The following is a 72089-nucleotide window of genomic DNA, read 5'->3' as shown; positions in this document are numbered from 1 at the left end:
TTGAAAAGACGAATCAAAAGAAGAAATTAACATTTCATTTAAAATATGAGTTACGATAACAACACCTCATTCTCTCTTAATTTTCTCATTTCGATATTGTCAATATAATTTTACACACGGACTAAAATATGACGCTTGGATTTGATTTTAGTGGACTTTATATTTGTGAACTTAACTTAAAGGACGTTTAAGTAATGGACTTAACAAAAGTGTGGGCTTTAGAACTGTGGACTTAAAAATTGTGGACGAAAAGTCTGTGGACGTAAAAAATGTGGACATAAAGTCCGTGTACCTCTTGTCGACTTAGCAAAAAATTAGTTTCATAAAACGGTCTGAGGTCTGTTCAAATATGATCGTGGTGTTCGGAGTTTATAGTCATATTTTCCGTGTAATTTCGAAACTTTAAACATACGTGTTACTCGAAATAGCAAAAACTGCACCTATGTGTCTTTTCCTAGGATAAGTGCAGTTTTTGCTATTTCGAGTAATACGTGTTTCGAGTAAACTGTTTTCAATCGGAGACTACAATTGAAAACAGTATTTCCAGTTTTAACCACACGGAGAAAAAAACTTCGTGCGTGGGACCCGAAGTTTAGGTCATATCGATCTCTGTAGTTTTGTAGAATTTTGTAGGTTTAAATGACAGATAAATCGATTTATGGCAAAGCACGCCACGCCGCTTGTCGCGAGCCAGCATTTGGCGAATCTGAGTGTTGACTTCAGTGCACAGTAGGGAAGGAAGCGTTCCGGGGTTTTAAAAATATATTTTCTCTGCTACACTGAAAAAAAATTCTCGGCGTTTTTACCAAGGTCCGTTGGTACCTTTACCATCTCACTTTTTTTTTACCAATTAATGGTAATTTTACCAAGACATACTGGTAAGCTTGCCTAAAAACCGGTATTTTTACTGTTTTTTTTTTCATGTAAAAATACCACTTTTATTGGTAATCAATTCCCGGTAACTTTGCCATTTTATCTCGGTAATTCTACCACAGTCGATAAAAAATATTGGCGTTTTTACCAAGGTCCAGTAAAATTACCGAGAAGGTTCAATAATTTTACCGAGATTTCTCGGTAAAATTCCCAATTCCATAAATGGAATTTTACCAAGAAAAAACTGGGATCAAATAAAACCCTGAATTCTTGGTAATTTTACCCTTTTCTTAGTAAATACACCGAGATTTTTTTTTTCAGTGGAAAGGATCAGATTTTTAGCAAGATATGGCAAGAATGCGACGATGCTCCCTAATTACAGGGATAATCGTACATTGTTCTCAAAACAGCGGAGCTTCATACTCGTGGAGCGTCAGTTCAAAGAATCGTGAAAATCCGCGGGGCCTAAAGTAGACCTCTCCTGCGGGAAATTTCTCAGACTCGTTGGTGACAGTCTAATATTCCTATACTTTAATTGCCTTTCACAAGTCTTTTGCGCTCATTTAATTCTCCTTTTTTTCGCCCTTTCTTTTCCGTGACCCGGCGCGGGGCCTTTCATTGGTCGGGTTGGAGGACACTCGGGGCTCGAGTGCTCGCGCCAAGTGGAGACTCCCACCGCGCCGCCACCCTAGACTCACTTTCGAAAAAGAAGCCGACTAAATTCATATCTTGGACGAACTTCGTTTGATGTGACGAATGTTGTCGTTTTGCTGGAAATATCCAATTTGAAGGGGCGCTGTCAAAGAGGCTTAATTGCATTGCGACGTTCCAAAATTTGAGGTGCACTGTTAAAAAAATCTCGGTGTATTTACTAAGAAAAGGATAAACTTATCAAGAATTCAGGGTTCGATTTGATCCCACTTTTTCCTTGATAAAATCACCATTTATGGAATTGGTGATTTTACCGAGAAATCTCGGTAAAATTATTGAACTTTCTCGGTTATTTTACTGGGCTTTGGTAAAAACGCCAATATTTTTTATCGACTGTGGTAGAGATACCGAGATAAAATGGCAAAGTTACCGGGAATTGATTACCAATAAAAGTGGTATGGTAAAAATACCGGTTTTTAGGTAAGCGTACCAGTCCGTTTTGGTAAAATTACCATTACTTGGTAAAAAAATTGAAATGGTAAAAGTACCAACGGACCTATGTAAAAACGCCGAGAATTTTTTTTCAGTGTAATTGCATTGCAACTTTACAAAATTTGAAGTATTACTGTATCCTAATAGAAAATTTGCAGGTGTCTGAAATTTGATGGATTGCGCGTTTAAGTGAAACTACCGAGTGAACTGTGCACGAGGATACCATTGGCTCATGAATTGAACAATTATTATTGAAGAAGATTTGACAAAATGATCTATTCTACTAAAATACATGTGTTTAAATGCGAAATGCCGCCAGATGACATCACTAGGCGGAGCATTTTCTCACTTTTAAATCTATTTTTATACTATTTCCCATATCAGAACAAAATTTTAAAAATCACTGTGAAATCAGCTCTTTAAGCACTTTCAGACGAAGCAATAAAAATTGTATTCAAACTATCCATTGTTTGTAATGTTCAATTTCGGTGAAAATGTTTTCAAGTTTTTGGATATACACACGCACATGAACGAAATCACAGATATTTGCAGCCTTGCATCGTCGTTCTAAGAAACTCCTTCCAATTTTGTGTATGCAACCCCAACAATAATTGAAAACAAAGAGTTGCATGTAGCCGTCGTTTCAGGAGACTCCTTCAATCTTTGTGTATGCAACATGTACATTAGTGAAACTCAAATAGTTGCATCATGACTCCGCTAAGATGAAGCGTGTTTTTTAATTTATAAACTTTATTCTTACATCCCACGCAAAAATTGGTGAGAGGTGAAGTCTGGACCAGGGCGGTATAAAACGAGTGCTTTGCATGTCTCAGCCCGCAGGACATTATCACAAGAATCGAAGAGATTATTATTATCAAAGTAAATGGGCCTGTTGCAAACTTTTGCTAGAGCAAAAATAAGAGTTGTTTCTTATAAATAATGCCTCAAAAATCACGATGAGCGCATCGGCAAAGTCTGAAATGCACTCATAACTTCACAATCTGCGTAAGAAATTTGCGTTTTTTTAAGCTTCCCGCTTCAAAAACGATACTACGGCACAGGTGAACATTTTGTTAGAGGAGTCGCTCCATCGTCGGCGATATTCATCATGGCCGACGCTTGCGCGCAGTTCCGCGCGTAATTCGAGGAGAGTTCAAGGTCAATCAATTCGGGCGTGGAAAATATGAACGTTAACACACCGATTGTTATCTGGTCTAATCGAGTTCAGGTGTTATCTCGTCCCATCAAACGTGTTTTGGCGGATTGGCGTCGGCCGTGATGATTATTGCCGACGATGGAACGACTCCTCTTATAAAATGTTCACCTGTGCCGTAGTATCGTTTTTGAAGCGGGAAGCTCAAAAAAACGCAAATTTCTTACGCAGACTGTGAAGTTATGAGTGCATTTCAGACTTTGCCGATGCGCTCATCGTGATTTTTGAGGCATTATCTATAAGAAACAACTCTTATTTTTGCTCTAGCAAAAGTTTGCAACAGGCCCATTGTAACTAGAATGTTAGGTTGAGTCCGAAATACAGCGTATTGTAAGCAGAGCTACGATTCCTTCCCATGCACGATAAGCTTTCATTTGGGGCATATTTCATTGACTTCCTCAAGTATCCAATAAGGTATGAAAAAACAACTGCTTTGGCGGAGGCTCCTTTCGAACACGACGAAAGACTGAGGCTCCTGTTGAAGTAATCGATTCGATTATTTCCAAGCCGGCGTTCGCAGTATCGTTGAGTGGGGCACCCTTTCACTTGACATAATATTTAGATGTTTCTTGTATACGGCCGGCTACAAAGAACCTATCCTCACGATTCAGCCGCCCTCCCAGCTCAAAAACCTTATAATCCCTTTGTACGGGCACCTAATTCCTCTTCAAAGCATCATTGTTGAGAGGAAGTTTGGAGCTATTCTCTTTCGGGGGCGCTTCTTGCCTGTTGCGTCGTGTCGATTCAACGAGGGATGACCACCCCCTATTTATCCCTGATCCCCATTTCGGGGACATCCTTAATCCCATGCTCCTGACAGGACTCCCTCAGCCGTGAGCCAGGAGGCTCATCGGGCAGCCTCCAGCAGGATTTATTCCCGTTACGATCTTACAGGACTCTCGATGAAATGACTTCGGCGGTCAAATTTTTTGAAATTTTATTTGCGTTTTATCTTGCATATTATTAGACAAATCGACGGTGAAAGTCGGCAATCACATAACTCGGTTTGCGACGTCGCAGACTTCCTGTCATACTTTATTTTTTAAGCGGAAAACTACTCAACGGTAATTCTTTAAAACTGCCGTGATTTTTCTTCTATGTGCGAGGAAAATTCTGCAAAAACTTCAAGGAATCATGTCCATTTGTTCTCCTTTAAAAAAATAACATAGTTGCGGAGATTTTCAGACACCGCAAACGAGTTATGCGATTGCCGACTTGCACCGTCGATATACACTGGAGTCTCGATTGTACGTACAGTGCACGGAGAAAACAACTTCGTGCGTGGGACCCAAAGTTCAGGTCATATGGATCTCTGAAGTTTTCGGATTGAGCATCTGAACACTTTAGGTCCACCTGATGAGATTCGGATCACACATCTGAAACTTCAGTTCTTACATCTGAAGTACTTCAGATGTGAGAAACGTAGTTTTTCGGATGTGAGAACCGAAGTATTTCGGATGTGAAAACCGAAGTACTTCAGATGTAAGAACTGAAGTTTCAGATGTTTGATCCAACCCTCAGCAGCTGGACCTAAAGTGTTCAGATGCTCAATCCGAAAACTACAGAGATCGATATGACCTAAACTTCGGGTCCCACGCACGAAGTTTTTTTCTCCGTCTGGTTAAAACTGGAAATACTGTTTTTAATTGTAGTCTCCGATTCTCTCTGTCTGTAGAAAATAAAGTATGGTAACATCTAAAATAAGTCTACTTGATTTTTTTCACAGTGATAGGATTCAGTGAAAATAACCAGAATTTTGGTAGTCTTTACCAGAATTCTGTTGATACTTACGATAGTATAGTAAACACTACCATAAAGTCCAGTATTTATTACCATACTGGTATAGGAATATAAAATTGAACCATTCAAAATTGAGGATTCAAAATTGACCAAAGTGCGAACTTTTTAACGCAGTACAGTCAATTTCGAATTCTATAATAATAAAAAATGAAAAGCTTCTGGTCAAAAATATTCAAAACTTTTATTTACTTCAAAGTCGACTGTAGGACTCATTGACTGTTGTTTGACTATATCTACTTTGCAGCGTCATTTGACGTACGGCCTTCGACACATACATTACAAAGAGGGCTAGGAGGGGATGAACCCTGAAAGATCCTCTGCGAGATAAATTTCATTCTGAAACAGCTTTAGTTCAATGACGATCTTTCTCGGATCTTCCTCGACGAAGAAATGGACGCATTTCTGCCAAACGGAACTATGTGCATTAAGACATGAGCCCTGAGACCCATAAGAATATATGCGTAACAGGGCTCACGTCATAATGCACATAGTTCCGTTCAGCAAAAATGCGTCCAAATAAGGGGACTCAACGAAGCGATGAAGTTTTTCGATTTTAGTCTGAGCTAATCTAAACCACCCTCTATCAAAAGGAGTTCAACAATCGAACCGGTGAAACAACCCTTGAAAAACACATAGTGGCAGTTAATAGCACTTAGTGACATCTCTCTTGAATGAAAACAACCCCTACGTTCCTTGAGAGCATTTTAAGCCGCGGAAATAATCCCATCACCGCTGTGCCGGCCAGTGACCAACGGACCACTCTCTCCGATTAAAGAGCCCAGAAACAGATCCGTTTGACTCTGGCCTCGTCTGGACCACCGTGCGTTTCACTAGTGCCAAATTGAGAGAAACATGACGAAAATAACATACCCCCCCCCCCCCTCCCCAAATAAAAATATAAACAAGTATAAGCAAGCCAACAAACAAACAAACGAACAAACAGAAAAAATTCACATGAAAAAGTCGATCACAGTGACCACTGTGAATTAATACATTGTACCAAACATTGCCTGAAATAATTTTGCAATTTAGACGCAATAAAACTGCAAGTATTCCACCATGAAATTGCAATAATATTAAATTATTCGGCCGGTAAATGATGATTTTAAACAAACAAGAAAATGAGTTACATGTGAGGGAAAGGTAGGCAATTTGTGATACGAAGAAAATTGCAACTTATCTCAATATACTTTTCTTATGGATGTAAATTTAGTGAGAGGAACCCCTTTAATCAGTGAATTAACGACATACACAACACTTCCTCACAATTGATATTTTAACATATAATTGCAATTAACTACAATTTTGGGTACAGTGCCTGCGGGCCGATTATTGAAATTTAAACCAGCCCGATAAGACATCGAATTGCGATATATTGCACGGTTAAGATGGGGCTATGTCTTGTCGTAAGCGGCGACATAGAGTCGATGTCATTTCAATAATCGCCCCGCAGGTTTATTTTATATGAACATAGTGACCGTCATATATTTGGGGAAAAAAGTGATATTGTGACCAAGGTTAATACACAGGATTTTTGAATGACCAACGAAATGGCAACAGGTTGAAAGTATCGCAAACCAGATTACTTACTGAAGCCATTCAGAGCATCCATGGAAAACACCAATTACCAGGGGGTTCGGTGGTGTGGTCAGTTGCGGATGAGATCCCTTTCATGGCCCCGAAATCCGATCAGGGCGCTGAGCCGAGCACTGTTTAAAAGGATCAGCGCGCTAATGGAACGAAAAATCCAGGGCCACCCTCTTCCACACGGTGGCATACTCTATGCGTGCTCTCTCATTTTTCCTCCGACCGAGTCAAAGCTGTTTCCCATCTTCCTCAGCGATTAAATTTTTCCGATTCACGAACGGGCTGATTGTTGAAATTGATAGACGAGGCAATTTACAAAGAAGAAAAAGAAACATTGGAGCGATCCTATTGAATGAAATGGGTGATTCTTATACGGTCTCTCGTGGATTGACGTTGGTTTGTCTATAACCCAACTCTTATGTCCATTGCAACTACCCGCTTCCACCAGTAGGATCCCTCCATATCTCTTTTGTTTTCTTTGTCTATAGATTTGTCTATCAATTTCAACAATCAGCCCACTGCAGGGCTTTTCGCGCCCCCTAAAACTGCCATGTTAAGGAAGAACGCCGTATGAACATTCGACCCTAGCGAAAATATTACCTTGCGGTGAGCTCACCATCACCTTGCGGCAAGGTATCGGCCTTGCCACCCTCTTCGAGCCCTATCCGAGCCCTCGCCGGGTCAGTTCGTGGAACTTAACGACTGGGAATAATTATGCATGGCAACGTTGGAGACGAAAATCAAACCCAACAAGGGGTATTTCCCGATGGTGTGTCGCCTTTTTCGCGCCCTGCGTCTGGATTTGGGTCTACAGTGTTGTCATACGGTTTTATTCTTGGTCGTCGAGTTACTTGAACTGGCTCGGATAGGGCTCGGAGAGGATGGCAAGGCCGATACCTTGCCGCAAGGTGATGGTTAGCTCACCGCAAGGTAATATTTACTCTAGGGGAGCGTTGCCAAATTTCACTGGATAAAACATGCATCTTTGAAGAAATTTTTATATAGTTTTTCTTGAAATTGTTTAATATTTTAGATCAAATACGAAACATAATTGTCTGTAACTTTACAAGGAATATATTCACAATTTTCTCAGTAAATTCGTTTTTTATTGATGGAAATAAGTCAACATCTGGAGGCTCATATGGCGTTTCTCCTTTGCACGGCAGCAAAGGCCCATTATGAGTTAATCTAAATAGAGCGGGCTCATCTAGGGACTCTCTACTATCGATAGCTGTAAAAAAGGGGTATGGAGGTATCCTATTATTGATGTAAGCCGCTGGTTGGAATAGTCAAAGTAGGAGATGGGTAATAGACTAACTAACAGCAACCTACTAGAGACCCTATAGGTGAACCAAATGTCGCCTTCTAACGTTAACATCCCAGACTCCGCCGATGGTATACCCGGAAGGTGTTTCCGGCGTTGCCTCAGCCAGTGGCCACTTGACTCAGCATCGTCAATCTTGAAGTATACCTCTATAAATGTCTTAGTTTCCATCCTATCCCCATTATTTACTCTGTCTTGTAACTAGTATACAGGTTATCCAAAAGTCACTGACCACCCTTGTAACTTTTTTCCAAATTGAGATAGAAGTTTGAAACTTTGGGAATGTTCCTCGGTCTAAGGTAGCAACTTTTTGGTCCCCCCAAAATTTTGGGGGGCGGCCCCACTTAAGATGGGCGGGGGCTAACTTTTTTTTTCTAATGGAAACCCCCCCTTTGTGATACCTCATCCGAAAGATAATAAAAAAAGACAATTTTTGGCGCAAACCGCAGGTCAAAATGTTCATTTTTGACAAAATGGCGGCCGGTCAAAGTTCAAAATGGCGGAAATTTGGCATCTCTGTTGTTTATAGACGGATTGGTGTGAAACTCGGAATCCTAGGGTTTTTCGGGATGAGAAAAACGATTCTGGCATTGGTTTTCCAGAAAAGTCCGTCCTTTTCAAAATGGCGGCGGTCAAAATGGCGGCCTCGAGCGGGAAGTGAATATTTGGGCTGCATATCGTTGGATTTGCATGAAACTTGGTATCTGGGGGTATTTCGGCACGAAAAGAACGAATCTTTCATTGGATATCTGAAATTTTGACAAATTCCAAAATGGCGGCGGAAAAATTGCGATAAATCAGTTTTACGGCTCTTTATAAAGATTCCGAGTTTCACACCAATCCGTCTATAAACAACAGAGATGCCAAATTTCCGCCATTTTGAACTTTGACCGGCCGCCATTTTGTCAAAAATGAACATTTTGACCTGCGGTTTGCGCCAAAAATTTTCTTTTTTTATTATCTTTCGGATGAGGTATCACAAAGGGGGGGTTGCCACTAGAAAAAAAAAGTTAGCCCCCGCCCATCTTAAGGGGGGCCGCCCCCCAAAATTTTGGGGGGACCAAAAAGTTGCTACCTTAGACCGAGGAACATTCCCAAAGTTTCAAACTTCTATCTCAATTTGGAAAAAAGTTACAGGGGTGGTCAGTGACTTTTGGATAACCCTGTATAGTATTTATTATTTGTATAAGGCTCCACTAATACCTCATTGTGAACTAAGAAGCTGCCTACTCAGGAGTTTCCCGATACCAGGATGTAAAAATTCCTTACAAAATAAACGCACAACTTTCCGCTAGTGGAAGGAGAGTCATTCTCTAAAGACAAGTTTGAAGCTGTCCAAAGCATTCACGCTTGCTGTAATGAATTCTTTAAAATCACCCAGATTCAACCTTAAACTTCAGAGAGAGAACGCGTTAATGGGAAATTTCAAATGATTCATCGTGATGATTCCAAATATTTTGGAACTCCAAGTTAAGCTCCTTAATTTACTGCGATGAATCAGAATACACCGAGTTAAAATGAAGACCAGTAAGCATAGATAATGCATGTTACTTTCGGAGATTCGATAAAAGACGTAAGTCCCCTTGGAGCGCTTCAGTAGATACGCGCTTTCTTAAATGGCTCATCGTGGGTAGGTTTCGCTTGATAACGTCAAAATAATCCGGCTGTGAGCTGTAAAGGGAATCGTGCTGAACTTCAGCCGCATTCTCATCATAGCCAAAGTTAATTGGAACGAGTTTGGTGGAAAAGAAACCGACATGTTCGACTTTTTTCAGCAAAAAACGTATCTGCCACAGCAATTACCAAACAGTTCGGTGTTTTTAATCACGTATTCGAGTACTTGCTTCCTTTTATCTCTGTTTAATTCGAATGCGGCGTTTTAAGCTTCATTCTGGCAAGAGCAGAGGGCTCTCTTTCCGCGAAGCGATGAGCAACGCCCCAATTATAAGATTTAATCGATGAGGACGAAAAGACGGAGATATGACGGAAGGAGAATAAGAGGAGCAAGGAATAGGACGATTTACAACGGAATTCTTAGAAGAGGGACATCGATTATCATTCCAGAAAAAACTGGGAATTCTATATACCCGCTCCGACGAAATACGCGCGTTACTTGTAGCTATCGTGTAGTCGTAGGTGCGTAACGATAGCCAAATTGCGAAACTACGTATCTCCATCAGGGCCGGATTAAGGGGGCGGCCACATGGGCCGCGGCCCATGGCGGTAAATTTAGGGGGCGGCAAATTTTGCAATTTTTTTAAATGTAGGTATAAAAAAAATCGGATTCAGGGATAAAAATTATCAATAAGAAAAGGAAACAAAATCTCTTTTTCCTGAGAGTATAGTAGTTTCTAATTTTGTCGTTTTTCGGTGATACAAGAGACAGCATCTTTAATTAGTCGTGTTAAGAGAGGAACTAAACACGCAATTTGGCCTGGAGCTCAGGGCAGAGACGAAATGGCAGGGAATGATAACGAGGACTTGAGATGAAAAGGACAAGCCCTCGGCGCGGTGGTCGGCATGTAACACATATTAGCGCCTACAAGACTGCATGAATACTTCACGCATCGCGGCAAACTCAGTGCGGTCAGAAGCGGTTGGCGTGAAACGCACAGCGCCTACAAGATTGCAGGAATACCTCACGCATTGCGCCTAACACAACGCGATCAGCGCGGCGCGGCGCAGCGGCGGAAGTTGAAATTATTAAACCACATTTATGTTTGTTCTTTCATACTTTTTTGGTTCATTTCTTATAAATGGAGGACCTTGTCCACACAAGATAGGTTTACGGAACTTAACTTTCGCGTCAAGTTCCGTGAAATTTTGCAACTTTTGAAATGTATCCAACGCGTAAGGTATACGTAGGTAAACGCGTCTCATGCACCCCTCCCCCTCCGGCACGTTCACTTGATGGTTTTTATTGATGTTTCAAAACGAATGAGAAGGGGACGGCAAAATACAGGCGGCCCATGGGCGGCAAGTAGGTAAATCCGGCCCTGATCTCCATTGAGGCGCATCGAGACGTCCGTCCCTGTTTCCTTTTTTCAAAGAAAAATACACCAACTTTAAAGATTATAATTTGTAAAGAATATTTTACTAAGACAGAGGAAAAATCAAGAAATTTTCGAGAAATTACGTTAATCAGCTCCCCATAGAAAAGATCAAGTATGACTGGAAGTTTGCAATGTCGTAAACGGAAATACGTGGTTGCGCACTTTGGCTATCGATAAGTCTATCCCGCAGTTTCATCCTTCAGTATTTGTCAGCGGTCGTGTCAGTCGGGCGCTAAATTAGTTCAGCCCCCAAAATAGGAAAACGAATGTATTAAATGAAAGGATTTATGCTGAATGGAACTATGAGCACATGCATCAAATCAAAAGGAATCCTATGCAAATAGTTCCTTTTTAGGTAGACTATTTGGAACATGTGATGTCAAACTACAGGGAAGATATATCTTCACACAGCACTCACAACTTGACTACATTTTGCAATTATAATGTAGACCACTGTTTCTGCCTTATCTGGAAAAACACCTATCTGCATAGATAAACTAATGTCACGCGCATCGTTTCTAAAATGAGCCAGAAAGAATAATGGCTCAAATGTAGTCCTCTCATTGGCCAGAGTGGTAAGATCACTGTGACTTAAGTGGAATTCTCGTGTAGATACGTGCTTTATCTTCAGCACGGCAAAACGAAGAATTGGAGGCATTTTAGATCCTCGTAGTAAAGTCCGGCGACTTAAACAAAAAAAAACACAATAAAACGAGCCTTTCAGCAAGGTTGGACATGTAATTTTAAACTAAAATTGCAAAATTTAATATGATTTTCTGCACATTATGAATTGAATCTTGTGCGTTTAGAAGAGAATTTTACGAGAAAATCAATGAAATCACTTCTAAAACCGCTAAATTCTGTATTCACATCAATATGCACCTTTAATATTTCCACATATTGTCCGAGTCCTCTCATTGACTCGCTCCACTGAGCGCCGCTGGTGAGGCGATCGGTGTCTGAAGTTAAAACGCCTTCATTTCCGTGCGTATGCAACACGGACATCCATGGAGTTCGAATAGTTGCATTCAGGCGTTATGATGAAATTCGTTTAGTATCCGTTGCATTCGACACTAACTGAAGCTTTGATTGTGTGCTTTACCTTAATTCCAGGGTTGGCTATTGTGCCAATGAAGCAAACCATTGCTGATTTCTTTGCGACATTGTCAATTTTTCGATGAATGCAATACTTTGATGTAGTACAACTTTGCCAGCCCTCGAAATTACAAAACAATTAGGATTCTCAGTATGATTCGCAGAGTTTCCTATAATGTACTTTGATGAGACAGACTTTGTTTAGATTTTGTTGCTGTTTTTCCTCCCTTTGGGAAAATTAATTTTGACCCTTAACATATTTACCAGACTTTATTGTGCTGTAGTTTTGCCATTGCACATACGTAATCATATACGTGTACTTAAGCTTGAGGAATTACAAATTCCCCGTCGCATTTCATTTTGTCGAAAGACGAATGGTCATCGTTTGTGCTCCGACTTCCTAGCGATTCATCAGGATTATGTTCTTCGAAAATTTCCCCCTTAGTGAAATTTATATTATATGTTCTGCTCTCCCCTCCTGTAATCTGGGCCACATCTCGTTTCCACTTAAAACCATTAGCGGATCAAGCAAATTGGCAACATTGTTTTTTTCCATTTAAACCTATTGAAATGTATCGATTATCGAGGGGCCAGGTGCTCCAACAAGAATCGATTATTTAACATAGATTTAAAAGGAGGGAATCCGGTGTTGCCAAATTGCTGGATCCGCCTCTGCTTAAAACACTTCCTGGATTGGTGAGATCACCTTAACTTAAATACAGTTCTTTTCCTCACACTGGAGTCCCTTCATACTGAAAATAAAGACAGTACGAACCCATTTCTGATCGGTTCCCGTACTTTAGGCATCTACAGTTTCACCAACGGGAATAAAGATTACATTTTCACCGATTGCAAAGATTAGGACTGGAATGGACCGGGGAATTGGGGACGAACAAACGGGATGAGAGAAGGAACAGAGACAGGAATTCGGGAATGAGTCGATCAAAGATCACGGCAAACGTTCAATTTGAGTAATCTTTATTCCCGTTTGTGACATCCATGAGACTACGCGTTGTCTTTACTCTCTCTAAGAAGGGACTCTAGCTGATACGAGGTTTCTTTCCAGCAGCGTATAAACGGGTCCCAAACGAGCGCACTTTTTGTCGCAGCGCTGAATGAAGCAGGAGAGAGGGGGGGGGGGGCCTCCTCCGCCCCCGTCCCACCCGGGAGCGTGGGACAATTAAAAGCCCGTAAAACGGCCGGGTTGGCGCGGCGCGATTTGTGCGACCCGCTAATCGGAGTTCAATTCGTGCAATAAACATCAATAAAGAGCCGTTAACGATCACGCTAATTCATTCATGGGCTCGTATATTTCCTCTCCCCCCCTTTACGCCCCCTCTCCTTGTTTTTCGTTGTCTCGGTTCCCCCTCATCCTCGCAGACTCCGGCTCCGTAGCGGATTCTCCGATCGCTCAATTGGACTACATTTTATGGTGAGGGACCACTTTTCTTGTCTCGTTTTGGAAGCAGCATTTGTGCCGTCAGTTTTTCTATGCAGATAGGTTGTTTTTATGGGTGAGCCAGAAAAAGTGGGCTCTTTATTGCAAAGTGCAGGCAAATCATACATTCGAAAAAAGTCCAACGAAAACAGGTATCTGGATGACTGGATTCTGAAATCATGCTATTGAAATGGACTGCAAGGTTTTGAAAATGGTTTCAATAGTTTCCTCGTAAAATCTTCTCCACTGCGCATCCCTCTAAATAGAAAATTTGACGAAATTCACGTCAAAATTAGCAGTTTTATTAACAAAGTCACGACTTCTCTCATTGAATGGATTCACTATGGGCTGGCTGGGCAAAAATTAGCGATGCCCAGTAGTAGTCTGCCGTGCTGAGGAGGGACGCGCCGTATGAACATTCGAGAGTTGCAAAATTTTCTTTGACTAAATGTTTATTTTTAAGGAAAGATATGGATATTTTCCCTTGAGATGTTCAGGAACTTTAGGTAAAATTGCGAACAAAAGTATCCAAAAAATTGGAAGAAAAATATTTACGAATTTTCCCGGAAATTCGTGATTTTCCGAAGGCAATTCTGCAACGCCTGAAGGTTCATACGGCGTTTTTCCTTAAGAAAGAACACCGTATGAACCTTCAGGCGTTGCCAAAGTTGCACAACCAAAACACGAATTTCCTGGTAAATATAAAGCTTTTTTCTTCCAATTTTTCAGACATTATTGTTTGCAATCCCACCTAAAGTTCCTGAAAATTTTAAGGGAAAAAAATCATAACTTTCTTAAAAAATAAGCATTTTATGAAGGGAAATTTGGCAACTCTGGAATGTTCATACGGCGTTTTTCCTTAGGACGTCAGTAGCGGTGGCAGTAGCGGTGGCGGCTAGCCGATGGCCGGCAGCGTTGGCTTGGCGCAGGGCGGCCGGCCGTGGCGGGGGGCGGCGGCAAGGTTAGCGGTCGGGGGGGCCGGTCCGGGCCCGGGCCAGTCTGTGCTGTGCGGGCCGGCGTTCCGGTCGGGGACAGTGGGATAGCGACGACGGGCGATTTACGGGATTCCGGGGACCGATCGGCCCTTCGGGATGCGGGGCCACTGAAATGCGGACCCTCCTTCTCGGCCTGGCTCTCCTACTCCAAACATGGTGGTACGTCACACCTACACTTTCGCTTTCCGCAACGCGGTTCGTTTCCTGCTTCAGCTTCGCTTTCCGACCCCCCTGCCCCCCCTCTCGCCCCCTGCCCCCACCCTCCCACGCATACACGCCCCCCGCCACCCCCCATCACAGCGTGTTTACCTTTGCTTCCTTTCGCGGTTATTCCGCGGACCAGGATTCCTGGCGATCCTTTCCTGAGACAATACAACTGGACGTATTTCTGCCAAACGGAACTACGGGCATTGCGACGTGAGCCCTGTTAAGCATGTATTCTTATGGGTCTCAGGGCTCATGTCTTGATGCACATAGTTCTGTTTGGCAGAGATACGTCCAATTTGTCGCACTTCTCTGCCGTGCTAAGGGAGAACGGCTTATAGACATTCGAGAGTTGCCAAATTTCCTACGGTAAAATGTATATGTTTGAGGAAAATTGCGAATAGTTTTCCTTGAAATTTTTAGACACTTAGATCAAATTACAAACAAAATTAGCTGAGAAATTGACAGAAAAATATTCATGAGTTTATCAGGAAATTCGTGTTTTATCAAGGTAAATTGGGCAATACCTGAGGGTTCATACGGCGTTTTTCCTTAGCTCGGCAGTTCTGACCCTAGGGCGTTTCTCCATTTCCGCATGAGCCCGAGAAAGCATGGTTTTATATGTAAAACGGGGCTCACGTGGCAATTGGGATACGCCTTTCGTCAGAGGACCGGCAAGTTAACCCCCGCATTAAGAATCCAAGCAATGTAATATCTAAACTACCGTATGGAGGATGAACGCTGATGTGCATTTGGACGTTGCCAAATTTCTCTCATAGGGACCTAAATTTTCTGGGAATCTCTAAACTATTTTCCGTCTACTTTTTCACAGAATTTTATTCGAAATTTGATCTAAGCTATCTGCAATTTCCGGGGAAAATTTATGATAGCTTTCCTCAAAATTACCTATTTCATCTCTGAAATCTGAAAATATGGCAACGTCCGATTTTCATGCCGCGTTTTTCCTTACCACGGTAAAAAGTACTTAATAGAGTAGGTATGGTCACTGAGCCTCATGGGTCCCAGACTCGGAAAACGCAGCACCCATTCCCGAAAATTTTGGTTTTACGGGTCGATGAGCCGAAAGTTCAGTTCACGTGACCGAATTTTTTCCCTCGTGCGATCCAACTTAATTAAATCTGTCAAACCTTCATCTGATCAAATCTAACCTGGCATATTTGCCGTTTTTGGTTTTTATTTCCCTGCATAGATTTTTATTATCGAAAACCCTCAATTATCAGAGCAAGTAGGGGAAATCAGAGGATGTATAGACACCTCTATGCTCAAAGCTTTTTACACTTTCAGGGACTGGGACCAAAAAGAATTCGTTTCAGTAGACCCGTTAGTCAATTTCGTTAAATTTTTTCGCTACTACCGGGATTCGAACCTGGGACCTCTCAACCTGCGACCTCAACTTTTCCCGACCCAACCGCCAACCCCCCACCTTTCGAGTTCATTCGCCTATAGCCTCTACCCTATAAGCTCTTTTTCTGCAAATGAAGTTTCCTAGCACTTCATTCTGAGCTTCCACGAGAGCGCAAAAAAGGGAAAGAGGAGACGGATGAGGATAAAGAAAAACAAGGAAAACTAGCCCTCTTTACAAGCTTGTGCTGGACGGTAATGGAGGCATTCTTCTCCTGAAATGGATCAGAGTCCAGGCATACCGATCGTGCCCTATTGCAGGATTCCTTACTGCGTTTTGGAATGAACCTTGTTGTGTCTATAAGTCAGGACAGTCTGAGGCTCAAGTAAAAAAGGCGATATGCCCTTTTAAATTTCCAGAGGCGAATTATTTAACCCTGATTAGTATTATTCCTATGAACTCTGACGGATTCATCCGCAGTATCGGAATAAACTTGTTGGGCCCCATTATTTGTGCGTTACGAGTCATGGGTGCGCATTTCGCCGATTTTTTGTTTGTTTCCTTGTTTTTTTCTGCTGAACTGTTGAAATGAATGTTTTACAAATATTTTGACACAAAAAAATCTCAGAAATTTTAAACCACACCGGAGTTATAACCATTTGAAGCTTGCATGCAGTCCAAAACAAATTGTTTTATGCGTCTGATATACTACCTCTGTGAGCTTGTAGAAAAATCTAGCTGCATGGGGATTATATTGCATGATCAAGGTTTTAGTATCATTTTGGGGAACATATTTGAATCAGTGAGAACGAAAACCCACCAACTCGAAAAAATGAAAATAATTAAGACACACTCAAAACTGCACAGTAGTTGAAGAAGTTCGTCTGAGAAAAAGATTTTTGGTGCCAAAAGACAAGGACTTCAATACACTTCAAAGGTCCAGGTTGGAGCAGATGCGTTAACTCCGATGACCTTTATGAAAATTAACTGTCTCAAATGATAATAGAGCATTTTCAAGTTACAGAGTTGGTGTTGTTTTTGATCTCACTGATTCATTTTACCACTTCCTTGATTGTCTTCATTTCCTAACGCATTTTTTAAACATCATGAAAGCATGGTAAAACAGGGCATAATAAATTGACAGTTAAGTTTAAAAGTTTGATGCTGCGTGGTTTTTAAACTGACATTATACTAAAATGCAACAATTATACGTATCGTTTGATGCTATTTATACCAGCTGCAAAATGAAATTATTCTCCTCGGGCGAAAATTAAAATGTGGTGCTTACACAAAGTTCACTTTGAAGCAACAGCACTCACTGCCCTATACAGTGTTGTCAAGTCTTAAGAGAATCTTAAATTGGCCAATAGACAAAGCTAGGAACCTTGTGTCTCTATGTGTGCGTCCTCGTCAGAATTTCACGCAAAACGCAGTAAATCCATTCAAAATTTTAAAATTGAACTTATATAAAGTGGGAGCAGTATTTGTATTTTTTCGGGAGAGCGAATTGTAGGTCGTGGAAATTTTTCTTCAAACACTCTCCATAATTTTGCTGAACTTTCCGTGAAAAAACATATGCATGTATATTATCGATTTGACGTAAAATCCAGATGAAAATTAAGAATCTCAGCAGTGGTGTAAAAGCTGTAAGAGTCGTTGCCGGCGTTCCTTAAATCGCTATTTCACTTACAAGATCCCTCATAGTTTACATTATGATCGAGAGAATTTGAAGGAAAACCTCTTAACAGCATCGTAAAAAGGACAATTTTTGCCAACTTCGCATAAAATCTAGTAGCACAACTTTCGAAATGGGCCCTTGAAAGGAATTACAATGATTTACCTCAACGAAAAATACAAAATACGATAAAAAAGATACTGCAACTTCTGAAAAGTTTGAGGTAAATCGGCATCTTCTTTAAGTTTGTCAAAATCATGGACTTTTTTCTTTATTACCTTGAACTTTCTGCAGTGGAAAAGCAATGTAATCCCTTGCAAAAATCCATTTCGAAAATAGTACCTACTCGAGATGGGCAAACATTGATGCTACTTCGAAGGCATCCTCAAACCTGTCTCATTCAAAATGTGAATCATGTCGATGACTAAAGTGCGTAACCACGTATCTGCGATGTTTCAAAATGTCCGCTTCCATTTTATTGAGGAGAAAGAAGCCAACTTTATAGCTTGAAATTTTTAAAGAATATTCTGCTAAAGGAGAAGAAAAATCAAGGAAGTGTTCGATGAATTACGTTGACTAATTTTTGAAGGAAACCATAAAGTATGATAGGAAGCCAGGAACGTCGGAAACGGAGATACGCGGTTTCGCACTTCGGTCATCGATATGAGGCCTCCCAAGGAAAGGATTGAGTTATTTAAGAACGACGTATACGACGCTAAATGGTTACTCAAAAGAAATTCCGCGACTTTTACTCTGTCTGGTGGTCATTTGGCCTAGAAAGGTGTTCGTAAGAACGTCATTGTAATTAAAACTGGCAGCCCAGTGACCGCGGTACAAGCTCATGATGAATAATGACGAGCAAAAGGTAAGCTGGAACGCTACCTTGGCTCGCAGACAAGCGATCGGTTCGATACACGAAGGATCAAAAAAATTCCGATACCTCGTTGGTTATAAGTAGGAGAGATCGATAGACGTATCGATCAATCGAAAAACTATCTATCGGTTTTGTGAGAGTAGCTCAGATCTGTGTGCGTGTGTCGTGTCTAGCAACGATATCAGATCGACATCTCTGACGGCCGATCTACCGTGTGCTAAGGAAGAACGCCGTATGAGCCTTCAGACGTTGCCAAGTTTCCTCAAATGAAAACCAAAAATACCGGGAAGATTGTGAATATCATTTTCTCAAATTTTCAGACTATTTCGTACACAATTTAATCTAAAATATCTAAAAATTTCAAGGAAAAATATGCATAAATATAGTAAAAAATTCAGGTTTTATTAAGGGAAATTTGGCAACTCCCGAATGTACATACGACGTTCTTCCTTAGCACGGCAGCGCTGGTGAGGCAACGGGCGGGTGAAGTGATCATTGCACCAACTTTCGAAGCAGAGGCGAGGCGTCAATCATCGATTATCGATATTTCCCCATTTGCAGCTATTGTAAAGAGTCGACTATTAAGGTGTTCGTTGCTAAAACCCTGTTTATCGATACTTTTCTATAGGTTTTAATGGCAGGTCAATCGATATATCGCAGGCGCCTCGACAACTTCCGCGAGTCCAGCTACAGAAAAGGAGCGAAATTCGAATGGAAAAACAAGCGATCTGTTTCCCGTAGATCGGAAACGGCTGCTGTATTTATGTTATTCGATGCGAACTAATATGGATGAATCCGAACTGAATTTTTACGATGCCATCCATCGCGGTACAGATGTAATCGATGATGTTGCAAAGCAAGAAATCACTGAGAAATACCTGTATCCCCATATCCGGGGAAAGTTCAGTTTGGACTGAAAAGTTCAGTCAGCAATGTCCACTGAATATTCCATGCCATTAGAGTGTGGAAAGTGAGCTTATCTCAGAGTCATAATTTGATGATTTTAGTCAATTCAGGAAAAAGTTCAAAGGTTTTTCCAAACACCAAGTTTCCACGTCCAACATCACCGGATTTATCATGTTGTTCACCGTGTATGGTGTCATCCACTGAGATGGTTCATATATACCGAGTTTTTTTCCATCTTAATTTCATCCGTGTTTTAATTTAAGCAACATTTATTAATGGAGGGTGACACACAGTGACAAGATCCCTCCTCCCCCACTGGCCTCTTGGTGACAGGTGGGAACTTTTACTTTCGGAGATTCGACATTTCCTTATGGAATATTATAAGGGAGCAACATTCATCATACCCACCAGGTAGATGATGAGCTTCGAGTGGCGTATAAAGAGCCAACAAAAATTTGCCAGACTTCGGTACGTTTGCCTAATCGAATACCCAACACGTTGTTCAAAATCCACTTAGTAGGTAAGTCAACAGTTGGACGTATTTCTGCCTAACGGAACTAAGTGCATTAAGACATGAGCCCTGAGACCCATAAGAATATGTGCATAACAAGGCTCACATCATAATGCACATAGTTCCGTTTGGTAGAAATATGCCCAGTTGAATGTTGGAGTCCCGAAAGTAAAAGCTTTCCACCCTTGCCGGGATACGAATGGAGTCTCTTGTCTCTGGTGGCACATATAGCACAAAGCGAGGTATGTACATGTTCCACTGTGCGGCTGATTAAAATTAAAAATTCCACGGAACGCAGTTTTCTTGTGACAATAAAAAGGATTTTTCTCCACACTGAAAAAAAATTCTCGGCGTTTTTACCACGGTCCGTTGGTACCTTTACCATCTCATTTTTTTTACCAATTATTGGTAATTTTACCAAGACAGACTGGTTAGCTTACCCAAAAACCGGTATTTTTACTGTTTTGTTCAGGTAAGAATACCACTTTTATTGGTAATCAATTCCCGGTAACTTTGCCATTTTATCTCGGTAATTCTACCACAGTCGATAAAAAATATTGGCGTTTTTACCAAGGTCTAGTAAAATTACCGAGAAAGTTCAATCATTTTACCGAGATTTCTCGGTAAAATTACCAATTCCATAAATGGTAATTTTACCAAGAAAAAACTGGGATCAAATAGAACCCTGAATTCTTGGTAATTTTACCCTTTTCTTAGTAAATACACCGAGATTTTTTTTCAGTGCATGGATCCCTTCAGTTTTCAGAGACGCCTTACCGAAGCTCTCAGACTCTAATCAGCGAGAGGAATCATTGACTCAATCAATTTTGAAATCATCCTCGTCTATTTCCACCGAACAAACAATCGCATCAAAATTTTCGAGCATTGATACTGCTGGCGCTCGGAGTCGTCATTTGTAGCACCCGAATCATTAATATTCATTCGAATATCAGTGACGTGCGCTGATTGACGCAGACGCCCTACCAAGCTGAGGAAAAACGACGTATGAATAGGCGAACATTGCCAAATGTCATCTCATTCGATGAGTTTTTTCTCAAATGTTTTTTTCAAATTTTTTCTTCAAATTTTCAGATACACCGGATTAAAGTTTGAAAGTAATAGAGAATGTGCAGGTGTCTGAAATTTGATGAATTTCGTGTGTACCTAAGTGGAAACTACTGAGTGAACTGACCAAGAGGATATCTTTGGTTCATGAATTGAACGATTATTGGAGAAGATATGATAAAATGATCTAATCGGCTAAAATACGTGTGTTTAAATGGGAAATGCCGCCAGATGACGTTACTAGGCGGTGCATTTTCTCACTTTTAAATCTATTTTTATACCTTTTCTCATATTAGGAAAAAATCATAAAGAATACTGTGAAATCAATTCTTTAAGCACTTCCAGATGAAGCAATAAAAATTTGCATGAAATTCTCCATTATCCAGAAAATTTGAAGCGCTGAGGGTCAGAAGCTGCAATAGACTGTTTTAAAATTTGAAAGATGCTTTAATTTTTCCTATAGATCTAGCTTTTTTTGCGGGGAAAATCTCCGATTACTATGTCACTATGTCGATTATTTTACCATGTCGATTATTTCACCATGTCGATTATTTCACTATGTCTATTATTTCACCATGTCGATTATTTCACCACGTCGATTATTTCACTACGTCGATTATTTCACTACGTCGATTATTTCACTATGTCGATTATTTCACCGTGTCGATTATTTCACTATGTCGATTATTTCACCATGTCGATTATTTCACTATGTCGATTATTTCACTATGTCGATTATTTCACTATGTCGATTATTTCACTATGTCAATTATTTCACTATATCGATTATTTCACCGTGTCGATTATTTCACCGTGTCGATTATTTCACTATGTCGATTATTTCACCATGTCGATTATTTCACTATGTCGATTATTTCACTATGTCGATTATTTCACTAAGTCGATTATTTCACCTTGTCGATTATTTCACCATGTCGATTATTTCACCGTGTTGATTATTTCACCGTGTCGAGTATTTCACTATGTCGATTATTTCACTATGTCGAGTATTTCACTATGTTGAGTATTTCACTATGTCGAGTATTTCACTATGTCGAGTATTTCACTATGTCGAGTATTTCACTATGTCGAGTATTTCACTGTGTCGATTATTTCACTGTGCGTGTCGATTATTTCACTGTGTCACTATGTCACTTTCACAATTTGCTCTACGTAATGTGTCGTAATCAAGTGTTTCTGTTTGTTTCAGGTATGTGTCTTCAGCTTAAATATAGGCGGCCCATGGGCGGCAAGTAGGTGAATCCGGCCCTGGCGACAAATGGTGTTTTCCTTTCCTCTCTCTTTTCCCCACTTCACTCTCTTTTTACCAGGTCAAGTAAAATAGACTGATTTTGTGACTATGTCATTCTCGCGACATTCAATGCATCGATCAGAAACGAAACAAAAACCTAATTTGGACGTACTCGTGTTTCTATCAAATTACTTCCTACTCAAGGAAAGTAAATGCATCCATTTTACTAAAAAATTCACCGAATATTCCTTATGATTCTACAATTTTCTATGGAAAAGAATTCTGGCAAAATCACCCATTAAATTATTCTCTGAGGGAATAATTAGCAACAGGGATTCCGAAACACTGCAATCGAGAAGTGCCCTTTTCGAATCCAGCGCCTCGATTGAGATTCCCTCTCATGTTAGGGGAGCGACGAAATACGGACGCGGATTTATGCTGAAAGGAACTATGTGCATAGGGCATGCGTATAACATAGTTCCTTTTAGCATAAATACGTCCGTGTCAGCAGCTGGGTATCAAGCGAATCGTCTCATTCCAAAAATAATATCCGTGATATTAGCATGACACGGATTTGAGACAACAGCAAAACACCCGGAAATCCACAGCCTCGCGAAAATAATTACCATCGACACAAAACATTCTCCTTTCGAGAAACAACACCGTGTGAACATTCGGACTTAGTCAAATTTCCTTTAATAGAGGAAAAATTCCTCAGGAAAAATGTTAGTTTTCTTCATTATTTTTTTTTTAGCTATCTTATTAAAAATTGAGTCTAATGTATCTGAAAATTCCGAGGAAAACTATCAAGAACTTCACCCTAAAATAAAGTTACTATAATAGGAAATTTGGCACCATTGAAATGTTCATACGTTCTTCTTAGCATGTCAGTGAAGTGCGATCAAGTTCATCGAGGCTACGCTCAGAGCTGTCTCGCTTCGCGCAGGATGAAAATCATGCAAATCCCAGTCCAGTTTCAATGGAACTCACAATGTATTCATGCTGTGATTACACGTTGTAGCTCCATTTCAGCAAAATGTAATTAAAATTTATCCTGGAAGGCGTGCATGACTCATGCCTGGCATACCTTTGCGCCGTCCAGGTGGCTTGTTTTTAACTGGACCCAGCCTCGCATTAGATCAGCCTTCAGTCACGTGCTTTAGTCTTTGGAAAAATATGACGCATTCGTTTTAAAGAAATCTGCTATCGTATGCTGTCGTGCTAAGGAAGAACGCCGTATGAGCCTTCAAACGTTGCTAAGTTTTCTCCGATAAAAACCGAATGTAGTGGGAAAATTGTGAATATTATTTTCCAAACTTTTCAGACAGTTTTTTACGCAATATTTTGAATTTCTCCCGGGGAAACGTGGGTTTCCGCGGGAAAATATGTAGGTGTATTTATACCATAAGAAATTATGAAGCAAGTTAATCCCGCGCGTACATAGCCCCTTTCGTTTACTTCATTTGTACATAGTTCCTTTCAGCATAAATCGTCACCTTTCTGAAGTTGAGGCGTATCTCAATTTTTACATGAGCCCTATTCTCCATATAACTCCATACTTCATAGGGCTCATCTAGAAAAGCTCCTTTCGTTTTACTTCATTTGTACATAGTTCCTTTCAGCATAAATCGTCACCTTTCTGAAGTTAAGGCATATCTCAATTTTTACATGAGCCCTATTCTCCATATAACTCCATACTTCATAGGGCTCATCTAGAAACCGAGATGCGCCCTTACGTTGTAGGAGCGACGAAATATGCCCATGTGAGAACGCCGCGGCCGAAGGACGGTGCGAAAATGTTTGAAATATCGGATCCAGCCGGTCGATTGTTAAATCGCTATCGAATAATCCCGATCGATAAATCCCTATCTCAGCGATGCAATCTATCGATCGATATCGATCGATTCGATTCGATGATCGAGCCGCGGATCATAGAGACGTGACGCGCATTAGGAGCGAGTGCTTTCGCTTTGTCCTCAACGGGGCATTTCCAAAAGGGAACTAGTCCACTTTTAAGATGAGCCCCGCAACGCGGGTATCCTTGTGCAACCCAGGGCTCACCAGGTGTAGGAACATGCTCTTATTTGGAGACTCGCTCTCTTGTCGACGGATTTTTTGCCCGGCCCGTATTTATTGGAGGCGAAAATATAAAAATGCATCTTCAGCGGGACGATAAATCTTACATTCTTCGTTGCAATTAAACGTGACGCTACGATGCCCCCTCCCCCCCTGCCGCCCCCTCCCCCCCTGCCGCCCCCTCCCCCCCTGCCGCCCCCTCCCCCCCTACCGCCCCCTCCCCCCCTGCCGCCCCCTCCCCCCCTGCCGCCCCCTCGCGCTGGACTTGTGACACTGACGGACCTGTCCTTAAACAGGGACAGCTCTCGCGGATATTCGCGGACATTCGCGGACAGTCGGACTTGATGCGGCACCAAGCGCTCACTCATAACTCATTCTCGGAAATATCATCTTGGAAATGGATACTATACTGCTGCGCTAGAAAAGAACGCCGTATGAGCCTTTAGACGTTGCCAAGTTTCCTTCGAAAAAACTGAATTTATTAGGAAAATTCTCAATATTTTTTCCCAAAATTTTGAGACATTATTGTACCCAATTCAATCCTCAAATATCTGAAAATTTTAAGGAAAAATATGCACGAATGTCGTCAAAAATAAATGTTTTATCGGGGGAAATTTGGCAACTCTTGAATGTTCATACGGCGTTCTTCCTTAGCACGGCAGTATACTGCTGCGCTAAGGAAGAACGCCGTATGAGCCTTCAGACGTCGCTAAGTTTCCTCCGATAAAAATTGAATGTACTGGAGAAAGCGTGAATATTATTTTCCAAAATTTTCAGACAATTTTGTACGCAATTCAACCTAAAACAGCTAAATATTTCCAAAAAAAAAATATGCGTGAATGTTGTCAAAAATACATGTTTTATCAAGAGCCAATCAGAGAGGACGTGAAATTTTTGACTAAAACCGCAAATTTTGACGTTTATTTTTGTTACATTTTAAATTTTAAGGGGTGCTTGCAGTAGAAAATTTCACCAGGAAACCAATGGAACTACTTTTAGAGCCTCAAAGTTTTCACTGAGAGGAGTTATATGCTTTTAAAGTTTCCGAGTTTTGTTCGACCTCTCCTATTGACTCGATGTACCGTGCGTCAGTTGCATACAGAGAAAATTAGCCATCCCAGCTCATCGTGTTTTAAGTGTTTCGGCAGTTGACTCCAACACCAAAGGCAAGGAATGAGAGAAAAGAGTCTAATTAAGACAGAAATAAACTCGGCGAGTATTCATCAAAATCCTAAGCGCCGCCAGCATGATGCCCTGTTGCCGATTCATTGCTAATTTATCTTTAAATCCTTCCGGCTGATTTCCGCGTGCAACTGTTAGAATGCCCATTCCCACGGTCAAATTGTAATTTCCATGCATAACGTTAATCGCCGAATGTCAAATGGATGAGCGTGATAACATTTTAACGTTTAAAAATATCCATTCGCGAACCACAATTTTGCTGGGAAACTGTCGGAAATTGAAGCTGAAAATTTCACCGAATTTGCCTATCCGTACACGCACAACGAAGCAAATGCTTAGACAGAAAAAGAAGACATATTCTCATGCGAAAATTAATTTCTTACAACTTCGGAATGTAGATACGTTCCTTGGTGACGAATTGATGCATAAATATCAAATTACTCATGCATCACTTTTTAAATTTATCACAAGCAGTGCGAAATTTTAGAACTCCCTGTATTTATCCTCTACGCAGTTCAAATTTTCCTCGAAACACTCCTGGAATTTCATACTTTTAAGCTCAAAGTTCAAAAATTAGGGAAAGGAATATAAGCATGAAGATCTTCTTCTGTTTATCTCCAACTTAGCCCAAATTTACCCTGAAGCATCCCAAAAACTTCATATATCACTTGGATAGCAAGAAGGGTGTACGGACGTTTGGATCATCCTGTATACTGGGTGCATGTATCCCATATTAAACTACAAGACTGCAGAGGAGTATTTTGTGGGTGAGAATGAGACCTTTCTCCTTCCTGTAGATTTTCTCCAGCAATGCCCTTACTCGATACTATTTGCCCCCTGAATTGTTGGGAAAATCGTCGATATTTTCCCTAAATTTTGGTCATGGTTACGGAACAAAATCAAAGAAAATTTGGACCCCACATAATTTTCAGCGCCACACGTATCCATGAATTCAGAAATATCGGAATCTCGAGTTAAAAGGGCACTATAACATAGGGTTTGGGGTCTTCGATGGTAAAAAAAAACTTTGCTACTTCTTGAACGGTGAAAACAAAACGACGTAACGCTCTTTTCAACCCCCCCCCCCCCTCCAGCTGGAGTGTCACCTAACCTAACCTAACAGCACCGAGAAGCGATGAGATTTTTTTAAATTTGAATTTTCCGCCAAATCAGGCAACAGGCGCGTGCGGCGCGGCGGTGGTGGCCGAAATTTTCTCATATCTTCCGCATAATTACGGCGCGTTAATGCAACTAAAATGTAGTCCGGGGGAAATTTATCGCTCCGGATCGAGCGAGTGCATCGGAATCAAAATTGATTTTGTTTTATTTCGCCGGGGCAATCGCGGGGGGCGGGGGGGGGGGGGGTCCAGGGTCCCAGGATCGGAGACCACACGGGCAAAATGATTACTTATCATCGGACCGCGGACGTGCCGTGAATAATTGCGCGCTTTTGCCCAGGCCACGGTACCGAACCCCCCCCCCCCCCCTTCCGGAGAATCCGAGCGGTGTTGCCGCATCCATTCTAGGGAAAATGAGACACCATTCCCAAGAGAAACTGCATTTTAATTGTGTTCAAGGCTTATTTGGACCACAAGTTACAATAAGAAACCGTTATTTCTGGCTCATTTTAGAGACAACGTATTCGTCATTGGTTTTCCTAAACGTAAAAAAAAAAAAAAAAAAAAAAAAAAAAAGTTTTCTTATACAAACAGACGCTTTTATGAGTAAACTTTGAACCGTAGCTCCTTATTGTAAAATGCAATTCAGTGAGATTCTAAAGATTGAGTCCTGAGGGCTTTGGAACCATGCAATTCGTATTCTTCTATATAGATCTTCTAACAAACCCTCCTGTCCCCGACCTCTCCCGACCTAAAAAAAAAAAAAAAAAACCGCGATAAAAGTCTGAAAAGAGTCTGGAGCACCCTGTATAGATGTTATACCCCGTTGGTTTTTTCATCCCGCCTGTAGAAAGGTCACCACTGTTGCATATTCAAAAACTGCAGGCGTTCCCGCTTTAAAAAGACTAGACTGAGCTGACTATATCGCCTTGATGTATCTATTCGTGTTCCACGGATGTGCGTGTTGCATGTTCAAAATTGAAGGCACTTTTGCTTTTCTCACCTCCTCGGAGATGTATGAAAGTCGTCGTTAGTTTTAGCACCCGAATAACAAGTGTCTATTTGTAGAGAAACTAGGTATTGCAAATCTCAATCCTTTTATTCCCAAAAAAAAGTGCCGTTCTCCGATTGGTCAACAAGTTTCAGTCCTCCGTGGTTTTTCTGATTCCGAACCTTAGAAATAATTTCTGAACGAAATTTGATGATTACTCTCGCCAAAATCATATTTTTTTCTGTAAGTTTCATGCATCCCCCTCGATAAAACTGATTTCTATTGATCGGTATTTTCTACTCGCACCAGGTTTGTATAAAACTCGTAAATTTTTATTGAAAACTCCTGATATAAATTAAAAAAATTGATATTAAACTATTTTATTTTATAAAATAAGACATATTTTTTATAAAATCAATCAGGATTTTTTGATACTATAAGAATAAGAAGCTTTGCTTTAAATCAAAGAGTATACTATTTGAACCGATTTTCCTCAGTCTGAATCTGGATCTTGTGATAGGATCCTTCTCAATACCGGTACCTAAAGTTTTAGAAACTCAGAAAATAAATTGAAAAAATTGATATTAAACTACTTTATTTAATTTAAATAAGACATATTTTCATGATATCAATCAGGATTCTTTGATACCAGAAGAATAAGGAGCTTAACTTCAAATCAAGGAAAATACTTTTCAAACCGATTCTCCTCAGTCTGAATCTGGATTTTGTGATAGGATCCTTCTAAACACCGGTACCTAAAATTCAGAGGGAAAACTCAAAAAATCTCGAAAAAACGGCCAAATTTGACACGACGGGCCGAGGCGGCTCATTACGGCTGCAGGCAACGCATCCGCGTGAGACGCCGCTCTGCGCCGCGGCGCGCGGCAAAAAGATATGGCTCACGCTCCCCGAACGCGTCAACGTAGTCACCGTTTTTTCGCCCCCACCCCTTTCCCCCCGCCCTTGCCCCCCCCCCCCCTGAATTTTTCCAGGACTCGCAAGCAGACTTGCCTTTTTTTCAGAGCCGGATCGGAAACATTGTAGAATCAGTTGTCGGAACGCGTGGAATGCGCGCAAGACAAAGGCCTCGTAGTCACCCCCTTCAGCCCCCCAACGCCCCCCACAAACCCCCTCCCGGTCATCGAGTGACCGAAGCAGATCTATTGGTCTCATGTCGATCCCCATGCTGTGAGAATCGTGAGGCGAATCCTTCCCGATCGGTGGCGTGGCGTGAATGATCGACTATCGATATTTCTCCTTTAAAGCTATGGTAAAGTATCGATTATTAAGGTGTCCGGTGCGAACGCCCTGTTTATCGATTCTTTTCCATGGGTTTAAATGGCAAATCAATCGAGGTATCGCAAAACACGCCACGCCGCTGTTCCCGATCGTTCTCGTCGAAGGTCGAATGCGGTTTCTGAGAGCGACCTGGAAATATTATTCTTAATCAAACAGGAAAATTTCATCTGACAGAAAGCACACAATGAGAGCAAGAAAAAACATTTGAAATAAAACTTTAAATGGGTTACGTTTTCCAATAAGGCACCACCGTTTTTGGCCCATTTTAGAAACAACATAAATGCCATTTTGGTTTCCGCATGTAGATATGTCATTTTATGAGAGAGCCAGAGATAGTGGTTCCTTATCACAAAATGTAATCCAAATGTGAATGAGCATATTGAATTATACATTTTATTACTTTAAATATAATAATTATAACAATCATATTCATATCATAATCATAACTCATGGTTGTTGCTTGCCTAGCTCCTTCCTCTGGGATAAAAATGTGTAATCACACCTCGTTTTTACTTAACCGCGAAATTGTGTCAATTCCCACGTAGCAGAGCTAAAATAACACGAGGGTCGCACAAAAATTAAGTTCACCTATTCAATATCTGCTAATTAAAGTAGATAGAGAAAATCTGTAAATAGCTTTAAAAAGCCTTCACTCTCAGTGTTTTAAAACTTATGACTTTATGAATTTCGAATAGAGCTGTGAATAGTACGGTTTCCTTAACCCATCTCTTATCCGCGCGAGTCCAAAATTTCACAGCGAGTGACCAGCTGAATTTAGTAAATAATAAAGAAAAAATGTACACAAACACAATATAGAATTAGAACAAGGGAAAGGGCCTGCAATGATGCCGGCGCAGAGATACAACTATTCGTACTTGATGAATGGCCGTGTTGCGTCTGCAAATTTGAAGGCGCCATGGCGTGAGGCGTGAACTCAAAATGTTCCACTCTAAGCTGGCAATGAGGTGTCGCTCGGATTCGGGAGAGAAGTTAAACATGAGACCCAGTTATGTCTCACTTATTTTCGGCTTGGTTGCTCACATGGCTTTCAAAGCTCCACCACACATAAAAAATACATTAAAGCAAACACAATATGTGAATAGAACTAGGGAAAAGAACGCATTGATGACGGCGCAGAGATACAACTATTCGTACTTGATGGATGGCCGTGTTGCGTCTGCAAATTTGAAGGCGTCATGGCGTGACGCTTGAACTTGCAATGCTCCGCTCTATGTTGCCAGCGACTTCAAATTTTCAAAGATTAATGTCAAAGCCAAGGGGAGTTTGTTTAAGCGAATTCACTTGGAAGTTCCGTGAATATTTTTCGCCACTACCGCGAGTCGAACCCAGGACATCTTGCTTGACCTGGAGTCAGCAGTATAACTTGGGAAATGGATCCTTGCAAGAGATTATGAATGATAATTTTACTCCACAAAAAGTACAAAATATGAGAGGAAAATGCCACATGTTTGAAAAAGTTTAAGGTAGGTACAATGATCCATTTTATAAGTTATCCTGCTGAATCTTACTCAAGGTCGGCAATAATTGGACGTATTTCTGCTAAACGGAACTGTGTGAATTAAGACATGACCCCTGTGACCCATAAGAAAATATGCATAACAGGGCACACGTCATCATGCCTATAGTTCCGTTTGGCAGAATACTTCCATATACGTCCTTTTTAATTATACTGTTTTGAGGGCATCCTTAAACCTCCCTAAACCAAATGGAGCCTTCTATGGAAAGATACTGTTTAAATAACGACTTTGAAAACAGACCTTAGTCCCTAGGGCATTCCTACTACTGCGCAGTGCAATTTTGAAAGTAGAGAGCACTGTTATGGTTCATTTAAATCTATTAAAAATATCGACTTTAGGCGAGGAAAGATACCTCTCAAAGAATAGATTGTTTTACATACATTTAAATGAAGGAAAAACAGTGTTGCCAACTCTCAAGAATCGCCACTGCTGTTGCGCAGGTCGTTGCAGGGACGCCAAGGGAAGATATTACGTTAGATCCGCGGGCTGATTGTTGAAATTGGCAGACAAAGCGATAGACAAAGATGACAAAAAGGATATAAATGGATCTGATTGGTGAGTGCGGGTTGTTGCAATGGACAGTAGACTAACTAACGGCAACCTATACGAGAGACCTTTTAGTTAATCCTTCATTTTCTCCCTTGATTTATAAGAACCATTCGTTTAAACCAATTAGATCGCTCCGTACTCTTTATGTCTTCTTTGTCTAACACTGGAAAAAAAACACATTGGATCTAGAGTCCAGACTCTTGAAAACATTGACAAGAAAAAATACTCTTGATTCAATCAGATTTTTGCTTAAATCAAAAGGAGAAATTAAGAGGCTTGGTTCTTGATTTAAGCAAGAATCCGATTGAATCAAGAGTATTAAGCGTTCAGCCGAAAGGCAGCGCTTTTTGATTTCGACTTGCCTCTAGAGTACTAGTATACTAGTGCTAATTCGTTTAAATGGCGCACCAGCTCATCGATGTGTAGGCTTTTGGGGGGGTCCATTTTTAAAATAAATAAAGCTGTGAAAACTGTATCTTATGCTTTTAACGTAATGTGCAGGTAGTTTCGATCGTTTGTCTATAAGAAAATTTCTTAGCGGTAGAGTAATTCTTATCGAAATTGATCGTTGAACTTAAAGGAAGCCTAAAAAAACGCGCATGATGAGCTCAACGGTGACTATCGTTTTCGGGAAACGAAAAAACGCGTTTACGGTTTCCTTGGTAACCTTTGTTTGCTATCAGCTGATGTTTTATTTCCATTTCCCAGCCAAGTCGACGGAGTTTATACTTCCTTTCTCCACTAAATACATAGACTAACACCTGAGCGCTTTTCTAATACGACAGTTTCTTGTCAATGTTTTCAAGAGTCTGGACTCTAGATCCAAATTGTTCTTTTTCCCAGTGAAAGCTTTGTCTATCAATCTCAACAATCAGTCCGCTGGGGGCTAGGAATGGCGGGATTGACGGAGTTGCCTAGAAGTTGCGTTCGCTGACGGATGAGAGCGCGCTCGGATAACATTGACAGGAACTCAGTCCGGGCCGATGCACATGCAAGCGACACTTGGCACGCGTCGCCGGACTTTGCTACGTCGCCCGGGTGCCCACTGCATAATCACACCAACATTCTTGCCCCCGGCGCCCGTCGCCCAGCGTGTAGTCCACAACGCGGACTTACAATCCATCCCGGCAGAGTCAAATAGGTACTCTTAATTAGCCACATTGAAGCCATCGATGTGCAAAGTGGAAACTGCCACTTTTGGAGTTTCATTTAGAGATAAAGGTATACCTTTCACTGTCTTTTTGGCGACAGGACAGGTGGAAACTTTTGTTTTCGGGGATTCAACACTTCTTTTCGGACAATGGAGAAGTTGCATGTGTGAGGGATTTGCGATTTGACTGTTGATTTTTATGTGGAAGTTCGCGAGAAACACGATGGTGCCTCTGGTTTTCTCTGAGATCGACTTACAAGCTCAAAAAAAGCTCTCAAATTGAGGCCAATATGGAGGGGATATCCCACGCTATCCTGAGAGTCCACCTCTACGTCAAGACAAACTCTCTATGCAAAGATAGGGAGCAAATACACTGACAGGGCTGCCTCTTTATTTGGGGACCCCAAAGCTGAAAACACGGCAACCCTGCTAATGTATTTGCTCCCTATCTTTGCATGGACATGTAGACATGGACTCTCAGGGTAGGGTGGGATATCCCCACCATTTTGGCCTCACCTTGAGAGCTTTTTTTGAGCTTTGGAGTTGATTTCAGAGAAAAGCAGTGGCACCATCGTGTTTCTCGTGAACTTTAACATAAGAATCAACAGTCAAATAGCAAATTCCTTACACATGCAACATCTCCATTCTCCATTGTCACAACAGATTTGGCAACAGCCAATATCTTTTGTTTCTCTTTCGTAAAACATTGCTCGCTTAATTTTCTCTATTCCAGCAGCACGACACATTGAGTGCAGCAAGGGAGTAATTGCACCTTAGACTAAGGTCCTTAGTATCAACTTGAACATTCTAACGCGTTTTAAAACTTTCATATTTGCACTATTATTGCTGTCTGGTCACGAAGGGGTGGCGCTCAGGCCAGGGCCAAGTAAGTCATCGATGACCAATCCGTTACACCCGCGAAACCGCGAACCGCGAAAAGGTCACTCATGTTACCGTGATAAAGAAAAAGACCGTATGAGCTTTCGGCTGTTGCCAAATTTCTACCGGTCAAATACGATTTTCTGAAACAGTTGTAAATCTCCTTCGTGTAAAATACTGAGAAAATTTTACTCGCTACTTTTTCCAGTGAACAAGTGGACGCAAACCATTCGGGAGTGTCATTTTTTTTTCTTCTTCTTCTAATTTTACAACGCGAGCGGAAAGAAAATTGAAATTTTTAAAGGTTAAATGGTTTTTTTAACATGTGATGGTTGTATTTGTGCTTCTTATTTTAGTTTTTCTATCTACAATTGAAACTATGTGCGCCTAAGACTTTCCACGAGTTTGATGTACCTCTTCCTCCGGTTTCAGTTACAGCAAATAAGCAGGGTCCTATACGATATCTGAAGATTTAAAGAAAAAAATGTCCATCACTGGAAAAAAAAAAAAACACATTTGATCTAGAGTCCAGACTCTTAAGAACATCGACAAGAAAAAATACTCTTGATTCAATCAGATTTAAGGCTAAATCAAGAACCAAGCCTCTTAATTTGAGCGGATTTCCTTTTGATTTAAGCTTAAAACTGATTGAATCAAGAGTCCTTTTTCTTTTCGATGTTTTCAAGAGTCTGGGCTCTGGATCCAATGTGTTTTTTTTCCCAGTGATATCTTTCTATTAAAAATTAGCATGTTATCGTAGACAATTTGGCAATATTCTAAGGCTTATACGACGTTTTTCTCTATCATAACGGCGTCGTATACCGCAATTCCGAGCATGTTCGCAAACGCGCATGGAAATAACAGTGATCACGCTGAAAACTCAATGACGCCGTTGTCAAGTGGTATCGATCCGGGGTCCGGAAATTCGAATTTCCTGCTAAAAATTGCAACATCGCCGTCGAGGGACCGGTCATCTGCGTGACGGTGGATTCGACAGGCGGAATGGCATCGGCCGGGACACCACCCGCACCGCGCGTCGAGAGAAATCGCATAGTAATGGTGATACCGCGGATGCGCAAGTCGTATCGCGGAGAAATTAATTTATTGGCACGACCGGATTGATGCGTCGCTCGCCGCTGCCACAAGAGCATCCATCGTTGCCACGTCTAGGCAAAATAGACTAATTTAGTCTATAATAAAAAACATGCAGCTCCTATATTGCACATGAAATCATATCCATTTTGACTCAGAATTTGAGTTGAAGACAACGTTCCAAGTTATTTTACTCAGTTATACTTTGAAATACTCTATATTCTATGGGGAGTGCATCCCCTAGTCGCTACGCGGCCCAACCCCCAGAGGGCGCCGCGCGCGATTTGGACCGAGTTTAGCAGAAAGGAACCAAGCCACATCAGTATTTTCAAATTTAATTGGGCAATTTAATTTTCTACATGAAAACGGTTGTGCGGATTTTTGTGCTAATTTCAGGGAATTTCCTGTATATTACGAAGCAAATTCCTTAAAATGTTCAAAGGCATCCGCACACATGATCTCCCGTAAAATCACGTAATATTTAAGAAAAAAATCCTGGGTCATACCTCCAAAATTTAAAAGAAACGGGCTGACCTGAGGACCATCACCTGCCGATGATCGCAAAAATTAATAAAGTTTGATTTGAACAACACCATATTTAATTTTAGTTTTGAAGAATAACCAAGGAATACAATACGATTAGAACGAAACCTCACGGAACGGAATGAACCTCAGTAAATTAATAAAAACGATCATTACATCACCTTGGTTATTCTTCAAAACTAAAATCGCAAAAATCATGGAAATCGGCCCAATAAAACGGTAGAACGAACTGTGACAAAGAATGAAAATTTGGGGAGCAAGAGAGAGCCAGTAATTTAACTGATTTTTGAATAGTTTTGTTTGTTACGAGTGTATACTAATTGAGATTTCTTTTAAGTTTTCCCTCCCTCCCTGCAAATTCTGCCTTCCCTCAACAACTCTCTCCTCTAAAATCTTGCGAATGATTCAGCGTCACTGTTTCTCATGAATCGCTGTTCTACGTCATGACGTATACGGTAGGCGAGCTTAGGCTCGATTATATTCGATAGTGATTGGATATATCGTTTGATTCAAAACGATAGTACATAAACTCAAACAGAAAATTTAGGATTTAAGTTAGAAAAGCTGAAAGAGAGAAAATTCCTGACAATTTCACTTTTCATTGCCATGTAAAACTCATATGAATTTCCCGTGCTTCGATTGCCTTTTGAGGCTATGTTTACATCTTGAACCAATCGATATCGATACAATCTCAGCGATAGAACGCCTGTTTGATGTATCGAATACGATCCATTGAAAAGTAAGATCTGCTCGATGGGAGGGTTGCTGGAGCTCGCGGTGAGTGAGCGGTTATCAGCGGAGGGATCAGAAATCAAGAATCAGGAATCAGGAATCAGGAATCGGGAATCAGGGGTTTCGGTCCGACGAGCGAAGCAAGACTCGCGGCCAGCGTCACAATCTGTGGCATTGACTCTTGGAGCGCTTGCGCATTTCTTTTCTTTTTTTTCAAGATCATGAGCACCGAGCAATGAGCAGCCAGGGCTGCCAACAGCGCGACAAGCCGCTTGTCAACCGTGAGTAATTACCCGGCGTTGCCAACCTCACGCTCATCGTCTACGTGAACTTGCGTACCGGACGTCTGAAGGCTGTGAATTTGGTGAAACAATTTTTTTAATGTCATCGTTTTACGGTTTAAGATCATTAATTGAATTGCATTTTGCAAAAAGGAACCACTAGCATTGCAATGTTGCCAAGATTGTGCAACTTCTTTTGTCTTGGAGGAAAACCCCGCTTATCCATTAATAGTTTCTATTTTACTCGCTAAAAACTGTAAATTTAAGACAAAAATTACCATCTAAATTTCATAGTTTTTCACGATTTCTGCAATTTTATTGCAAAAGATGAAGTTGCACAATCTTAGCATCATTCCAATGCTAGTGGTTCCTTTTTGCAAAATGCAATCCAATTGGGGGAGGAGCAGGGGCGGACTGGCCATGGGGGCGGGGAGGCGATCGCCTCCTAACAATTGGCCGCGGAGGTCCCGAAGGGGCCCCGCGGTGAATTTTTTTCGAGTCATCGTTTTTTTCCCCGTAATGTTGTAATTTTTCTATCCTTTTCTGTCACTAGAAGGCCCCAAAATCCTTGAAAATTTGTCTCTAAGAGACATGAAAGGTCGCCTAGAGCTATATGATGAAGGGGCCCCCGAAGAATCCTGAGAATGGGTTATTGTGAAGTTCAGGAACTGTGGAATTTTAACTCCAATAATGCTTAAAATTGCGTTTAAAAAGTGTGAAATTTTCAAAAATTTTCGGGGGAGGGCCCCAGGACCTTCTTAGAGGGGCCCCCACATTTAGGTCGCCTCCTAACTTTTCGACTACCAGTCCGCCCCTGGGGAGGAGGGGAGGTGGTTTATGCAGCAGTTTATGCTATTTTGAGACATTCGTACTTGAAGTTTCAATTAAACTCAATCATCTCGGAACAGCACTTGCAAACGCGCCCAGGCCCCTGTCATTTCACTCCGTCCTTTTCGGCCATAAGCATTAATAAAATACAGTGCCAGAGTGCTAACATGCTACTTCACAAAAAATGTTCTGAAAAGTTCACACAGACAGCGATGCATTTATCATACACTGAAAAAAAAAAACTCCGTCCGTAGAAGCCGTGTTTATAGGCCATATAGATATACCGTCCACGTTCCGCGCTCAGATGCCGAACAGTTCGGACGTAGTAGCCGCAGCAGTCGCAGCTACGGCTCCAGCACCCGGAACTTTATGCCTCTGAGCCCGGAAGGGACGGTATGTCTATGTAGTCCGTAACTTTTTTTTTTTTCAGTGTAATGTGCAAGAATTAACTCTTGAGTTAGACGTCAACATTTAATATTCACATACGCTGAATACAAACGTTAAAACTGGACAAAAAATGTGCCCACATTACCGCGGCGTACTATAATATACAATTGCCGCGTAGTTTTTAAGCCGAGATTCCGGAAAATCCTTTTTTCCGTCGACTCTCCATTGAAGAGCACAATGCGCGGAAGAGCTTCCATTCCCGCGCTCTACAAACCAATCAGTCCTGGACAATGTGTTAGGCGCAATCGGTGATAGTAATTGCGAGCGCTGTTGCCACCTTGATCAACAGGAATTGACAATACGCAAAATAGGTCTGGTATCTTTGAGTTATAAACATGATGGTAAACATGGCTGCAATGTTAATGCTGCGTCAATGTTGCCGTCGTAGTCAAGAATCATCAGGTTTTCCCTGAAAAAACTCGCCCGAAGTAAGAAATATCTACACAAAATTGACAATGCTGCCAATGGCGAGCATAAACAAATCACTCGATCAGCGTCAATCGGCCTGTTGCATTACAAGTTGCTAGAATTTCTTTATCTTGTTTTATGTTTCCAATGAGGAACAAAATAAAATTTTGCCTTGGTATTTTATGAATATATTCTTTACCCCGTAGCGGAAATACACGGAAAATATACAAAGATGCCTTGAGTACGAACGGTTGGAGGCGGTGCGATTAAGAAAACCAGAGCGCCTGCAATTTTATGTGTATGCAACACGGACATCTCTCGAGCACGAATAGTTGCATGCAATTATCTTTGCAATGATAAAAATCAAGTCACACTGAATTTTGTTCCGTTCATGATACTGGAATAAGTTTCGTCATTGCAGTATTGCCATGTGTATATGACTTGTGTTTTTTGTCACCAATTTTTCGCGCCAAACACCATAAAATCTTGAATTTCAACCTTTTTAAAACCGCACCAATAATCACCGGATGTTATTTTACACCCTGGAAAAAAGCGCGATCATATAAAGCGAATTCCGGTGAAACTATCATTTCTTGCTCACCAACAAAGACATCTATCTTTACAGGAAGACTGATAGCACATATGTTGTTTCTAAAATTAGTCAGATTTAGTATACCCGGGTGTCCCTGGGTAAATGCGCCAGACCACAGGGATCGATTTTCTGGGTCTAAATGCGACTTTTTTGTTCTATAAATGTTTTTCCGAAAACGCTTTTTCTTGACGTGACAGCCCATCAACGTCAAGGATTTCCCCCAAAATTTGCCCATAGCTCTGTCTTAAAGCGTCAAATTTCAATGAAAATTGAATTAAAACAGTAACTATTTGCATACTTTTCGTTAATCGTAGTTTTAAATGTCTAAGATCTCGTGAATCGACAGCAGACAACATCGCCACATTGAAATTGGTTAAAAGTTACCCGTAAAATTGAATTTTCATTGAAATTTGATGCTTTATGAGACCGAGTTATGGGGAAATTTCGGAGGAAAATCCTCGACTTTAATGGGTTGTAGCTTCGAAAAAAGCGTTTTCAGAAAAAAATTTATAAAAAAAAAGTCTTACTTTGACCTTAAAAAATCGATCCCTGAAGCCTGACGCATTAACTCACGGAGACCCTGTACAATTCCTTATTGCAAAATGTAATCCAAATATGAAACGAAGAAGCGCAACTCGTTGTGCCCGACTATCTAATCCAATAATTTTAGCGCAATAGATAACGCCGGTTTGCTAAGATCACTGGCAAGCCAAACGGCAAACATCCCATACCTAATAGAGGCAAAAAAAGAGACTAGAAAAAATGTCCAAGAGCTAAAGAGCCAGCTCCGAGAACAGAAGAAACGGGAGATTAAGCTTAGAGATCCAGCAAAGAGACCAACAGATCGAGCATGCTATTCTCTTCACGTATCAATGACTTCCCAGGTTGCCATTCTCATTCAGACTATAGACCAAAATACCAACTTCAGAATCGTAAGTGAGAGATCAGGGGTTTTTCAGGGGAAATTAATCTGCTACTGGCGATACCGAGGCTTAAATGCTTCCTCAGTGGAAAATTTGGACAGCTTGTGTTTTAAAAGTGACCAATACCAGTAAAATGGCCAGGATGGCAAAATTTCATGAGAAATAAACTCTTGAAATTTCGCGTGAAATATTTCATGAAATTTCAGAAATTTATGAAAGATATTCAAAAATACCGGTTTCTTTTTTCATGTCTCTAAAAGTGTACAAATTGTGACTTTTTTCTATTTTTGTGTGTTTGAGTGCGGGTTGCATACTTTAGCCCCTAAAAAATATGAAATATTTCACTGCCTCGTGAAATTTTATAAAATATTTCACTGAAATTTCCACTCTTTCTTTTCTTTCTTACGTTTCATGCCACCCTGACATTGGGTCATTAGCGAAATGTAGGTACCATTCCTGCAATGAGCCGAAAATGCCGTCTCTCCTGCTGAACTTATTCTCTTGGACTTCATTGAGTAGAGGGAATAATCAATGGTTACAATCGCGAATCGGAATTGTACCGCTTAAAAATTTCAGATTATGTTTTATTTTCTTTAGAAAAACCAATCAAAATGTTTCTTAGCAATTTTGTGTGATTTCTTAAAACGAGTGGAGAAAATTTACCATCAATTTTGTCGGAAAATGTTGGTGAGTTTTTAAAACAAAAAATAGAAATAAAATAAAATTTGAGTTAAGACTTTTAAAGTTGCAATTAAAGATACGCATTTCTCGAATTAAGCCTTAATAAATACAGAAGATATTTCTAAAAAAAAATACGTGAACTATACTATATACCTCATCGAATGTATTGGACCCTTACCAAGCTCCCTCGATTGGTAAATTTATTTTGCACTATGATGTCTGATAAATTGTGATTACTTAAAGGTATCACACCCCAGTGCTTATACTGGGAAATAATAGACTCTTTCGCAGTCCAAAAGGCAGTTTTTGTATACAGCACAGGTATCAATAGAAATAACTCGATTGAAAGAAATGCCTTTGAAAGCACAGCCATGAAGATTACTTTAAATTTTTCTTATTTCATATTTGATTTTTGGGACTCGTGCTGAGAGTTATATCGATTTAAAAGTATTTCATTAAATACTTGAATCAGAGTATTATGTACTAACAAATTTTAAATTTGAGGATTCTCCAAAAGAAGGCTCTAGTCATAAAATTCCCAACTTATTAAACGTATTAACAAAGTCTTTGGAGCTCTTTGAAAGATCTACAATAAGTTCGGCTCTGTACACGGGATTCTTGAATCACAGGTAGGATTTTAACGTTTAGTTCGCGTAGAGGATCCAATTCCCAAGTGGGCATCTTGACAACAGGGCGTGTTGAAGTGTTAGCTCAACATTATACGCAGCGAGCAAATCAAACATTTTTCAACCACTTAACTTTGAGTTAGCGCCTTGTTTGAGTATTGATCTGCACTTTGGCATGTTTATATAGAGCACTGAATATCGTCCTCTCTAGGCATGCTCCTTTTGATTTTCCCTACTTAGCTCTGTAATTCCAGAATCCTATTCTTTCCCACACGAGTTAGGGCCGGCCTGACGCGCCGTCTCGTCAAACACTAGGCTGACGGCAGGCAAGGATGCCAAACTGGACAGAAAAATAAAATATACCGAGAGTTTACTGGAGCACCCCAGAGTACCTATATGGAGAATGTACCGGAGAAAGGAGACCCTCCACTAGCCTCTTGGCGATCTTTTGCTTTCGGGGATTCAACACTTCCTCGTAGACAATTTTAAGGGGGCAACAGTCATTACATACCTGCTAGGTAGATGATGAGCTTCGGGTGGCATAATGAGCTAAACATTTGCCAAACTTCGGTGTGTTTTGGAAACGAAGTACCCAACACGTTTTCCAACATCCACCTAGTAGATCAGCAGTTGCATGTTGAGTCCAAAAGTATTAAATGCTTCCACCACCTATGGAGGTCAGCCAACCTATATGAATTTAAATTGTCCAAAATGATTTATTGTTACAAGTATCACGATCCTTGTTTTTACTTCACGCACTTAACTAAAGTTTGCGTATATTTACCCACTTTTGCGGAAAGACGCTCATTTATGAACATTATTGGCCATTTTTTCTTTGATATTGGAATCTGAAGACTGGCAGTGGCATTTACAGTGTTCTTCATGTTAGAGGATTGGCTGCCCTTTTGGACACTGAAGCTCCATTTTTTGACAAGTCCGAAATTTTGCCATACAGGTACTCTAGAACACATAGAGACAATATTGTATTGCTCAAAAACCTAGAATTCTCAATCTATATGATGATCTATATGATGTTTGATGAGCAACTGGTTTAGCATATAATTTGCCTAATGATGACTGATGAATGTCGGGGCAGGCTCCCTGGCTCCCGGTAGCCAAGATTCTGCTAATTAGGTGAGCTATGCTAAAAAAAGGGGGACTGAGAGGTGAGAGCTCTCCTCGAACAAATTTGAAAATTTAACCCCTCTTATCGCAATTTTGATGTTTTTACCAAAAATTGCGCGGGAGAAGAAAGGAAGAAGGCCTCTGAAGACCTTAGTCTTCAGAGGCGTAAGAGGTCTTAGAGAGCTGTAAGCCTATGAGAAACAAAGAAAAATAAGATTTTGGAAACAAAAATTAAAAGTTCATGTTAGAGGGGGGCGGGAAAAACTTTGTGTGCGGCCTAATGCGTATGAAACCACGCATCTCCGATTGTGACGTTGCAAGACTTCCTCTTATAATTTATTTTTTCTTCGGTAAACTAGTCAACTATCAACTAGTAAACTAGTCAAACTATCGTCTTCGACGTCATGACCAAACAGCTTGTCTTGTACGGTCATGTTTATAACAGAATGACGGAAGTAAGGCTTCCAAAGAAGATACTGGATTAGCTTCCTCCTAGGAGGAAACGAAAGGGACGCCAAATGAAAGGGTGGCGACAGGAGGTTTTAAATGAAATGATTCTAATTCAAATGCAGACACCTCGTCAAACATGTTTCGCAGATAAAACAGCAGATAACATCCTGAAACATCGCGATGGAGATACGAGGTTTTGCAATCTGCCATCGATACCGCGTCACCTTTCGGCCAAAGTATCACAATCGCCAAGCGATGTTTTCAAATTTTTGCCGCCACTTGATTTTTCTACAGAGAAATTGTTGGTTGAATCTGTTCGAAATTGTCGCTGAATTTTATCGGTAGCACAAAGTGAATTCAGTGTAATTTTCGGACAGCTTCGTTGAACAATTTCTCTGTAAAAAATAAAATTGCGTCGGAAATTTTAGAACGTCGCATGGCGCTTGTGATACTTTGGCCGGAAGGTGAGGATTCCCAGATAAGACAGGAATATTTAGCCAATATTTAGACAATATTTTTTGGATATATATGCAAACATTGGGCCAATATTGATTAAATATTGAGCCAATGTTAAAAAAGTACACCATATTTCCTTTTGGCATAAATACTGTGTCAATACTTTAAAATTCTGTGCGAATACTGTGAACATATTTTTATAATATTTTGGGTAAACATACCATTTTTAAAAATACTAGATAAAGATTCTTTAAATATTTTTTAAAAAAATAATTTTGATTAAAATTTTATCAAAATATTGTCAGTATTGTGTAAATATTGCGACAGTACTGACAATATTTGCCGAATATTGTAAAAATATTATGTCTTATCTGGGTGGCCATCGATATCGCGTCACCTTTCGGCCAAAGTACTACAAGCGCCAAGCGATGTTTTCAAATTTTTGCAGCCACTTGATTTTTCTACAGAGAAATTGTTGGTTAAATCTGTTCGAAATTGTCGCTGAATTTTATCGGTAGCAGAAGGTGAATTCAGTGTAATTTTCGGGCAGCTTCGTCGAACAATTTCTCTGTAAAAAATAAAATTGCGTCGGAAATTTTCGAATTGAAATATTGTTACTTTCTGGTCAAAGTCGTATCACAAGCGCAATGCGACGTTTAAAAATTTCCGCCGCCATTTTATTTTATTACAGAAAAATTTTTCAACAAAGCGGTCCGAAAATTTCACTAAATTTTCTTTGTGCTGCCGATAAAATTCGGTGAAATTTTCAATCAGATTCAACCAACAATTTTTCTGTAAAAAATAAAATTGAGTCAGAAATTTTAAAACGTCGCGTGGCGCTTGTGATACTTCGGCCGGGTGGTGAGGATTGTCTCTGGATATCACGGCAGGACAGCGGAGCTTGTAATAAATGTCGCGATAGCGGCAACGTCCTCCGGTGCGAGCGTGTACTGTCTACTGCCCTCTACTTTGACACATGTCCACTTGCGCGGGATCCGAGATGCTGCGATACTGTCGATTTGATACTCCTCGTTTCATTTGCAAATTCCTCGCCGGGAAAAAACCTCCGTAATGATGAGTATCGCCGCAGCTCGGATGCGTTTTGCGTTACGCTCCCACCGAACGACATTGCGTCGCTCATCCGACGTAACCGCGTATCTCAATGCCCACATGAGCCCCGGAAAGTATAGGGATATACGGAGGACAGGGCTCACGTGGAAGTGGAGATACGTCTTTTAGTCAGAGGAGCGACAATAGTTCAACGAACGGTGCGACGCAACGTGAAGCATAGTTTATGATCTCCAGGATCTGGTATTGTCCGCGGACCCCATAATCGACTATCGCGAGGATCGACCCAGGACTCAGGGAGCCGCCTAACACGCTATAGCGAATTGATTATTGATATTAATAGACATAGCGATATAGCGATAGACATAGAAGAAAAACAGAAAATGGAGCAATCCTATTGGTTGACACGGGTGATTGTTATGAACTGGAAATGAAGGATAAACTAAAGGGTCTCTTGATGTGGTGCCCTGCCGTGCTAAGGAAGAACGCCGTATGAACATTCGAGAGTTGCCAAATTTCCCTAAATATGACATGCATTTTTTAGGAAATTTATACACATTATCCCTTGAAATTCTCAATAACTTCAGGTCAAGTTACGAACGAAATTCTCCGAAAAATCTGTAGAGAAATATTCATAAATATTCCTAAAAGTTCGTTATTTCTCGGGAAAGTTGGCAAAGCCTGGTGGCTCATATGGTGTTCCTCCTTATTACAGCAGTATGGTCTGTCGTTACTTATAGCCTATCACTTTTGTCTGTTGCAGCCACCCACTTTCAACAATAAGATCGCTCCATTTTCGGTTTTTGTCCTTTATTTATAGCTTTGTCTATCGACTTTAATAATCAGCCCGCAAATCTTTTGTCGTGTCGTCTCAGTTTCCGTGGGCTATGATTAGAGTAATGACATCGGAGGAGTGCGGACGCTATTAAAGTAACGATACCGAAAAGCTATATTTATTAAATTTATTTATCGATATATTTTAATTGACAGATGTAATGTTACTGTTACTATTGGCATGCAATGGGTCCTTAAATCAGAAACGAATTTGACTTGAAAATACATTTTCCCGAATTAAATAATGCGTTATACACGATGCGCACATCGAGAACGCGAAATTTTGACTCATAATCCGAGGAATACGCAATTCAGAAAGCGCAACTTTTCCACAAATAAAACGACCCGGTTTCGCGCCAAACCGAATGATGTCATCCGGCATCAATCAGAGGCGAGCACTGGCTTCTATGACTGCCGTCAAAATGTCTTCCTACTCCTCTTAAAGGAAAATAATAGGAAAGTCGAAACTATATCTTTAGAATCAAAGAATTGAATCCCGTTCATGTCATCAGTAGCAAACAAGTAACAATTTTACATTGTAAATAAAAATGTTTGACTTTGCACGTTTGATTTATGCAAGAATATATGACAAATTATTGTTACTGAGACCTTTCGACCGCCAAGTGTTGTTTCGCTGACATGACTGACAGGTCATTTTTTCCGTCGTCGGTTGCGCGTAACGTCATGAAAATTTATGATCTGATCGTCTCAGCGCTGATCGTTTTCCGTACTTTTTCATTTTTTAAAATTTTTTTTCTGCATGAATTTATGCCGGCTTACACATGTAGATTTCCATCAGTACCTATTGCGTTATTTATAATTGAACGCATCTTGCATATTTTGAAACACTTAAACCCATACTGTGTTCTTATTCTGATCAATTTGTCCCTTTTATTTAAAAACGCTAAAACGCAAACAGACAACACTATTATTACGGTAATCATGCGATCACTCCTGGGCACATAGTTGCAGTCAGTTGCAGTTACCTCCATGAAGCCACAGTAAGTGGATTCCGACTGTTCCTAGGCACTAAATCCTAATGAAACAGGCTGATATTGTTTACAGACGAAGTAATAGACAAAAAAACCAATTCAGAAATGGAACCCCTGGTAAAAATTGGCGATAGGAGCTGCGTTTCAAAATACTATAGGAGTTCCTATGGCCGACTAAAGAAGGCTATAGAAAATCACATAGCTGGTTGTAGAAAGCGGAGCAAATCATATAGCCGGGCTATACGAAGCTATAAAAAAGTATATACAGTCGGGCTATAGTTTCTATCGCCGGGCTATAGTTTCTATCGCCGGGCTTTACACTTTATCGCCATTGGCTATAAAAGGCTGTAAGAAATTGTGTAAAAATTCGTGTGCTTTGGAAATCATTAAGTTTTTAACGAAACTACCTTAATGCTTACAAAACACACATTATATTTTCCTTTGAAACACATTTTTTTCATCAATTAAAATGAGAATAATCCATACAGAGTGTGCAAACATTTCAAAATCATGAGTTGAAAAACGCTGACTCCGCGAGATTAAATATTAGAGCCTAACACAAAGCGGAGCGGCGACGCACTGGCGCCTACAAACCTAACAGGAATACTTCACGCGTTGCGCAATGCGTGAAGTATCACTGTTAGGTTTGTAGGCGCCAATGCGAGTTTCGCGCTCTCTGCCCGCCCGCCGCAGCGTGCCACGGCGTATGAAGCAAGTGTTTCACACCAGAGGTATTGCATAGTATCATAAGAAATTGAAGGCGCTCCAACATATTAAGAATGAAAGGCATCTCTCTAAAGTACGGAGCTTTCCTCGCAAAATATATCAAGATACTACTGCACAAAAAGAGAGCGGTACTAGTCCAAAAATTCATTAAGTCCTAGTATCCGTATTTAGTAACGTTTAGCGTAAACTTTATCGTCTGGCTAATGCTTAATCGCCATCGGCTATTAAAAGTTATAAGAAATTGTACAGCCGGCTACAGAAGCTATTGGAAATCTTACAGCCGGCTTTAAGTTCTACTACCAATTTTTATCAGGGACTATCCTATACCGGTTGAAACGGGTGGTTGTTGAAGCTTTAGGGGGAACACGATGGACTTACTGCGGACTCTCGTGGTTTGCCGTCAGTCACTCTATCACTAACCTCCTTTGTCCATTGCAAACGTCCGCTTCCACCTCTCGGCTCGCACCGTCTCCCTTGTCTCCTTTGTCTATCAAGTTCAATGATCAGTCCGCCGAAGTTGGTTTGGTGACCGAATAAAGGGCAAGTTTCAGTATAGTGCCAGTATGTGCCAGTGAGTGGTGCAAATGGAGATGTTCCATCAAGACAAACTCTCCATGCAAAGATAGGGAGCAAATACATTGACAGGGTTGCCACTTTATTTGGGGACTCAAAAACTGAAATCACGGCAACCCTGCTAATGTATTTGCTCCCCATCTTTGCATGGAGAGTTTGTCTTGAAGTAGAGGTGGACTCTTAGGATAGCGTGGGATATCCCCTCCATTTTGGCCTCAACTTGAGAGCTTTTTTTGAGCTTGGAAGTTGATTTCGGAGAAAACCAGTGGCACCCTCGTGTTTTTCGCAAACTTTTACACAAGTAGCAATGGTCAAATCGCAATTTCCTCACACATGCAACATCTCAAAGCCTGGTTGCGCGATTTGAATGAGAGAAAAGTGCTGGTTTGTCAGCAGTACCTGGCAACGATGCTGCTATGCAGTTCATGTCGACGGCTATTTGCGCCTGCAACTCTGTAGCTTCCTCGCGACCGGCTCATTAACATGATGAACACGCTTTAATGACGAATAAAACACGTCATATGATGAATTTCAACGACTGATTACGCATTCGGATGAGTCTCAAATAGTGCCTTGCTTGCTAATGCGCCCTGGAATCGTCTTGAAGCATCCGCCACAGTGAAAATCGGGCGGAAAGAACGATTATTATTTTTAATATCCGAATTCCTTAGTTTAATTTCTCGAAATTAAGGTGATGTTACCCTTTCCGTTATGCTATCATTCGATGTATATCGATCTGTAAATGCTTGGGTTCGGCGTGAATCGGGCGTTTATAACCGTAATGGAGAAGTTGCAAGTGAGAGGGATTTGCGATTTGCGACCATTGATTCTTACGTAAAAGTTCGCGAGAAACACAACTTCGCGAGGTGCCACTGGTTTTCTCTGAAATCATCACCCAAGCTCATAAAAAGCTCTCAAAGTGAGGCCAAAATGGAGGGGATATCCCACCCTACCCTGAGAGTCCACCTCTACATCAAGACAAACTCTCCATGCAAAGATAGGGAGCAAATACATTAACAGGGCTGCCGTGTTTTCAGTTTTGGAGTCCCCAAATAAAGTGGCAACCCTGCTAATTATGTATTTGCTCCCTATCTTTGCATGGAGAGTTTGTTTTAATGTAGAGGTGGACTCTCAGGGTAGGGTGGGACATCCCCTCCATTTTGGCCTCACTTTGAGAGCTTTTTATGAGCTTGGGAGATGATTTCAGAGATAATCAGTGGCACCATCGTGTTTCTCGCGAACTTTTAAAGAAGAATCAATGGTCAAATCGCAACCTGTGACAATATCTTTAGGTTATAATCGCTAATGTGAAGCATCGATAGGATAATGAGAGCGTTGACTCCCAAAATTAACTTTTACACTATGAGGAAGATAGCAGTGCAGGGTCTTTAAAACATTTGTCTCGCCTGATTCGTGAATTAGCGTATAAAGTGTAGTGCAAATGCATTGTAATGCATTGGAAATGTGAGTTATTACCGCGAGGGTGAACCGATGTGCGCTGTAATTGGATTTTCGGGCTATGACGGGCGGACTCATTCGCGCGTGGGTCGCGGAAATATTTCCGCGTGGGTGGAAGGAGGTGTGACTCCAACTATAAATATGGACGTTCAGAGACTCATGCCACTGCCCACCACCCACCTCTCAGCTCCAATTAATCTATTTTCCTTCTTCCACTCATTCTCCTATTTTGCAGAGAAATGGGCAATGGGCATATCGCGCCGCCCACACTGTCGTGATAGCGAGAAGAGCATGCACTGCCGTGCTAAGGAAAAACGCCGTAAGAGCTTTCAGGCGTTGCCAAATTTCCTTCGAGAAATCACTTGTTTTCAGGAAAATTTGTGAATATTTTTTCTCCGATTTTTCAGAGGATTTTGTTCGTAATTTCATCTATAAAGTCCGAAAATTTCAACGAGAAAGATGCATGACTTTCTGCAAAAATACATGTTTAATTCGGGGAAATTTGGCAACTCTCGAATGTTCATACAGCGTTCTCCCTTAGCACGGCAAAGTAAGTGCATGCAGGGATGAACCTCGAGACACATAAAAGCATGTGCCAATTATGGCTCATACAGAAATGGACTTACTGCTGTCTTCGCTATCACGGCAGCACGCGTGATACAGCCAACGAGGCAGCGGGCTGATTATTGGAATTGATAGGAAAAGTTATAGACATAGGAGACGGAGGGAAGATGGAGCAATCCTATTGGTTGAAACGGGTGGTTCTTATAGTTTTTATGAGGAAACATGTGTCAAAATGCTTAAATTCAAATCTTGTCTGCGGTGGTCTTTTTCATAAAGTGATGAATAATCCGCCAGGTGTCTCATTGTTGGAAGGTGTCTGTAGGGGGGGGGGGGGGGGTTGGTCCTCGCAGCAGCCAGAGGAGCACCCTCTTTTCATATACCTTCGATTTTTGAGTTAATGCGTTACCTCACTCTCAGCAAAAAACAACCATACATTGCAATCTCAAGTGCGTTTGTAAAGATATTGATCTGCTGTCGGTTCAGATGCGGATCCAGCAATTTGGCAACACCGGATTTCCGCCATTTAAACCTACGCCAAATAATCGATTCTTGTCGGAACACCTGGCCCCTCCGAGAATCGATACAAATCCATGGATTTAAATTGAGAAAAACAATGTTGCCAATTTGCTGAATTCGCCAATGCGTTGGTTTCGATGACCAACCTCGGAGACTTAAACGCAGCTACAGAAAAGTAAACTATTTTTCTCATGGTGTGCAAACGCATAAGAAAGCTAGCGTTAGAGTTGTATTGATTTACTTCTGAATCCAATTTTTGAATTGGTTTTCATTGATTTGTTTGTGACCTATTCTGCCGTGCTAAGAAAAAACGCCGCATGAACCTTCAGGCGTTGCAAAATTTCCTTCTACAAACCACGAATTTTCAGGAAAACGTCAATATTTCTATTACGATTTTTCAGAGGATTTTGTTCGTGCTTTGATCTGAGAAATCTGAAATTTTCAAGGAAAAATATTCATAACTTTTCTCAAAAATTGACATTTTATTTGAAGAAATTCGGCAACTCTCGGCCTCCAAGATGACTTTGTGGATGAGTTATAAATTGTAAATCCCCATTGAAAAATGTGCATGGTCCATTTAGTGTATTTCCTCCGGGATTTCTACACTTAAGCATGAGCGCACTGCCGTGTTAAGGAAGAACGCCGTATGAACATTCGAGAGTTGCCAAATTTCCTCGAATAAAATGTCTATTTTTGAGAAAAGCTATGAATATTTTTTCCTTGAAATTTTCAGCCTCATAGATCAAATCACGAACAAAACCATCTGAAAAATCGTAATAGAAATATGTACAAGTTCTCCGAAAATTCGTGGTTTGCCGAGGGAAATTTGGCAACTCCCGAAGGGTCATACGGCGTTTTTCCTTAGTACGGCAGTGCAGGATTCTGGAGTCGGAGATCCATCCCGCCCGCAAGATAGCCTCCCCTTCCTGAAACGGGAGGCTGGGACACAGCCGGTGAGTGGAGTTTTCCACCCGAAGGCTGGACCAGGAGACGGGGCAGGCTTCTCATTGGTTCCCAGCTCCCGGTTCCTACAAATAGAATTCCCTCACTGCCTCCCAGAGGAGTTATCTCCTTCTCCTCTCCCTCCTCCTTCTGCTTCCCCTCCTCTCCCTCTTCCGTTCTTTCGCGCTCCTTTACGGGCTGGACTTTCTCATGCACTGCTCAACGTCATAAAACGTCTCCGACTCGTTTTCATGACCAATATGGCCTGGTTACACGATCAAATTCCCGTCAAATTCCGATGAAAATGATGACCAAGATGGCGGTCGAGAGTTATCTAGATTGATGAGTAAAATTAATTAATACAGCGTGTTGATTGAAATAAGCATGAAATAAGCACGGTTGTGTGGAAATCAGAGGAAGGATGAGCCCCACAGCTCCATCATCTACAATCAAATTTTTGCAGGTCGCAGAAATTTGATGATAGATGGTGCGCACCAGTCACCATTTGATCGGAATTTGACGGGAATTTGATCGTGTAACCAGGCCAATAAAGTGCCTCAAAGTCGTATTCTGACGTGCTGCGGAAAACGGCGTATAAGCCTCCAGACGTTGCCATATTTTCTTCAATGAAAAACGAGTTCACTGGGAAAATTGTGAATATTTTTCTTCCAAGTTTTCGGACAATTTTGTTTAGTATTTAATCTAAAATATTTAAAAATTTCAAGGAAAAATATACAAAAATTTCCTCAATAGACAAGTTTTATCCGGCGAAATTTGGCAACTCTCGAATGTCCATACGGCGTTGTTCCTTAACACGGCAGTATTTTGATGTGAATCCAGGTAGTATTTCGGTGTCTATCTTACTCGTTCGACCTAAGATTAGATTTCTGTTTTCCGCGAGTTGTTTTCATGGGTGGGTGCAGGGGCGGGTGCAGACTTATTGTTTTTGGCTTCAAGGCAAAACTAGAGTACTATTCATCATACATATTTCCAAATTAACATATCTCACAAAAGTCACAAAACATGTAAAAAATGTTGAATTGCCTAAAATCTGCGCTTCAAAGAGAAATTAGAGTGTAAAGTTTACATAAAAGTCGGTTCACAGAATTTTCATTCTGTGATTTGGAAAATGCTTGTCTAATCGGCAATATCAAAATTGCAATGATCGAACGGTCCTCAGAGAATCAATTTTTTTAGGCGACGGTTTATATCGGCTTTCATCGAATTACTGAACTATGAGGAATGCGGCCGCAAGATTCGATTGATTTTGGGCGCGGGCTGTGCTGCCGTGCTGAGGAAGAACACCGTATGAACATTCGGTGGTTGCCAAATTTCCCAGGATAGAACGTGAGCTTTTGAGGAAAGTCATGCATATTTTTCTTTGAAATTTAAAGATATTTTAGATTAAATAACGAAAAAAATTATCTGAGAATTCGGAAGAAAAATACTCACAAATTTTCCTGAAAATTAGCGATTTGGGAAAGGAAATTTAGCAACGCTTGGAGGCTCATACGATGTTTTTTCTCAGCACTGCCGGGTCGGAAGTGATGCATCCTGCGCCGCGCGGGCCATTCAGAAACAAACAACTCGTGGGTGTTAATCCTGTTAACACGCAATTCAATTAACACGTAGACCGTTTTCACCTGCACGTGTGCCGGACACGTGGTCGTCACACCTCAAATTCTTCACCCTCCCGCGATTGAGCACGGGGCAGAGCAGAACAGATTCCAAGGTGGTTTTAAGCCGAGGAATTTTTAAAGATTTTAAAATCACGACTTCAGAGTTTTATCAAATTTTATTAAAGTGATTTCATGGCAGAATCTCACAATCCTCAAACATAAGAATAATGCTCATATTTTTGAAACCAAATGGAAGATTCTGTTTCGAATTGCTAACGTAAACATTTTAAACAGAATCATTCTAAGATGAATTCCTTCTAACGGACGGTTTAGAGCAGTTATAAGAAGTCCCAATGTCATTATAATCCTTACGATGTAAAATTTTCCAAGCCATTCATCAATATTACCGTCGATTCACGCCAAAAAGTCTGACTTTTATTCTGCGTGCTAAAGAAAAACGCCGTATGAACATTCGAGATTTGCCAAATTCCCTCGAATAAAACATGTATTTTTGACGAAATTTATACATGTATCTCCTCGAAACTTCCAGGTATTTTAGATAAAATTGTGAACAAAATAGTCTGAAAATTTTGGGAAAAAATATTCACAATTTTCTCTGTAAATTCTGTTTATATCGAAGGAAATTTTGCAACGTCTGAAGGTTCACGCGGCGTTTTTTTTTAGCACGGCAGTATTTATCATCGGACCGGTGGACAACATTTCTGTTCACAAAATTTTTCCCCTCCCCGATTCAGTGAGCGAAAGACTTAATTAAGGAAGATTTATTGGAATATTATGCGATGAGAGGAATGGGTATTTTATTTGACTCTGTTGATAGGGGACCACTGCGCTGGAGATAAATACATTATAGTGCCTTACTAAATATTACGGGAACTTGAAATCGAAATAACTGTGAATGAACCTGTTATGTCATTAACAGTCACTTTCCTTCCGATATGGAGGCTTTCGTTGTTTAGCGATTTCAAATTTTAGATTGAATTTTTTAGTTGAAACACAGTAAAATAATGATCGATGAAAAAAAGTTATTGGCTTTACAGGCATATTGTCCGTTCTGGGTTTATTGGCCGAAAGTTCCAGGTGCTGGAGCTGTATAGTTTCGATTATTCCGAGTGCTATACGCCCGAAACGCGGACGGTATGTCCATACAGCCCGTAAGCACGGCTCCTATGGCCGGAGGTTTTTTCAGTGAAGTTATTACAATTTATTCACAAGGAAAAAACTAAAAAATTTTGCCCGAGCTGTATCTTTAATCCTAATTTATTTTAACTTTTTTGCCTTACTTTCCCAAAAGTGTGGACCCGGCACTTTTTGACCATATTGAAAAATTTATTTACATATAGTCATATTGCTGACGATTTTCACGTTATCTCCGATCATCAGATCGCATACTTTATAATTACACAGACTGAAATATACTTAAATTACTGTATGAATACTATATAAAATGGTGCTGTTAAACGCAAATTCCTTTTCTTCCTTTTCTTTCCTTTTCATTCTTTTGATAATTGCATATTTTTCACCTGAAAAATATGTTTCAGTTGCAGCAGTTCTTTGAGAAAATTAGTTGCAATAGGTATCTTAGCGGAACCTGATGGTGGTTACCACACTGAAGAAAAAACTTCGGTCGTGGAAGCCATACTTACGGGCTGTATAGACATATCGTCCAGGTTCCGGGCTCAGAGGCCGGAAGTCTCAGGTGTAACATCAGAAGTAGTCGAAGCTTCGACTCCAGCACCCGGAGCTTTCAGCCTCTGAGCCCGGAACGAACGGTATGTATATGTAGACTGTAACTTTCTTATTAGGGAGTTTCCATTCTTTCCTTCACCCTGCGAAATGATCAAAATTAATTACATATGACTAACTCTTTACTCCTGAGAATGAATAACATTTGGGTTTAATGTTTTGATTTCATTGCAGGGTATCTGGGAGCGAAGTTGTTCTGGAACCAATGCAGCTGTGTAGAAAAACTAGACGGCTGAAAGGGCGGATGGGCGAAATTTGCAAAAAGGAACCAGCACTCCTGAAAGAAATCAGCCGTGGGTATCAGCTCGGCACTCGAGAGTGTCAGTTCCAGTTCCGTAACAGGAGGTGGAACTGCACTACCGCCAAAAAAAGCTTGAAAAAAGTCTTATCAAGAGGTACGTATCCAGTGTGTTTTTTCATAGACGTAAGTGCACTAATTGGACTGCATTTTGCAATTAGAAGCTGTAATTTCTGACTCAGTTTAGGAACAACGTATGTACCATTCGTTTCCCTATGGACAGAGGTGTTTTTACAGCAGAGCCAGAGATTGTAGTTCCCAATGGCAAAATATAGTCCATTTAGTTTTTTGAATTCTAAACGTTGAACTGGTGTATTTTCAATTTTCTCTTAAAATGAAAAGTGAGAAAAACAGCCCGCAAGGGGAAGCAGTGGGTTTTTACAGCAGAGCCAGAAATTGTAGTTCCCAATGGCAAAATATAGTCCATTTAGTTTTTTGAATTCTAAACGTTGAACTGTTGTATTTTCAATTTTCTCTAAAAATGAAAAGTGAGGAAAACGCCCCCTTTGTCTGAAAATTTGTGAAGCCCGTTTAAACTAGAAACACACGCCTTTTAAAACACCGTGGTTCATTTTCTTACGGAAATGTAACATTTGAAATCGGAGGTCCACAGACTTTAATCTCCGTTATTGCCAACTCTCGAGACAATGATCCGAGATTTTTACTTTACTAACTCTCATTTCTGTTCATTTCAGCATGAAAGGATTTTTGGTAGTCTACCAGTTTTAAAAACATATGACACTATGGCGGGACGCCACACCACGTTGTAATATGAAAGTTGTAACTTCGGGCCATTTTTCAGGAATTTTTCCGATTATTCTGAGGAGTGAAGGGAAGGAAAAGATGAAATTGAGAGTGGAGAGTCAAAAAAATTTAGACACCAGCAGACGCTGCTATGATTATGTAACCTTTTCATTCATCTAACTAGAGTCTACTGATCTGAAAATGAAAACTCCGCGTAGAATCAGAACTAAAATTTGGAGAAATTTTAGGATTTTTTCAATCTTTTTAGAAAGGCATCTGGTCCATTTATAGCGAGGAACACCATTCAAAATCTCAGGAAACCCCTGATGTCGCTTATTTTTTTTTAGTTCACTCTGCGATTATCAAATATCCGTTTCAGCGAGAGTGTGATAAAATCTGTAAGTGGAACTGTCACGTTTGTTGCATCATCGATGCAATGAAGGCGTTTACATAAAGCACAGAAACATACAAATACGACCGGTCTCACTGTCCGCAATTTATCGTGATGGATTCGACTTACTCGGAGCGTCCGACCAAAGTTGCCAGATTACGTGACAAAATGTGGATATTTATGGGTTTAAATGATGGTAAGTGCTTATGTTAGCACTATTTGGCAACAATGTTTCCAATTAAGCTTTTTTCCATCGGGTAGTATTTTTTTTCTTTTTCTTTACACTCCTTAATGTTTTATTTTCCATATTATTGCACAAATGTCCGATCAAGGAAATAAGCAGGGTTCGTGTTTAGCATGACAGACTTTTTTGTTAAAAGTTTAGAAACCCGTCATTCTACAACATTATTTGGACCGAGTTTAACAGAAAGGAACCAAGCCACATCAGCTATTGCCAAATTTAACTGGGCAATTAAATTTTTCACGAGAGATCGTTTGTGCGGATTCTTTTGAAATTTTTAGGGAATTCACTTCAAACTATGGAGAATTTTCACTGAAATTTGCACGAGAATCCGCTCAACCGTTTTCATGAAAAAAATTAACTTGCCCGATTAAATTTGGCAATAGCTGATGTGGCTTGGTTCCTTTCTGTTTAACGCGGTCCATTTTATATTCTCCTCACTTAGGTAAAAAAAGAAGGCAAAAGTATGTGTTCATAAGTAATAACTGAAATCAAACGTGTGAAAGAACGGAAATAGTTTGCGAGATGTTTGTATGTTTAGATAAGGTATTCTTACACCTCTCTTCAGGAGAATTTGATAGTCAACGACGAAAAAACACATCGTAAAAAATCGTAAGATCACTGCAAACACAACATGTTGGATTGTGCCATGGTGTGTCAATTGAAGAATGCATGTTAAGGTGAACTGATAAAACAATTTTTGGAGAGTACTTTTGTATTGGAAGTACACAATTGTAATAATTCAAGAAAACTTGAATTAACTTGCATGAAAGGTACTTTCAGTGCTGAGCCGATGAAATTGGTCTGTCACATTGGTCACACACGAAAAAAAACCGCTGGGAAATTTTTTTTTTTTTTTTTTTTTTGGACTATTTATTGAGCACATCTTTGTACATACAAATTTAGCACTGTTACTTTACGATTAAATATAGATATCTTAGAATTAGTCAACTAATGAAATGAGGTGGTGGTGAAGGAATATGAATAAGTGAGTACAAGTTAAACTTAAGGATAAAGTCAACTAACTGCTAAGACAATTACCTAATTACTTAAAACTAGGTAAATTTTTACTTAGACATAAGAAGAACTGTACATACAAAAGATAAGTTAACAATAAACCATGTATATACAGAGAGTGTCTTTCAATTCACTCTTGCGAGTTACTAACCCTTATGATGGAAGATAAACAGAATTAACAATCAATATAATCGGAAATGAGATCAAAAGGCTTACGTCTTTTGAGTCTACGGAGTATGTTGGAGTTATCGAGGAGGGAAATTGCCTCGACATTAGGGTGGAAACCTAAGCGGCGTTCATAATTTTCCGTCAGTTCCCGAATGTAACTCTTCACTGACACAATGCCTAAGTCCTTGTGGATATCAGAATTTCTGATGTACCATTCGGCATTAACCATTTGTCTCAGAGTTACATTTTGGAACGTCTGGATCCGTTTGATGTTAGTATCTGCGGCGCATCCCCAGAACATGCAAGCATAACTCCAAACGGGCCTTAAAATACACTTGTACAGGAGAATTTTGTTATCTAGGTATAGCTTAGAGCCACGCCCTAGTAACCAGTACATCCTCTTGCGTTTAGCCTTAAGTTGTTTAAGCTTGGACTTTATATGTTCTCCCCACCTGAGCTTTCTATCCAGGATTGCTCCGAGATATCTAGCCCAGTCGCAGGGAGGGATTGGCTTCAAATCTAGAAAGACAGGCCTCCGACCGACCCTTCTGTTTGAAATGATCAGATGTTGCGATTTCAGGTTGTTTAGCGCTACTCTCCAAATTTTCGTCCACCTGAAAACGCTATCCAGGGACCCTTGCACTAGAGCGTTAGCGCGCTGGGAAATATGAATGATATAAAGTACACAATTTGCCTTGAGTAAAAGATTCAAGACTTTGTTGACATTCTCGTTGTGATTTTTAAGCGAGTGACCCTCAAGAAGCCTAATCATATGTTTGTATCTCTGGAATTCAGAGGATCCACTCTATTCAATTTTCATTGTCAGGTCACTAGGTTTCTGTTGAATAATAGAGATACGTTCCCAGTCCTGGTGAGATATGATGGTGCTTACGATGTACTCAACCTTTATACTTTACCAACTTCCGCAGGCTTATTATTCAAACTCATAGGCAAAACGATATGCATCTAAGTTCGTACACTAAGTCCGCCTATGTGTGTTTATCACATCAATGTTATTATGCAAATCTCTGGAGACTTAAACGCAGGCGTATGGAAATAAGCGACAATTGCTAAATAGAGGTTTTCTAAAGTTTTCTAAAGTTTTCTAAGATTTCTGATGAGAAATTTCGCTGGAGACAGCTATACCCGTGAAACACAAAAAGGGGAGGATATTAAGGGTTAACCTGCAGGCTGAGTATTGAAGACAAAGCTATAGACAAAGAAAACGAAGAGAAAAAAGAGCAATTCATTTGACGGTTGCAATGCACAAAGGAGGTAAGAAATAGACTAACTAAAAAAAACTCACAAGAGATCCTATGTACAGCTTGCCCATCACTTTCCTCCTTAGTCTATAAAATCTACTTTATCCAATGAGATCGCTCTATTTCATCTTTGTATTACATCTTTATCTATAGCTAACACTAAAAAAACTCACAAGAGATCCTACAGCTTGCCCATCACTTTCCTCCTTAGTCTATAAAATCTACTTTATCCAATGAGATCGCTCTATTTCATTTTTGTATTACATCTTTATCTATAGCTAACACCAAAAAAACTCACAAGAGATCCTACAGCTTGCCCATCACTTTCCTCCTTAGTCTATAAAATCTACTTTATCCAATGAGATCGCTCTATTTTATATTTGTATCACATATTTATCTATAGCTTTGTCTATCGATTTCAATACTCAGCTCACCGGCGCTTACGAACAAAAGGGCGTCATTGGCTGGAATTCGGCAACCTGGCAGGGCTCATATCCCAAGTCACGCACGCCGGCATCCCTCATTCGTCAAACCATACTCAAACGAAACCACCCAAGTGCAATGAAAAACCAGTGTAAATACGCGGTTTCTGCAAGTACAGCAGCTCGCATCGCAGGCGCAGGCGCACTCGCTCGCTCATAAGACAGACGTCAATAATCCACCGTCCTCAAACAATGAACTACTGCTACGAAGAAAAGGCAAAAAAATGTTGTTTAGGACATTGTTTCGCGACGACTCGCTCAACTTGAGAATGAAGCCGCCACCAGGTATAAATCAAGTTAATATCGTTGAAAACGGAATAATCCTGATAAAATTGTTCCGCAGGAATTCTCAGCTTTGACCATTGACGTGTTTTTCCGTCCCTCCACGCTCCCTCTCAGATGCCACCCTCCCCTCTCCCGCGCCCTCCCTTTCAGGGTCTGCAGCCCCCACCCTCCACGAGATCTCCACCGTTGCCAGAGTGTATTTTCGTAAAAAACAAACCGTTGTCCAGAGAGGATCAGAGAATGAGTGATAGATCGGGAAAATCCCTTAATTCTCATGCGAAAATCTACTCACTATTGAAAATCTCATTTGATTTGTGCCCTTTTTGCTGTATTATATTACATGTAAAACATTGGACACCTCTCGGGCATTAACTTCAGACAGGTGCTACGCAAATTGTGAAGTTAGGAGTGTATTTCCGACTTTCTTGATGCGTTCATGATTTTTAAGCCATTTTCTACAAGGAAGAACTCTTCTTCTTGCTTAACCGGAAGTTTGCAACAGGCCCATTCATTTATGTATGGACATATTCATGCTAAAAGGACTTAAGTTGCACGGAAACACTATGCATGTAGCTCCTTTCAGCATAAAGACGTCCATACGGATTACTCCAGCATAAAAATGACTTTCGGGGTTTTTCCACATGTGCGTATGACAACACAATTTTTGGAGAACACGGTTAACCTTGACGCAGGTTCAAATTGTCTATATGCACGATATGCATTTTGTGCACTGAAAAAAAACAAACTCCGGTCGTGGGAGCTATTTTTAATTAAGAGCTATTTAGAAATACCGTCCGTTCCGGCTGCTGGGGCCATAGTTCTGGCCTCTAAACCCGGAGCAATTGAAGTTACGGCTGCAGCAGCTGGAATTTTCGGCCTCTGGACCCGGAACGGACGGTATGCCTATTTAGCTCGCAATTACGGCTCCCACGGCTGTAGTTTTTTTTCAGTGTGTTGTAATAATTATTATTAATTTTCAGTCCATTTTTTGTTCAAAAAAAGTACGCATGGACTATAACTTGTCAAAGAGTCGATTAAAATTTACGAAATCCATGAAAATTGGCAACATTGGTATGGTCGTCGCATCGCTTCGGTCCATTTTGATGGGGCGATCGTGTTGTTACATCACTCATTATATCCCGAAGATGAGGAATGTCACATGAGTGGAGCGTCTCTTGCCATTATTACCGATAGCCTCATATTTTATTTCCCCGCAGACGTGCGGAGGGGAGGGGGGCGGTGGGGAAAATAAATAAGAATAAACAAAGGGGAGACCACGTTTGAAAGGGATTGCTCGGTTCGGTGAAGAATGAAGTTAATGATTATTTACGCACGCATAAATAGTCTCCACATCGCCGATCTCCACACATTCACTCACACGCATGTTCACATGTTCGTATGTTCGTATATGTTCCAGAATTCCTCCATGGACTTCAATGGGTTCTATTTGCTGTTGGACTCCATCGTTGGAGTTTTCCAATGTCCGCAAAACGCCAAGGAGCAATGCCAGCGGGCTGATTGTTGAAATTGATAGACACAGCTACAGACAAAGAGGGCGAAAGAAGGTATGGAGGGACTCCATTGGCGGGAGGAGGTGGTTGCAATGGACAAAGAGGGGGGTAATAGACTAACTAACGGCAACCTACGAAAGACGCTAAAGTTAGTCCATCATTTTATCCCTTAGTCTGTAGGAACCACCCATTTCAACCAATGGGATCGCTCCAGACTCCCTACGTCTTCTTTGTCTACCTCTCCGTCGCTATAAATTTCAACAACCAGCCCGCTGGTAGCGACTCTACTGTTCAAGCAACTGCTCTTATACTCGATTTAAAATTTTCAAATTTTTCCGGGAATAATTATTTTTACTTACAAAGTACGTGAGGCACCCACATTTAAGATAATCCGTGTTTATGGTTACATTGGGTTACTTCGAGTAACTTCCTTTTCGGTCGATCGATCAAATTTTCGGTTAAATCGATCGAAATCGTGAGGTATACTCTGAGACATTTGGGGAAGAGGAATGTGCCTTGCTAAACTTACGTACTCTTTTTTTCTCTAGGTGCTACGCAAAGTTTGCAACTTACGAGTGGCTTATTCCTGATTTTAAACAAAGTTCAGAATTTTCAATCCAAAGATTTGATTATGTAACTCAAAGAGAAACTAACATTACATATGAGCCGCTCGTTCAGGTTACTTTGTGTTCTACTTCCGATATTAACACAAAATGTACACTGGAAAAACATTTCACGCTGTGTGAAATACAGTGTGAGGGAATGGTAAATTTTCTACCAATCTTCAAGTCGATTCTGCAAGAGGAATGGTTACCTGTACCAGTATACAGTAACGTTTACCTTTCCTCTGGCAGAATTGACTCTAAATTGACGCTGTGTGAAATACAGCTAGAAGGAATGGTAAATTCTACCAATCTTTTTTTTCAGTGTAGGTTACATTTTTTTTTTTTTTTTGCGGCGCAGTTAGATTTTTCACGAACACCAATTGAAATTAGTAAAAAATTAAACTGTGTAACTGGCATTTCGACTCTGTACTGCTAATCATTTCAATCGTTTCCCGATCATTTATCAGAGAGTCCTACTTATCGAATCATATCCGTCCAGAACTTGCGTCACCAAAGCCGCTCGTTCTCTTCGCAGAATCGGCCAACACCAGTGGAGGCCTCTCGCCCTCATCCGCGCGTCGCGTCAGCGCGGCAAGAAAAAAACGACTCTAATTGTTTCTCAGCGCATGAACGGAAGAGGCATGAAAACTTCAATTAAAGGGCAAAACATTAGCGGCGCAAACCGTCGTTCTACGGACGTAAGCACCTAACTCACTTTTCACATGAGTCCGGGAGCGCATGTCATTATACGGACAATAGGGGGAGACCCAAAATGGGATTACGTCTTTACAACGCAGAGGCGGTGCAAATGAACGACTCGTCTCGCGAGAAGAGCATAAAAAAGTGAAAAATGTGTTAATGATGAAAACTCGGACGGGTTGGGCGGGGAGGGGATAAAAAATGAGGAGGAAATGTCTCCGATGTACTACCGTGGTGAGGAAAAACGCAATATGAACCACCAACCGTTGCCAAATTCCCATAAATAAAATACGCGTTCGCCTGGAGACTTGCAATTATTTCGCCTCCAATTTTTCAGAAAATTCTATTCGCAATTCAATCTAAAACGTCTGGAAATTTCAAGGAAAAATACTACTAAATTTCCAAAAAAAATAACCATTAAACCGAGGGGAAATTTGGCATCATTCGAATGTTCACATGACGTTCTATCTTAGTCCGGCAATGTAGAGGTCAGTTGGACAGCGTCGGGTAGGATGAGCCACGGTGATGGAATGCTTTCGCACGGGTCAGGGCTCATTTCGAGCCATAGATAGACTGCCGCACAGTGGTTCGAGTCCATTCGCGAGATCGGACATAAAATTTGTGACCGAAACTACAAATTTTGATGTTTATTTTGTCGCATTTTAAATTTTAAGGGGTGTTTTTAGCAGAGAATTTTACGAGGAAACCAATGAAACCACTTTTAGAACCGCAAAGTTTTGTAAGAACGGAGTGACAAGCGTTTAAAGTTTCCGAATTTTGTCCGACTACTCCTACAGACTCGACCCAGTGTGTGGCGATGTCCAGTTTTTATTCTTTCTGCGGATGCGGGACTGTCCACCGAGGCTGAGGCTGAGCATCCCCCTGTAGGCCGGCGCGGAGTGGCGATCTATGGCTAGGTCTCCCGGCAGCATTCTTGCGGATCGGTCTGGACGCGCCGTCCAGTCACACGATCTTGACCCATGCTGCCATGTTTGTGACCGTGTCCGGGTGAGACTCAATAGCTTTTTCCTCTGTGTTCCGAATCTTTAATCGACTGCATACCATATCCTACTGGGGGTTACGCGGTCCAACACCAGCGAGCTCATTGTTGAAATTGATAGACGAAGCTATAGACGAAGAAGACGTAGGAAGTATGGAGCGATCCTATTGGTTGAAATGGGTGATTCTTATAGTCTAAGGGGGTAAATTGTGGACTAACTAGCGGGTCTCGCGTGGGTTGCCGTTAGTTTGTCTATACCTCTTATGTCCATTGAAACCACCCGCTACCACAAATATGATTTGTCTTCTTTGTCTATGTGATTTGTCTATCAATTTCAACAATCAGCCCATACTGGAGGACTCTTCGCGCCCTCAAACTGCCGTGCTGAGGAAGAACGCCGTACGAATATTCGAGTTACCAAATGTCACTAAACATAAGACGAGTCATAGAACATGCATCTTTGAAGAAATTTTTATACAGTTTTTCTTGAAATTTTTAAATATTTTAGATTAAATACCAAACATAATTGTCTGAAAATTTTGAAGAAAGGTATTCACAATTTTCCCTGTAAATTCGTTTTTCATTGAAGGAAATATGGCAACGTCTACAGGCTCATACTGCGTTTTTCCTTGGCACGGCAGCAAAAGCCTACCATGCTCATCAAGGGACTCTCTTTTTATCGATAGCTGCAAAAATCATGGAAATTGGCCTAGTAGATTTTTAAAAGGAAACGGACTGTGATAAAAAATGAACAAAAACATTGTTTAAATGGAAAAAGTCACAACTTAAAACCTGGGCCATATTTCAGAAATCTAAATAAGGCGGGCTCATCTAAAATATATCATCTGTCGATAGCTGCAAAAATCATGAAAATCGGCCGTTCCTTTACCAGTTCTGTTTGCGGGTATAGGGCTCTTTTTTCTCGTAGTCGGCCATATTGTTTTCTCTTCCTCTCCTCCTCCTCCTCCTTTTATTTTCTAAGGAGAAATTTTGACTAAGAGCTTGGAAAGAGATAGTGAAGAATGGAGAGAGATTATATATTAATAGAGATGGAAACAAAGCTCTGGGAGTGGTGATGTGACTGGGTGGTTGCAACTGGAGCGGAGACTCAAACTTGTTCGCCAAGAGCACCTCTTCTTCAGGCGACTGCATCGTTCAATCATGTTTAGTCTGCATACTAATCATCGACTCCAATTAGCGTCAAATCATAATCGTCAGAGCGTCGTTAGTGACAAGCGAAGGACTTCCATATTCCCCACGTACACGCAGAAAATTCATATTCTTCGCATATGACGTGCATTGATGTCACGTTGAAACTGAAAATAGCTTTTAACCCTATAGTCTGAATGACTAGTGCGAAAACGGTATAGTTTAGAGACCCCATACGGTTATCTTCACTGAAACAAAAAAAAATAAAAATATCACAATCGATAGTATACTCCTGGCTAATTTTGGCGTCAGATATAAGAGTAGTTGCACTAGCCAGAGGTATGGTTGAACCAACCACCCTTTCAGCAGACTCACACGGAGAAAAAAACTTTGTGCGTGAGACCTGAAGTTGAGATCATATGGATCTCTGACTTTTTCGGATCACGTATCTAAAAACTTGAGGTCCAGCTGCCGAAGTTCGGTTCACACATCTGAAGTACTCCGGTACATACCGAAATGCCAAGATGTCTGACCCGAAGTTCGGCAGCTTGACCTCAAGTTTTCGGATGCGTGATCAGGAAACTTCAGAGATCCATATGACCTTAACTTCGGGTCCCTCGCACGAAGTTTTTTCTCCGTGCACCAGCCCCTCTGATTGAGGCAACAACTCTTATACATCTGATGCCAAAATCAGTCAGGAGTATAGTTGGAATTGTGATACTTTTTTTTCCGTGTACGGAAGAACGCCATATGACCCGTTGGTTGTTGTTAAATATCTTTTGATAAAGCACGAATTTTAGGGTAAAGTTAATATTTTTCTTCAGATTTTTTTACAGAATTTCGTTTGTAATTTGATCTGAAGCTTCTGAAAATGTTAAGGAAAAATATTCATAACTTCGTTCAAAAATACATATTTTCTGAGAGGAAATTTGGCAACGTTTAAATGCTCATATGGCGTTTTTCTTTAGCACGAAGACATACTGTAAAGATTTTTTCGGGAGCCAACGTTCAGATTTGTCGAATAATATCTGATGACCAAAGAGTCGAACACTTGGTTCAGCAATCCTCACCTAGTGTATAAAAACTCGCCCAGCGAAGTGCTTACACCGATATTCATCAGTCATCATAAGGCTATTTGTTTTTATTCCATACTCAACAAGTTGCTCATCAATACTCATCGGGCGACGAGCAGCGTTGACCTACGAATTAATTATTTGCCTCAGTCGATTACACTGCTTAGATTGTTAAAATGAGGTCTCGGAATTGAAATATTGTTACCTTCCGGCCAAAGTATTGCAAGCACCATGTAACGTTTAAAAATTCCGCCTCCATTTTTTTTACAGAGAAATTTTTGGTTGAATGTGTTTGAAAATTTCACTGAATTTTATCGGCAGCGCAAAGAAAATTCAGTGAAATTTTCGGACGGCTTCGTTGAACAATTTTTCTGTGAAAAAATAAAGTGGCGGAAATGTTTAAACATCGCATGACACCTGTGATAGTTGGGCCGGAAGGTGACGATATACCGTCTCAGGTTCTTTATATGCAATCAATTTATTTTTAAAAGTCTTCAGCAAGTTTAGCAGGGCTTGACAACGCTGCACTTGCTTTTACTTACAAAGTGTGAGTGTTTACGCAACTGAGCGCGGCAGTGAGGCCGCTCACTTTCGATCGATTGGGACAACTGATCTGATTAAAGTTTGCTGCATGGTTGAGTGTTGAGATTGATTACTGGTTATTGGATATGACGGTGTTTATGGACCTCGTTGAGTTCCAACTTCGTTCCTTTTCACCTGCTCTAGTTAGCACTGTAGACTGATCAGGTACAATATATTTTGGAGACTCTGCATCTCTATCTTTCCGACAGTGTAACAGTAACTACAACTGACGACGACTCCCGTGCACTTCTAAAGAGAAGAGAAAATCGGAAAAGTCTTCAATTTGGGAAATGCAACACGCACAACCGTGGAACACAAATTGTTGCATCAAGGCGCTACGACCAACATAGAAGCAGTGTAGTATTCGTGGGTTAGAAGAATCACTGAGTTGAATCGGTTCTTCTAAAAAAGACTTAAGCGCCAGAAATCATAACACTAAAAAAACAGTGACAAAACGATTTAATCGACTCGTTCTAAATTTCAAAGCCCTGAAATATTAAAACGATGAATTAATTATTCTCAATATTATATAATCAACGATTTAAAACGTTCCGATTATTCGGCTTCTGATAAGTTCTTCGGATTTCCATTTCAGGCGCTTAAGTATTTTTAAGAATGACCGATTAAATTATTGACCGTGGCTACTCTGGCTGCGCATCGCTAATTGGTAATATTCTCTCCAGATAGGTACTCGGTTATTCGACTGCTACTAATGAAGAGGTCCGGGCATCTCTGAAGAAGTGAGAATAACGATAGAGCCTTCAATTTTGAACACGCAACACGCATATCCGTGGAACACGAATAGTTGCGTCAAGGCGCCACAATCAACTCACAGCTATTGTGGTGCTCGTAGATCCAGAGAATCACAGAGTTGAAGAGATTTTATTTGTTCTTTAAACTTTTAAGGAGAGTACATCTATCATTTTCATCGCTACTTTTCTGTTTTGCCTACAGATACAAGAGAATCAAGCTTTGTGAGTGCAATTACAGCTGCCGGAGTGACATACTCAGTGACGAGAGCCTGCACAACCGGTGAACTCATTGAATGTAGTTGTGACAAAACTTTCAAAGGTAAAACTGTGATTTTTTTTTTACCTGGTATGAACTTTATATGAAAGCGTTTAAAACAAGGGTTAATTTTTGTGGCGAAGAATCAACCTACGTTATTTGACAATATTTTAAAACTATTTTTTCCAATTTGTTTTGATTTTAGAGGAATTCAAGGTATTAGCTCATTGGTCAACATAATTGAAATTAGTACACAACTAACTTTTATAGCTACGTGTAAATAGGTCAGTTGCGCTAGTCACAGAATTGTGCTATGATGATTTCTGATTATAAATCAGCAAAAAAAGTAAGATTTTTCTTGACACCAAGTTTCCATGTTTAACATAAACCAAGCTATTGCCCTTCAAAACACAGTGCATGACGTCATCCACCATAATGACGTATATAATGGTTTCTTCCACCTGGCGCTTTCAGTGGAAACGTGTGTATCACTAATAATTGATGAATCCGAGAGGGAAGGGAATGGGGCATGTAATATTGCGGTCGATGGCGTCATATGTGCTTTGTTTTTTGAAGGGCGATATCTTCGTTAATATTGAACGTAAAAACCATGCGTTTGGAAGAATCGTATTGCTTTTTGCTAATCTATAAGCTTAAACCACTGTCACGAAATTCAATGACTGGCCCAATTGACCCATTATGAGGTGGAAAACTGCTGAAGCTACAGAATCTGACCATTTTCAGAATCGTCTCAAAAGCGAGAAATCAGTGTTCAGTAAGATCATCATGTTCTAAAGCGCCAAACTCCTCACTTAAAAACCGAAAACGACGTAGGTCAGATCTTTCACCAAAAGAAAACTTGTAAATCGATTACGCTTGTATTAACGCCTCTTTCTTCTCAATTGTAAAATCTATCATGGATACATAACAGGTCTTTATTTTTGGCGGCAGTATATTTTCCGCTGTGACTTACATTGTCCCTCTTTTTTCTTTAACAGGAGAAGCAAGTCGGATGGGTGCTGAGTTCGGGGAACGTAGCTGGGAGTGGGGTGGCTGTGACGACAACATTAATTACGGGTACCGCAAGTCCAAAATATTCATGGACACCCCCTATGAGCAACTCAGTGACATCAGTACATTAATCAAACTTCACAATAACGACGCTGGGAGACTGGTAGGTTTCATTTCCCATTTTCTTAAGGCCTGGATACACGCTCAAATTTCCGTCAATTTCCGATCAAAATGATGACAAAAATGGCGGTCAAATTTTTGCAGGCCGCAAACTTTTGATGGTAGATGGTGCGCACCAGTCACCATTTGATCGGAAATTGATGGAAATTTGAGCGTCTATTCAGGCCTTCACAATATGAGATGGATTTTTTCCCCTAAAATAAAGAATTTGCAGAAACAAGACTTATAAAAATACAATATTTTATTTTATAATTTACAGTCGTTCAAGCACTTCAGCTTTTGCCATCGTCAGGACGTAGGAAGGAAAACATTCATGAATGAGGGGCTTGGAGGATAAGGCGCATACGTGCAGTGTTTTGGCCTGGTTACACGCTCAAATTTCCGTCAAATTCCGATCAAAATGATGACCAAGATGGCGGTCGAGAGTTATCTAGATTGATGAGTAAAATTAATTAAAACAGCGTGTTGATTGAAATAAGCATGAAATAAAGACGGTTGTGTGGAAATCAGATGAAGGATGAGCCCCACAGCTACATCATCTACCATCAAATTTTTGCAGGCCGCAGAAATTTGATGGTATAGATGGAGCGCACCAGTCACCATTTGATCGGAAATTGATGGAAATAAGAGCGTGTAACCATCAAATTTGAAAATATTGAAATTTTAATGATTTCAAGTAAAACTAGTAATGCTTATACTATGAAAAATTCGCACCCAAATTCTATGATTTTTAAGCATCCAAAAGTCAGTATGAACTTTCTTTCCGTCGTCGGTGAATGATTCAGCGGTGTCGTCACTCCCGTCGTAGCTGCTGACGTCACTGATGCCTTGTAATTCCCTTTCATTCTTACCACCGTCAACTAACGAGCACACCCCTTCTTTCCCACCCATGCGTAGTTCCGTTTAAGCGCCAGATACACCTGCTTGCTAGACGCGAAAAGTAGGATCCGATCCTACTTTGGGCGGCAAGGTGCAGCCTGATTGGCTACGAAGATTGCCGAACAAGGCCGAAGGCCCACTCGCCACTTAAGACGCGCGTCTAGCTCGCAGGTGTATCTGGCACTTCAGCAAAAATACGTCCACTTGATACTTGGAGGTACAGTAAGAGTATGGACAACTCGATTTATATAGCTCTTAGGGCCCAAAAGGGCGACAACGTGTAAGACGAAAATCACTAGAAAAGTAGGCCGCTGTCAACCTATGCATTTGAACGATTAATGAATACGGCTGACGTCGCATCGTAAACAAGCATCTTTAAAGATTAAGACTTTGAAACTGAGAAAATGTATGCGAAATTAAGGTTTTATATATATATTTTAATAAATTTTTAATCAGTTATGAAACAACGGGTGGTAAGAATTATGAAAATTAGTACCACTAGATAATTCGAGTCTATAGGTTGGCAGCCCTTTTGGGCCCCAAGAGCAACATGACCTGATCAAACCTAACCTCAAAATTTTCGAGTTGTCCATACTCTCCCTACAAAGGCATTCTAGGGTGTGGGACGACCATAGCGGCGAGCAGGCAACAGAGGGATCGAACGGCGGAAAAGATGACCCCCTCATGATATTTTGAACGCAATTCTGTTAAACGGAACTATAGACGAATGGGAAAGATGGGCTGTGCTCTAGAAAGCTGGCTAAGAAACCATGTAAAAGTGAAATGATTTGAGCGCTTATTTTTCCTATCCTGGCGTTTAAGTCTCCAAAGATACCAGTGGGTAAAACTTACTTGGAGGGTGCCGATCTATGCTTCAGCATTTGAACAGCCAAGGTGTCAGTTTTCTTCTGTTGTTGTTGCAGGCTGTGAAGAGGCTCATGATAACGGAATGCAAGTGCCACGGTCTCTCCGGCTCGTGCACGGTGCGTAGCTGCTGGCGTCGGCTGCCGGCCTTCCGAGCCGTGGGGCGGTCGCTGCGGGGGCGCTTCGAGGCGGCCTCCCGGGTGATCCCGAGCAACGACGGGCGACACTTCATCGCTGCCGCGGGACCATCCCCAGGGCCGGGCCGAGGCGACCTCATCTACTCGGAGGAGTCGCCCGATTTCTGCAAGCCGAACCGGGTCAGCGGATCCCTCGGCACCCAGGGCCGCCCCTGCAACGCCACCGCCTCCGGGCCCGGGTCCTGCCAGAGTCTCTGCTGCGCCAGGGGGTTCGATACCCGGCTCGTTCGCCAGAAGCGCCGCTGCGACTGCAAGTTCTTGTGGTGCTGTCGGGTCTCTTGCAATACGTGTATCACGCCCCGGTACCTGCATACCTGTCGCTGAAACGAACACGGATAAAAAAGAACCGCACAATCCTGCTACATTGAAAAAAAAAAATACTCCGGCACTGGGGGCCGCAATTACGGGCTACATGGACATACCGTCCGTTCCGGGCTCAAAGGCGGAAAATTCCGGCTGCTGGAGGCGTATCTTCGATTGCTCCGGGTTCAGAGGCCAAAGTTATGGCTCTAGCAGCCGGAATTTTCCGCCTATGAGCCCGGAACGGACGGTATGTCTATATAGCCCGTAATTGTGGCTCCCACGGCCGGAGTTTTTTTTTTTCAGTGTATGCTCCTGGCTGATTTTTGTGCCAGTTATAAGAGTAGTCGCACCGGTCAGAGGTACGTTTGAGTCAGCCAAAGTGCGGTTGCATCAACCGAACCTCTGTCTGGTGTTACTACTCTTGTAACTGGCGCCAATATCAGCCAGGATTATAGTTGCAATTTTGATTATTATCTGTCAGTGACGGAAAGAAACCGAGAATAGTATTGAAGGTCATTTTCGAGAATTGAGGGATGAAGCCCACCTTTATTTAGGAGTCTGCACGAAAAGAAGAATTGAAGTATATGAGGAGAGGAAAATGAGGAAGAAGAAGATGGGAATGAAGAGAAAGAAAAAGGCGAGGAGAAATATTCTCACTCCTTCCCTCCTTTTTTGCATCTTTGTCTTTCCCCTCTACTTTCCCATCTGCGCTGTCCTCTTCATACTTTCATTCGCTGTTCTGCTTCTTTTCTCATTCTTCATCATAACCTTCTTTTTCTTCTTCCTCTTCCTTTTTTATTTTTCTCCCTCTGCGACACGTGCCTTGTCCTTCAGAGGCGACACTGTGACTGCAAGAGCATCGGATTTCTTGAAATACGTGTATCACCGTATGACACCCCGGTACCTGTATACCTGTCGCAGCACCAAGAACCCAAATGATTTTAGCTGCGCAAATCCTGTTAAACGTGAAATTTTGAAGCAGAAACAAAGATATGTAGCAGAATGCTTGAATTTTTACCTTCTCTGCTGGTCCATCGCAAAAAAATGACGAAGTTTGTCTTCCTACCCTCCGCCATAAGCCTGTAAGTTTTCGTGGAGTTGGCTCTTTGTATGCGCATTGATTCAATTTAAGTTCTCTTTTAGATCATGCAATCAAGCCTAAATCTTTCAGGTCCAAACAACACCCCCATTCTACAAATAATGTGCCCTCTCCGTATATGATGCTCTATAAAAAAAATTTCTACAGGGGAAGTATATCAAAGTGGCTGCTTTTATAGTTGCCGATCAGTTCCTTGTGGAGTGAAAATAAATTTTGGTAGAAGTAAAGAGATGACCATGACAAAGTATACGTAAATCGATTTATCTGTCCCTTTTACAAATTGGTCGCACGCCCTCCAATTTCGTAGTTTTTAAAGATATTTTATTTTTTTTAATCAAATAACTAATTACGACTTGATGTGATAAAAGTATACGATTAGCCAGTAAGAATTATTATCATGACATTTGTTATTGTTATTTTATAGTATGTAAAGGGGTTTATTAAAATCCCATAATTAAGTATTGACTTAGGTGTCCCCAGAAGAAGTACAACCAAGTTTCCTAGCTTAAGTTAAAATTATTCATCGCATCTTTTTGTTTGTGTAAACACAAACTTAACCACAGAGGTTACAAAAGAGTGCATAAAAATCGGAATATGCGTTTGAAATATAATACTTATTGATAAGTAAACAAGAAAATGCCCTCTTTTTTATGAAAATCCCCCTTTATTTTGCCGAAGAAAAGTTTTACAATGCGAAAACTTGTTGACTGAGATGGCTGAAAGTTGTATCTCAATCAATCGAATGTTAGAATATTGATATTTTTAAAGAGAAGTAAATAGCCTGGTTGCTGATCGTCGTAAATTACGTCACTATCTAACTTTTTTAAAAAAATCAGCGTTTTGAGATCCAGGGTATGGAGCTGCGTTTTGGCATTGTCACCACACTGTGTACCTATCCGCTGATCTGGTTCCTATAATTTAAATTGTGAGTTTTCTTTCTATACTCAGACTAAATCGTAAAATTTGTCCAATATATGTATAATGACAATTAAAACAACCAGGTATGTAAAATTATGGAAAATCTCTGAAGTTGCGTCGAAAACGAGATAAGGCCAAGTAATACAAATTAGAATAATCTCAATTTATTACTTTTTATAGTCAATTTTTAGTCTATATCGGATGCAACCGAAATTTCTGACCCAAGATACCAGATCATCACAAATAATAAGCAAACATATGAACGCCTTCAACTTCAAAGAAGACAAATGATCATCAAAAGTAAATCGAGATGCTGTACATTCACACGGTCCTATAAATTCAAGGAAACTATTATGCGCGGATATACAAATATTTTCAACGTAAAGGAAACATTAGCCTCCTATGATACAACCAAAAATAGTAATTGAGTGTACTGAAGTCCGAAATATAATCTGACTCATGTATAAAATGACATTTCATAAAATAAACATTTTTGTTTGTTTGATTTTCTGTTTTATTATATGCTTCCAAAATAGTTTGTCCATTCATTTATTTATTTATCATTTGTTTATTTTTTTGTTTGTTTAACTATCTCATTTAGTGCCTTGTGGCCAATAGCCGCTTTGGAGCTGAATTTTCATGCACTGACTTCGGCCTTTCCTAAAATTTTGGGTATCCATTCCCCAAGCTGAATAATATCTACCGCAGAATAAGGAATGCTCTACTAAGA

The 72089-nt window shown here is 40.7% G+C and overlaps 1 protein-coding gene across 1 annotated transcript; it reads left to right on the top strand.

Annotated features, from left to right (window-relative positions):
- Window positions 1-14516: 14516 nt before the first annotated feature.
- Window positions 14517-71864, top strand: Wnt6 (Wnt oncogene analog 6). The gene is made up of 5 exons (XM_019062466.2): window positions 14517-14680; window positions 53568-53788; window positions 65855-65971; window positions 66907-67082; window positions 68902-71864. Exons 1-5 carry the CDS (start codon window positions 14634-14636, stop codon window positions 69361-69363), a joined length of 1023 nt encoding a protein of 340 aa, XP_018918011.2. The 5' UTR covers window positions 14517-14633; the 3' UTR covers window positions 69364-71864.
- Window positions 71865-72089: the final 225 nt, after the last annotated feature.

This window comes from Bemisia tabaci, chromosome 8, assembly GCF_918797505.1.
Source record: "Bemisia tabaci chromosome 8, PGI_BMITA_v3".
Classification (NCBI taxonomy): domain Eukaryota; kingdom Metazoa; phylum Arthropoda; class Insecta; order Hemiptera; family Aleyrodidae; genus Bemisia; species Bemisia tabaci.
Note: the sequence above shows the minus strand (reverse complement) of the source record. Positions and strands in the feature narration are given on the sequence as shown.

Coding starts and splice junctions, on each gene's coding strand:
- Wnt6 (XM_019062466.2), top strand. CDS start 14,634: ATGCGGACCCTCCTTCTCGGCCTGGCTCTCCTACTCCAAACATGGTG. Junction 53,789..65,854: donor GAAAAAAGTCTTATCAAGAG/GTACGTATCCAG, acceptor TTTTGCCTACAG/ATACAAGAGAATCAAGCTTT. Junction 67,083..68,901: donor ATAACGACGCTGGGAGACTG/GTAGGTTTCATT, acceptor TTGTTGTTGCAG/GCTGTGAAGAGGCTCATGAT.